Source organism: Notamacropus eugenii, chromosome 4 (assembly GCF_028372415.1).
Source record: "Notamacropus eugenii isolate mMacEug1 chromosome 4, mMacEug1.pri_v2, whole genome shotgun sequence".
Taxonomy (NCBI): Eukaryota; Metazoa; Chordata; class Mammalia; order Diprotodontia; family Macropodidae; genus Notamacropus; species Notamacropus eugenii.
Window position 1 is genome coordinate 286,449,268 of NC_092875.1, and position 72,089 is coordinate 286,521,356.

A 72,089-nucleotide genomic window follows, 5' to 3' on the forward strand; every position below is an offset into this window, starting at 1 on the left:
TTCCCCACCCCCACTCCTTTAATCTCTCTTTTGAACCACCCCAAGGGCTCAGTGACTCACAGACAAGGTAGGCAGCTAGGTGGACAGAGTACTGGGCCTGGAGCCAGGAAAACCTGAGTTCAGATCTGACTTCAGACATTTACTAGCTGTGTGACCTTTACTAGCTGTCATTTAACCCTTTGCCTCTGTTTCCTCATCTGTAAAGTGAGCTGGAGAAGGACATAGCAAACCACTCTACTATCTGTTGCTAAGAAAACCCCAAATGAGGTCAGGAAGAGTTGTTCAAGGCTGAAAAAACCAATTTAACAACAGCTATCCCAGGTCACACCTTTTTGATCCTAGGCTCCAAGGTACTCTCTTTGTGCTCTCAGATAACAGTCACTTAATTCCTCCTTCCCTTCCCAAGGAATTAATTGATAATTATAGTATTAGCTGATAGTAGCTTAAGATATAATCTTTCCCAGGCATAGACAAACACTTAGATGGATCTATGATTTTGATCGTGTAAAAAATCCACCCTCCACCAGATCAGATTCCAACTCAACCATACATCCAAGTCATGCAATTCTATCTGTGGTCTTCTATAAATCTTCCAGGAACAAAGCAATAAAAGTGAAATATTGGAGAAAGGAAGGATCACTAACTACCAGAGTCGAGGAAAGGGTTCTTCCTGCACTACCATCACCTTCTCCCAACTGGCTGTTCACTCAAATGCTGGGTTAGGGGACTATTTCCCAGGCAGTGTCCCCAAGGGGTCTCTGCTAATAATAGACTTAAGTAGACTATCCCACATTATAGTGGCTTGTGGGGAAAAGTGCCTTGGGAGGGTGATCTCTAAGCAACAGACACATACACACACACACACACACACACACACACACACACACACACACACACACACACATACTGTCTATAGGTTACTGGATTTGGGATCAGAAAGCCCTGAGTTGTAATCCTGGTGGCAAGTCACACAACTCTTTCAGTTTCCTCTTCTGTAAAATGGGGGTAATAATAGCACCAATTTCACAGGATTGTTGTGAGCATCCAATGAGATGACATTTGTGAAAGACTTTGCAAACCTTAAAGCAGTATACAAATGTTAGTTGTTGCTGTCATTATTTTAATCATGTTATCACAGATTCCCTAGTTCTGGTGTAAAGAGTATGTACAGGTAAAGTATGGATATGTAGTCAATAAATCAATCAGTCAAAAAGCATATTAAGCGCTTCCTGTATATGCTAGCACTGTGCTAAGTGCTGGGTTTAACTATGTAACAAGTTATCCTATAACTTCTTCCTAGAATGGATTGTCTTCATGTGGATGCCAAAAAAGCCCAGCTTGCTGAAAATGGAAGTGTTATAATGCACAGGCATGAAAAAATATTTTATAGAAATGATTCCTGTGTTTAACAGAGAAACTTTAACAGAAGTCGAGTTAACTTGAAAAATTATTGAATTTTCAGTCCTGCTAACAAAGGAATCTTCATGGTAAAACTGAAAACCTTTGCAAAATCTTAAGCTTGAGAAAATAAGGGACAATTGCTGGTACTGGACATTTAGGGTACCTATCTGGTGAAATTCCATAGCTAAGCATCCCTCACCTCCTACCCCACCCCCACACTCCTGCCACTCACATACAACAGGCGAGGTTATTTCACTTTATCCCTACTCACTTTATGAAAGTCTCACCAATTCACTGCGGCAGACATATAGTATACTAAAAATGTTCCATCTGAGCCTGGGAGGAGGCTGAAGCCTCCCCTGCTCAGGCAAATGTTTGCAGTAATAGAATTCATAAAAAGACAGATGGGAGTAGAAAATGTTGCAGTGAAGAATCTGGAATGAGATGAGATCACATCAGCCTGTCTTTTGTGGACCTGGACAATGATCACAGAGGCAGACTGGATGAGGGAAACCTCTTGACTGGAAGGCAGTTCAGAGCAGTCGCCAGATAAAGGACACGCTTCAGGGAGAGACGTCGGAAAGAAAATGCATCAGATTTACAGCTGCAGCGATGAAAATTTAGAAGTTTTCACCACTGTGATTTCATCCAAAGGTAAGTAAAAAAGCTAAACTCATCAAGACAGCCTAGTCCATTCTTGTCTTTATTTAAATACAATGGAAGGATGAGGAAAATAAAATGCTAGATTATGGCTTTATTCTCAGGTCAGTGATATCTGATGGTTGAGGTTTTTTTTCCCCCTGGAGGAAACATTTAGGTTACAGATTCCTTACTGAAGAAACAATTCATTAGAAAACCACTAAGGTTTTTCTTTCAGTCCCTGCAACCTCAAGGTATTCATTGTTTTAGGAAACAGAGATAAAGGTGAAATCCCCAGAACAGCCCTATTGAATCTTTTATTTTTCCCCTCAATGAGCTAAATGAAACAAGAAGCAGATCGTTCAGAAATACAATTTCCCAACAATATCCAGGGGAAACATAGGGGAAAATGCCCCAGTCTATGGGCTATATTTCAAAAGAAGAGGTCAAGTAATCTGCTGACCTGTGTACTGTTCATGCTGAGAGCCCCAGAGCTGCCAGGGAGGGAGGGAGGATAGGGCTAAATCAGGGGACTCTGCTTGTGGTCAATGTCTAGAGGAAGGGTTTGTGTGACTGCTCAGCTGACTCAGAGAAATCTTCTCATTACTGGACAGTTCCTTTAAGGAACAGTCTCCTTTTTTCTCCCTTCATCCTCTATTCTCCCCCTAACCCTGTCCGTATTGGAGTGCCAGCCAGTCACTCATGCGTAGCTCCGGGTTTCATTGTTAGTTTTAAGACACTGTGGCTTCAGTGAAGTGAGCTGTCTGTTTGCTGCTGTGACTTCCCATCCGGACAATTCTTTCTTCCTCTCTTGTAAACAGGTGACATTGCCACTGCATGTGAAGGGAAAGCCAGAGACTGAAAATGCAGCTAATGCCAGGGAATGTAACCTTATATAACAATTAAGTTTTAATGGCTTAAAACTGCACCAAGTCTTTTGGGACACCCTGTATATTGCTAAATCCAGGAAAAGGGAAAAACAGAGCTAGGATTTCATTCTCAGGAGGATGAGATCATTCAGGAGGATGGCTAGCCATGACATCCAGAGTCGATTACCATTTGCTTTTTCGACTTGAAGATTTGTTTTGCAATTCTTGAGTGAGATTGAATCCCACTTGAGTCAATTCTAGTCTCTTAGTCCAAAAAGATCCTTTTATATTTAAAGAAAATGAATATTTTTTAACTAAAAATGAGTGATCCTGATAGATATTACATATCATTCTCTATTTTCTTAAATATGTGACTAGATCAGGAGTTCTTAACCAATTTTTGAGTCAGGGACCACTTTGTCAATCTAGTGAAATCTATAGACCCCTTCTTAGAATCCTCCATGGAATTACAAAAGCAACCAATTATACTGAAATACAGTTGTCAAAACAGTTTTTAGTTCACCTTAGCCCAGGTTAAGAATCTTTACTGAATGTGATATAATGCAAAGAACTCCAGAGTTCATCTTGTTCAAACTGGTCCTGCTTCATGGTTCTGACATTTACTAGCTGTGAGACTGTCCCTTATTTTGTCTGAGTCCCAGTATAGTCATCTACAAGACTGTCATATGTGCAATAACCTACAGCCATACAGTGGAAAGAGCTCTGGGTCTGGGGGCAGAGCTTGTGGCTCCAAATTCCTTCTCAGCTGAAGTGACCTTGGGAGGGTCATAACCTTTCTGGGCCTTATTTTCATAAATGGGGGAGTCAAGACGATATGACCTCACATATATGATCCTAAAAACATGCTTCATAAGACTATGAAGTAAAGCACATATGGTGCTTTGACAGCCTTAACACAAAACACGCATGTGAGCCTCACTGGTTTCTGTAGAGAAAGTGCTTTGCAAATGGTGAACATTTATGTAAATGTCAGTCATTTTTATCCTGAGGCATTTCATTGCAGGGCAAGGACATTCTCTAGAAAAGAAAAATTGGACGCTTAAGTCCAACACCAAGTTGTATTTAAAATGGCCCTACGCACACTCTGATTTACTCTGTTAGCCCTACCTTATCTTGCCTTCATCTGAATTAAAGGTATCCTAAGTTTTCAGTAAGGGGCAGATTTTCTGTATTTTTCCTGCAGAAGGGGACTTATAACTGTAAATTTAATTACAAGTTTCTAGGAAGGAATTTCAGCTTAGTTTTCAGCAAAACAATTTTTGCCTCCTTGGTGAAGCCCCTTCTCAAGCATTCCATTTGAAACTGGCTTTGTAATCATTCAACAAGTATTTATCGTATTGTGGACCTACTATGTGCTTAGCATTGTGGAACATAAAGGTACATGAATAATTAATTGTCCCTGTCCTTAAGGAGTTAACTACCTAGCTGGACCAACACAACTAATAATACCTATAAAATATATGCTAAACAATAATAATAGCCTTTATGTCGTGCTTTAGGGGCAGGCAGGTGGCACAGTAGATAGAGCGCTAGGCCTGGAAACAGGAAAACTCATCTTCCTGAGTTCAAATATGAACTCACACACTTGCTAGCTGTGTGACCCTGGGCAAGTCACTTAACTCTGTTTGCTTCACTTTCCTCATCTGTAAATGAACTGGAGAAAAAAAATGGCAAATCACTCCAGTATCTTTGCCAAGAAAATGGCAAATGGGGTCATGAAGAGTCAGACCCAACTGAAAGGACTGAACACATGCAGTGTTTTCAGGTCTTTTAAGCATTTCACACATGTGATTTCATGTCATCCTTATAATAACCCTATAAAGTAGGTGCTATGATTATCCTCATTTTACAGATGAGGAAACTGAGGTCTAGAGAGGTTTTTGCCCCAAGATACAGAACCAACAAGTTTTTGAAGCAGGATTTGAACTTGAATCTTCCTGTTTCTGAATCCAGCATTCTATCCATTACATCAGCATCAAAAGTCAATAATTAAAGACTAGATTATGGGACAAACCTACACAGTAAGTTTCAGAGAAGAATGGGACTTGATGAAGGATAGAGAAGTTATAAATTACTTAACTTTTCATTTTCCTAGTCTGTAAAATGAAGCAGTTGGGCTTGTGTTCTGGGGAGTGTTGAGCTGCAGTTCTACTAGAAGAAGACCTCTAATGCCCCTTACAGCTCCAAATCTTTGATCCTATGACTCAAGGACATTTCATTCTAATCTAGGAGAAAAATATGAGAGAAGTCGTGGAAACAGGAGTGAGAATATCCTGTTTCAGAAACTACGAGGAGGCTAATCTGACCAGACTGAAGGACTGTTGTTTGTCCTTCATTCGTCCCATGACATCATGGGGTGATGTCTTGACTTGCAAGTGAATTGGAGTTAAGTGAGGCAGGGCTGTGCAAAGTCATCAGCCTCAGTCTCTCCTCCAGAGTCATCCAAGTCCAATGGCAAGACATAGGTCAGTACGATTGGCAATGGCCCAGTATGCAGTGGGAGACCTTGGCCTTTATTTTAAGCAAAGTCTTTCTCAAATCTCAGTTTGTCTCAGCCACCACCTATTCATTAAGAAAAGGCTAGGTAAGAATCGAAACAAAATTTGGCCTGGTTTGCTTTCATAAAGAATCAGTCTGGGAGGGGAAGACACACAGAGTCTGGCCAGAACAGAAACAATTGCCATTTACACTCACTTTGAGCGGTCAAAACCCAAACAATGATTTAGGGCTGGGGCCTATTATTGGCCAATCAGTGAAAGTCTGAGTAATTTGGGTTTAAAGGCATAGTCAAGTACTTCCATTTGAATCCCAATGGCCTTTATCAAAGCTGGAGGGAAGGAAGCCTATTTACCAACCCAGAAGAACAGAGATGGATTACACCCATTTGAGGGAAGAAATGCTACCCCTTCAGTCCACAGAGCAGGTCCCACAGCTGCCCTGTGTTAGGAATGGAGCTGAATATGTTGTTGGCTTTGCCAGTGGTAGCTGGAGGCTACATGATCCTGTTTGTCTGAAGAGTAAGACATTCCTCTTGCCTTGGGGTTACAGATGCTATGTGCCCTAGAGTCTGCTGAACTGTCTCCATTTTAAATGTTCTATTAAAAAAAAAACACAAATATTCTGTTCCATTATCCCATACCCCAGAAGTTCTAAAGTTTCAGTGAATAGTAGCTAATAGCTATTCTCAGCAATACAAAGATCCAAGACAATCCCAAAGGGCTCAGGATGAAAAATGCTCCCCGCCTCCCGAGAAAGAACTAACGTTGTCTGAATACAAACTGAAGCATACTATTTGTCACTTTCTTCTTTTCTTTCTTTCTTTTTTTATTGTTCGTCTTCTTGCACAAAATGACTAATATGGGAATATTTTACATGATTGCACAGGTATGACCGATATCAGACTGCTTATGGTCTTAGGGAGTGGGGAGAGGAGGAAGACAGGGATAGAATCTGTAACTCAAAACTTCAAAAAAAAATTGTTTTCACATGTAATTGGTTGAAAATAAAATAATATTTAAAGTAAAATAAATAGTAACTGAAGTAGTCATTTCAGCATAATTTTTTAAAAGTCACAAAAGGTGGAGGAACAGGCTGAAGAAACATATCAATTCCTCCACAAAAACATATTCATATCAGCCCTTATTATGCATGCCCACAGTAAAATGTAATAAAAAGAGTTTTAGATTTCAGTCTGAAGACCTGAGTTCAAATCTAGATTCTGTTCTGCCTGTATGACCTTGGGTAATTCACTTCAGAGCAGTATAAGGTCATAGATTTAGCACTAGAGGGGCCTTAGAGTATTGAATCCAACCCTCATTTTCCAGGTGACAGAACTAAGACTGGGAAAGCTAAGTGACTTTTCCAGGTTCATCCAGCTAGTTAAGTGACCAGGGGAGTATTTGAATTCAGGTTTTCCTAATTCTCACAGAGCAGTTAGGTGGCACGCTAGATACAATGACATGTCAGAAAGACTCATTTCCCTGAGTTCAAATCTGGCTTCAGACACTAATTGTGTGACCCTGGACAAGTCACTTCACCCTGTTTGCCTTAGTTTCCTCACCTGTAAAATGAGCTGGAGAAGGAAATGCTTTGCCAAGAAAACCCCAAATGGGGTCACAAAGTGTCAGACCTGACTGAAGTGACTGAGCAACAAGAAAATTTCCAAATTTCACTATGGTCCCTCTGAACCTCAGTTCTTTCCCTCCATTGTAAAGTGTAGATGAGGAAGGTTTGGGATTAGTTACTCTCTAAAGTCTCCTATGTAAATGGCACAGCTTTGTGACCCAGGCTGGATGGCACTAGAGGTGATGAGGGACCTCATTGTTTTCAGTTGTAAAGACGTGGAGCCCAACATGCTATGTGTGCACCTGTAGGAAAATCAGTTTTGGCAATTGGGCAAAGTTGACTATGCATCCTAATCTGGAGTTCAGAAAATAGAGTTACCATTCCTTTTGCAAACATTGAAACTGATTATCAGTTGGGTGATTAGGTCCAGCAATGAGCAGACCCAATTTTACCCTCTCCAGAAGCAGAACAAGGCAGTCATATTCAAAATGACACCTTTAAATTCTGACCTACCTATGGAGGCTCATTAGGGACCCAGAGGGCTCTGGTCTATAGCTCTGACATCCCCAGCAAGTCACTTTCTCCTCTTCTTCAAAAACCAATCTTAAACCCCTTCTTGTCTCCCAGAAAAGGTGGCTGGAAAAACCAATGTCATCTTGCTTTTAAGTGCTTTGAATTCCTACCTAGGTCAGGGCAGGTTAGTGTATACTATAGGTTCCCTGACAAGATCTTAAGGAGGGAAAACCTGTAGACTCATACTGAAAGAGAGAGAGAGAGAGAGAGAGAGAGAGAGAGAGAGAGAGAGAGAGAGAGAGAGAGAGAGAGAGAGAGAGAGAGAGAAAGAGAGAGAGAAAGAGAGAGAGAGAGAGAGAGAGAAAGAAAGAAAGAAAGAAAGAAAGAAAGAAAGAAAGAAAGAAAGAAAGAAAGAAAGAAAGAAAGAAAGAAAGAAAAAGAAAAAAAGGAAGCTGTGGTTCTGCCAAGAAACAAAAGTCAAAATGTTTATTTCCTGAGATGACACATGATCAGATTTATTTCAAGGCAAGCTGGACAACAACATTTGAAGTATTCCCTTAGGGACAAGCTTTCCAAAACTAAAAAATTAAAATTAAATAAAAAATTAATGGGGATAGGGCGGGAGATGGGTTGAATCTGAGCTTCCAAAGGAAAGTAGGGGGTTGTTATATCTCTTTCACCATTGTCCCTTCTCCCTGTTCCCTGCTTCTTCTGCTGAAGAAGAAAGAAGAGGCCCCTAGGTGGCTAAGTGGATAGAGTACTTGACTTGGAATCAGAAAGACCTGAGTTTCAATCCTCCCTCAGAAACTTACTAGCTGTGAAGTCACAACCTCTTGGAGTCTCAAGTTCCTCATCTATAAAATAGAGAGGAATATCACCCACCTCACCAGAGTTGTGAGGATAGAATGAGTTTACACAGGCAAAGTGATTTGTAAACCTTAAAGCACTATCCACGTGCTAACTATTATTAAGAGACACTGACACAGTTTGAGCAGATCCCGGTATCCTCAGTAGGCTAACATTGAGCGGAATGCTTAGTGTTGAAAAGATTTCTGGATCTGACTCAGATGAGCTAGATAAATATTCCATCTGCTATAGGTAGATTGGTTAAGTTGCTTAAACTCTCTGGGTTTCCTCATCTATCAAATGAGAGGCTTGGATAAGATGACCTAAGATTTCATCCAATTCTAAATGTAATGAAGGCCTTCATAAGGGAATCGCTAATTTATGAACCAACTCCCTCCCTCTACCCCAGACCATTTACTGAATGATAGGATATAAAGTATGTGTGTGTGTGTGTGTGTGTGTGTGTGTGTGTGTGTGTGTGTGTGTGTGTGTGTGTGTGTATAGCAAAGGCAGGAAAGTGTTAAGGGATATCTCACAGGAGGGTAATTTCATCAAGTGGGATAAGCAGAACTAAACTGATGAGGGTCCTATGACCAATACCCCCATTGCACCAATCTATCATCCTATGACCCCAATGTGAACACCTATGTTAGCTTTCCTAACATATTTGCTATTTTTGTCAAACTCCGCCTGGATGGTCTGGCAGGTACAAGAAAACCTAGATGTAGAAGCGGTACAGCTCTGTTCACCACAACTGAACATTTTGACAGAAATAGTTCAAGAGATTACCAGAATCAGAAAAACTGAATTTTCTCCTAAGACCACTTTAGTTGGTATTACTCCAAAGTGCCCAGGTCAAGACTGGTTGTGGTTGTTGTTGATTTTTGTCCTGTTGCAATTTCTTTCCATTTCCATCTTCCAACAACCAGTGCTGTACTCTGTCCTGGCCTAACTACACTGTGTTACTTACTCGTAACACCAATTGAATGCATTTTTGCCCACCAATACAGTTTGTTCTATAGTCATGGTCTACACCACTGATGCAGTTCAAGAGGGGTGCAGGGACCTCACAAGGACTGAAGTACAGGACATGGTTGCCTGGAATGAATTCATGGACTCAAGCAGTCTTCAAGTCAAGTTGGAAAAGGTTTATTGTTACGCTAATAAGGCCAGCAGAGCTCCTTAAGGAGCTTGCTACCTAACGAGAATTATACTAAAGCTTACATAGGAAAAATAATGGGTTATCTAGCAGATATGCTAATTAGGTGATAACTTACAACCTTGGTCACAGATGTCATTTACTAGTGGAAACCAGGGAAACAGGTTTCTCAGGAGTGTATTTTTGGTCTGTTATTTCTATAGCAAAATAGCTTTAAGAGTTGATGTGTATAGCTTGACCTCTGGATTGAATATGATAATTTTGGGTATCAATATGTGATAATTCTGTGGTTACAAGATAGTCCTGTTTTTGCAAGAGAATTTCTTCAGAGGTCAACTTGTTCTTTTGATGAGGAAAGATAATTTATTTTATTGGGGACAGCTCATGAGTTATTGCAAGGAAAGGCTGCTTGTCTTACTGGGCCCACTCAGGAGTTATTGCTAGGCATAGTCATAGGGCTAGAGAGAAAACTGTCAGGGATAGTGTTTTGCACCCAAGCATCCCAAAACCATTGTCAACAATGAATTGATATCACATTGCCTTTCCCTGACTTTACTTCCACAGATCTTTCTCCCTCTCCCCAATTCCAAATCCAGGAATTCAAAAGAAAGAGATTCCAAAGAAAAAGCTATTCAAGATGTTATAATCCTATGTTGTCTCTAATGAGTTCTCTTTAACTCACTTTTCAGTGTCCAGTCCAGCAAGAAGAAAAGTCAAAATCTCACAACATCTTTTGACCAAAAGCGTAAGAAAATTTCATCTTTTATTCTCTCGTACTTGATTTTCTCCATCTTAAAAAAAAGCGTATCTTGGGGATGAGACTGGGTTTTAATTTACTGAAGAGTTCTTGGTTGCACAGCAAAGGATCAGATTTTCCTGAAGTTTCCTGAGAAACTAAAGGTCACACTTTAAGAGAATTATATTCCTGGCATTCAGGAAGTCACAAGGGAAGTGATAAAAATCACTAATGCTGAGGGAAAAGGTTGAATTGTCTGAGGATTTACTGTCTGAGGAAATGTTACAGAAGACCTTTCCCTTTCATCAAAAAGTCTTCCATTACTCTGCATTTGAACTAGCCAAAGGTTGATTCATGACTGTGCAGAAAGAAAGTTGGGAATCAGGAATCACCCACATTATTAGGTTACCTTAAGCAAACTATTCCCTTCGCTATTTCTGGGTCTCTGTCTATAAAATTATGCCAATTTGCCTTACAAATACTAGAAGGATGATTGTGAATAGCTTTTAAAATGTAAAACACTGAAGAGACTAAGAGGGAATGACTAAAAAGTTATGATATTTTATGCATCAATATTAATTTAGTTAAATGTAAGTTGTTATAAAGCAAATTTAAGTGTATTGATATTTAGTATTAAGTTTATAATAAATCATTTTTTACAGAATGCAAAGTACTAAATCGTAACACCTTCTAAATAACTGAAAAAGGTTTTACCATGACTAAGATTTACAATTCCTCCTTTCTTAAAAAAATGCACAGTGTGTCCCAAAAGTCTTGGTGCATCTTTAATACCTTAAAACTGCACTAAGACTTTTGGGACAAATGTATAATTAAAACTCACTATTTCCTGTATATATTGTTTGTACATAGCTGTTTTCATGTTGTCTACCCTATAAGACCATGAGCTTTTTGAAAGCAAGAACTGTCTTGTGTCTTATTTTTAATCCCTAGGTTTTAGGGCAGTACCTGGCACATGGTAGGTACTTAATAAATGCTTATTTACTGACTATTGACAAAGAAAAGCATTTGTATTCTGATATCCAATTTTCCTTCAGTTTTCCCTTAGTCATGGACTTTTTGGCCTTTGTGGGTGGTATTCTCTATCTCAAACTTCCTCCCTGGCCTTCAGTTTCTTCACTTATGAGATGAGGGATATTAATACTTTGGATACTTATCCTACAGTGTCATTGAACAAAAAGTGCTTCATAATTAAAAGTTGTTATTATCAGAATTCTTAGAGATCACATAAATTAGAAGTCATTTCTATGTTTAGAAAATATGCTATTGGCCTTGTTCCAATACGAGGTCTTCTATAGTCCTTGAATTTTTGTATTGATCTCTGAATCAGGTAGTTGAAAAGAACCTAAGACATCACTGGCCCAGTGACATCCACTATTGTCGAGTACAAGGATCCCTTTTTAACACTAAAACATCTTTCAGCATCCTACATAATAGTAGCAATGGATATTATTCACATCCATTAATTAGGCACAAGCAACTCTTATTAAGTTAGAAATGCTGTCAAATTAAGTTAGTTGTATTTTATTCATCACAACTATATCTACATACATTTGAAAAATAAGAACACATGTGCAAGGCATATTACTTGCTCTGTCTACAGAATCAATGTTTATTTATTATATTTAGCTATTCCACGCCACCACACATTCTACTTCAATGACTCAGTATGACACGGAAGTGACCCTTGGTCCTTGAAGCTACACCAGTAAAGTACAAGCTCTGATAGGCCTTCCCATGTGGGAAAGATTTCAAGTATGGTAAACTACAGATTATGTCTAACTGACAAGAGCAAACCTAGCTAAATACAGAAAGTCTCATCGTCAATGAGCTAGTATGGTAACACAGAAAACAAATAGAAATACAACATGATTCTCATTTTGGGACCATTTGTGCAGTGACAATGACTGTGGTGGAAAAGAGGACAGAGGATATTAATAATCACATAAGTTGTAAAACACATGCAAATGCAAACTTAGCCACTGATGCCTTAAATGTAAGATCTTGCCCAGTGACTAAAGAGTGGACATAACAGTGGAGAAATTAAATCATACCAATCTTGACATCCTATAAATGAAACTAGCAGACAAAAGGAAATTGCATCTAAATGGAAGGATGATTTATTCTCCTTGGGGAGGCAAATAAAGGGGTTAGTAGATTTGTGTTTATTGTACATGAAAGGCAACAAGAAATGTCATACCATGGGATATTTGGTTGTCTAATATTTCAGTTTTTGAGAAAAAGATTTGTAAAAAGACTATCATGAAGATAACTGTAGCTCATGCTTCAATATATATCATGAAGGATGAAGAGATATACAAGTTTTAGAAACAGCCTGATAAGATCCTGAAAATTAGGTCAACAAATACTTAAATACTCAGGGACTTCAATGCAATAGCAAGGATAAGAGAAAATTATTTACAATACTTAGTTCAGAGCTAAAGATTTTGAGTTGAATAAGGTTTCTTGAGGACAAAGACTTTTTGCTTCTTATTTATATCTCAAGTTCTAATCCCACTGTCCAAAACAGAAAGCACTTAAAAAATGTTTATTAATTGATTGCTTTCATGAAAACATTCTTCAAAAAGAAATCTGGAAGTAGTTAGCACTGAACAAGATGCAAAAAAAAATGAAATTAATTGTATTCTAATGATGGGAAGTAACTCCTCACTGGTATTACTGAGCATAGTCAGATGAGCATTTTGTTAGATGAAAGATCAAATCTAATACCAAATTAAAATTAAGAATAAAAATGGAAAGAAAGGGTTTATGACTAAGACAACTCTAACCTAACAAGTTATTATTTTAACTGTTGATGATAGAAAATAGGAAATGAATAAAAGAGTAGGTGTCCACATTGATTATCACCATTTCCTAAGGAAATTTAACTCATATAAATCAATCACCAGAACAGGGAGACTAAAAGTCCCTAAAAACTATCTCACCCAGCAAAAACTTGATCTTCATTCCAGAAGGAAAGATGTGACAGCCAAGCACAACACTGGTTTAAAATACGACAATAAATTGTGATTAGGTAATGGAATTTCAGTTAGTATAAAAATGGAAGTAGTACAACTTCTAGATACATTAATGTAGGGACTATATTATTGCCTTTCTTTGTATCCCCAGTGCTTAGAATAGTGCCTGGCACATAGCAAGCATTTCATAAATGCTTCTTGACAGAATGAAAAGGGGATAGATAGGCTTTCCCAAATAATGTTCTGTAGCAAACCATACCTGAACTGGCTGAAAAGTGCAGAGCCAAAAAGATACAATTGTTTGTTGATTATACAAACACACATTCATTCATTCAGTAGAGCAAAATGATACCTTAAAGGCTCTTCTCTAAAAAGATGTCTCTTATGCATATATTAACATAATATGAGATTCCTTGAATGGTATAACAACAGAGACAAAATTGTCTTGTGACCTTAGGATTATTGATATCAAATGAGACATAAAACATGTAGGCTTGCCAAAGGCACTTGCCATGGTCATGGAGGGCATGCAGCACTGAATCCAAGTGGAAGAGAAATTCCCTATAATTGGTAAAGTTCTTCAGTTGTTCTTGTTTGAAGATGACATTAAGCTGATTGTTTCAAGTTCTAGAACATTTCAGAGCTTCCTAAATGAGATCCATGATCTAAACAAATGGTTGCAGAATGCCTTGGTGACATAAGTTGTATGGACCACCCATAGAACCCATGAGTATGCCTGTCTTGGTCAAGTACTATAAATAGACAGTGGACTGGGCTTGTAATTAAAAAGGATTATAGTTCATTAAATCACTTTGGGGAAATTATACAGTGCTTTTAATGACCTCAATCAATTCCCTGAGACAAAGACTCATCATTTTTAATGTCAATACTGTTCTCATGATCCAGTAAGATTGCAAAGCATGGGATAGCCTGGATGCCTTTAGAAATAAAGCCATGGTTCATTCAAAGGACATTGCAGAGGTACCTGTGAGAATATATATATATATACATATACATATATATGTGTATATATATATATACACACACATACACATATATATTATATATACACACATATATACGTACATGCATATGTGTATATATACATATATGTACATATACATACAGACATACAGATACACACATAGATTACCGAGGAATAATTGTACAGGAAAACCAGTGTAAATGATACCACCAGAGAAATTTATGACTGGAAAAAATATGGCTAGCCATACTTGATATTTCTGCAATGCCGAGATATAAAGGCCCTGCAATCATTGGGTGGACTCCCTGTGACTCTGTGGTAGATTTACAGGACACGGAATAGAATCACTTGGTACAAGAAAGTGTAGTTAGTCTATGGTCTGCACCATACAGGGAACTCCCCTTTCAGTGAAATCACCAGTCCATTGGTGGCATTTAAAAAGTTCAAAAGACGTAATTTCTGGGTAATTTTATTCATTATGGCTAATAATTTTATTAATTTGGAAGAAATATGTTCCTGAGGGTGTCTATCAATTCTGATTAGTTAACAAATAGTGAGAGGTGGACTTTACAAAGAGACACAAGCTCATTACAACGAGGGGCTGAGGGTGACATCATGTCACTCTTGGCCAGAGAGACTGTCCCTATACTCCACCCCAGCCTTGGGTAATCTAGACCAAAAAATCTATCCCTCACCTAAACCTGAGTTAGTTGGGTGGAATAGCAATACCCAGAATGAGGAAAGTGTTAATCCTGTCTAGCCCTGTCCTTGAGAGATTGGACAAGGAAATCGGACTGGGGAGAAAAATACTGGGGTGTCCCCAATTTTGATAATTGACTGTTAATATGAGAGAGAAAGAATCATTTCTCTCATATCCAACTATTCAGTCTCAAAGTGAAAAATAATTTAATGATACCTTGTGTGCATAAGAATTCACAGACATACCTATAATTCACTCTCCTGTCTTCAGGCAAGACCCTATTTAAACCATTTCAAACAGATGACACTCTAATTCTGTTTTAAAGATTCCCTGAGATATTCTAAAACTACTGTCACTAATCTTCCACCTTGACCAAACCTTCTTTGTTTTGATCTTAATTCACAAGAACCCCACATATTACACTCTGCATATCTTCTTTACTCATTTGATTTCCAAGTTGGCCTGTTGTTTGTTTACTGATTTTTGGACTGACAACCAAATGAAAACTGGGAAATCAAAGACCCCTCCCATAAAAATACAAGCTATCTAATTGCATTATACACTGGTGTTTGGGTATTTGTCAAAGTCTTTAGCTTCTATTTCCCATGTTCTGGAGGGAGACCACTTGTTAACTCAAGGAACATGCATATGAAAGAAGTGAGCCATTATCTGCCAGACTCCTTTTAGTTAGGGGTCCCTAGTCCCTTGCCTCCTCTTTACCCCTACTGCTAAGAGAGATCAGGGTGGCTGTTGTCAGGTTTGAAGCCTGAAGACCAGCAGCAGGAACAAACTGTACTGTTGAAACTAGAAAATAAACCAGTCTTTCAGTAGCAAAGAGCCACACAATCAAACCTTTCAGTGGGCCATTTCCTGGTGTGGGTTTAATGTACTCCACTGTGGGGGCCCCATGGAATAGCCCCAGTATATTGTATGGCTTTGACAACCAGAGCACCGTAGCTAGGTTAAGGTGTTTGGGTCAGGGGAGAAAAAGGAAAGAGAGCTAAGGATAAGGTGATGTGTTTTCCCTCCCTCCTTTCCCTGAAATACATACAGGAAACCTTTTTTCTTTCTAAATATCTGCCTTTGTTGGGTTTTTTTAGCATCACTAGATACTCAGGTTTAATTTCACAAGGAGGAAAAATGGCCGATAACCTGGAGAGTAACCAGGCTCAATCCCTGCCTGGCATGGCCAACCTCAAGCATGCCACTACATGGCTGCATACTTCACATTCATGAAAATAACCTAGTAAGAGAGCAACCAGTCTCTCCCTACTTGACCTAGTCCACTATAGCTGAAAAAAAAAATCTTTTCTTTTTTTCTGATGTTAAAGGATTAGATTTGGGTCCAGTATCACTTGAGGAATGCATCAAAAGGGACGCTGAGGAAGCCAAAGGACATTCTGAGTGTCTGTCAGCCCCAACTCCATTACTTTCCAAACATGGGCACAGCCTTCAAGCGACTTGATGACATACCATACAGATCCTAGGACTAGGGAGTCAGAAAAACTACTGTCTCAGACACTTACAGGCTGTGTGGCCTGAGGCAAGTCCCTTAAGGGTCTTCAGCCTCACTTTATTCGCCTGTAAAATGGGGATAATAAAATACTAGCCTCAACTTCACAGGGTTTTTGTGAGGATCAAATGAAATTGTATAGGTAAAGCACTTTGCAAACGTTAAAGTGCTATATAATTGTAAGTTGCATTATGCTAACTTCTCAACTCAAGCCCAGTGTTCTTTTCATTCCATGACCACAGTGGTCAAATTAAGTTAGCTCACAGTTCACCAAGAACATTACTAGATGTTTTTACATCATTATCTTATTTGAGTCTCAAAATAACCTGTGATTCAGATAGTGAAAGTTCTATGACAGATGAAATAAAATGAGGGTCTAAGGGGTTAAGCAACTTATCAAAGACCATACAGCTAGTAAGAAACAGGACTGTCTCATTTTTTCCATCTATGAAATGGGTATTTTCTCCCCTCCACCACCTCCTAGGAATGTTAGGAAAATAAATTTAGATTACCTTTTGAACTATTTTTGAGGGTAAAGTAGCACTCTAAGTAAAAATAATTGAGTTTCTTTCTCTTACTTACCTGTTTATAAGGGAGTACCTGCTCTTTTGGTACATGGTTAAGCTAAAGAAGTTAAGTGACTTCCTTGAAAATTTTGGCCTGAATGCCCAGCACATATTGTGTCTCTGTTTGCACCTTGGCTTTAAGACTGCCCTTAATATTGCCCTAATATACTGGACCAGACCTGGCAGAGCAAAGTTGTGTGACCGGAGGCAAGTCCCTTAAGCTTCACTAATGGCAAAGAGGAAGAGTAGAGAGCAAGGGGATCTGAGCTCGGAATGCTGTGTGCCGGACCACCCACTGCAGAGGCTTGCAGCCACAAAATGAGCAGTTTATCTCAGAGAGTGGATTAGTGGTGCCACTCAAGCTGGATTAAGGTCTGCCATTTCCCCGGTTCACTGCAGAATTCTATGAACATTGGACATTCTATTACATCCAGAAAAGAAGAACGACTTTCTTCTAATGCAAATAGTGAGATCCAAATGCTCTCAATGGCTGGAATTAAGTCAGAAACCTAAACCGGACCATGGCATGGTTCATTTCCCGACCCAGATAAACCAAACTGCTATAAATCAACTCCCTAAACAATGACATATTGATGGCAAAATTGACCAAAGAGATCGCAGAAATAACTTTTGTTCCCTTTTACTCTATGGGTGGCGCAAGAATCTGGATCTCAGAAGATTTGGAACTGCTCTCAGATGCATCAAACACAGACGAGATATGAAAAATAAAAAGTACCTGCTGGGTGACTGTCTCCTGGACAGGCTATAACCATAAACCATGCTCTGGCATGCTGAGGGTTGAACTAAGGCTCAGTTCCCTGCCATAAGACCAAGACTTTGTCTCACTCACTTCCATATAAGCAGATTCATGTTTGAATAATTCTCTAAAATAATTCATGGGAGTAAGGAAGGCAAATGTGACCACAAGGGAGACTTTGGAGCCTTCCTCCCTTTTTTTTTCTTATTTAAAAATTTTATTTTAAATTTATGAAATATAGCATTTTAATAACATAATCTAATAAAAAATGATTGCACATGAAACTGCAAGTCTATTATGTATAATTTGCTATCCCTTTTAAATATATAATAAAATTATCATGTAAATTTCTTTTTTTCTTTTTCTTCCCTCTCCCTGCCCTAGAGATGGCTACCATTAGACACACACATGCAAATATAGGTATATATAATATATATACATATATGTATGTATATAAAATCATTTTATACATACTTCTATTTATCATTTCTTTCTCTGGATGCAGATAGTGTCTTCCTTCATATGTCCTTTATAGTTAATTTGGACATTTATGATAGTCAAAATGACTTAGTAGAGCCTCCTTTCCATAGCTATAGAGTGAATAATTTCAATCTAGAACATGAAAAGGAGAAACAAATACTATAAATTTTATTCCCGAACGAATAAATGATTCATGATGGGGTGATGGTCCTACACTGCCTTGTTCCGATCAAGTTCCACCTAGAGCATGATGCTCCATTCTGGGCACCACATATTAGGAGGAATATTAGCTTTCTGGAACATACCTACTGGAAGAATCACAGAATTGGAGAGCTAAAAGGAACCTCAGTGACCCATACTTGCAAGAAAGTCCCACCATAAAATCCCCAACCTTTGCTTGAAGACCTCCAAGGAAGAGAGATGCATCACCTCTTGAGACAAACTATTCTGCTTCTGGACATCTCTAATTGTTAGTAAGATTTTCCTAAAAATCTAGCCTAAATTGGCCTCCCTGCAACTTCCAACCATTGTTCCTACTAGGTAATCCACATGGACAGAGTGCAAATATGCCATACTGGGTGGGAAGCTCTAACAGTGGCTCTGGAATTCTAGCAATAGATATATGCTTACAAGTACCAAACACTCCTTGAGAATCATTACCCATGACCAAGAAAGAATGATTATGACTTAAGAGACTCAGATCTTAATAAGACTAGCTTTAGGTTTTACTTGAAGGTAATTTGTCTTCCAGAAGACATAACTACTGAGGTAGATGCTTTGTCTCGCAGCTCAGAGGCCAACCACCATGGCCAATAGGGCTAAGATGAAGCTTTTGCTTTCCACTGGGAATGTATGCATTCTTGTCAGAGCTCAAATCATTTGTTATCATCACAAGGGCTAGTAAATAGCCATCATTTCTGTTCTGGCCAGAAACCCAGAGGGTCTTCCCCTCCCAGATTGACTCTTTTTTCTTTTTTGAGTAGGCCAACAGGCTATTCTCTGCTTCATTTCTTACCTAGCCTTAATCACTGAATGGGTATTGCCTCAGTCAAACTGAGATTTGTTCAAGATCTTCACTTAATAAGGCCAGGGTACCCCACGGCATCCTGAGCCATCTCCAGTCATCCTGATCTATATCTTGCTACTGGACCCAGATGGCTCTGGAGGAGAAAAGTGAGGGTGATGACTTTGCACAGCCCTCCCCCACCTAAATCCAATTCACTTGCATGTCATGGCATCACCCCTCTGATGTCATGGTCCTCTTTGAGAATGAAAGACAAATAACAACAACTTCAGACTCAGTGGGTCAAAGAGAACACATTTCCCCCTTTACAAGACAGCCCTTCAAATACGTGAACACAGATATCAGGTGCCCCGAGTCTCCTCTTTCACCAAGTTAAACATGCCCAGTTTCTTCAACTGATCTTCATGTCATGAACTTGTCAAGGCCCTTTGCCTTCCTCTGGACACTATCCTGCATTCTATCAATGCCCTGCTTAAAATGTAGCTCTCTAAACTATTACTAGAAGCTATAACCTTTGGGCTAAACTAGCTTTTCTGGCTCCTACATTACCCTGACAACTCCTATTAAGCTTGCAGTCCACTAAATCCTCAGATGTTTTTCAGGACAGCTTCTGTCCATTCATACCTCTGCTGTTATAATTGTGGAGTTGATATTCTTTAGTACCAAAGTGTAAGAATTTCCATTTATCCCTATTGAATTCCTTTGTATTAGATTCAGCCTAATACCCTAGACTTTCAAGAGCCTTTCGAATTCTGTCTCTGTCACCCACAATTAGCTATCCCTTCAGCTTTGTGCACATGTAAATTTGATGAACATACTCTTGGTGCTTTTATCTAAGCCATTAATAAAAAATATTAAATGGCACAGGACCAACCATGGCTCCTTGAGGTCGTCCACTCAAAACCTCCTGCCAAACAGACACTGAAGTTTTAATAACTACTCTTTGACTTCAGCCATTCAATCAGTTTGGAATTCACCTGATAGTGTTATCTGCCTAATCTCATTCTCTCCATCTTCTTTGCAAGAATAGTACAAGATATTTTATCAAAACTTTTGATAAAATCTCAGTAAACTATAACCATATCATTCACCTCATCTACTAGCTTAGTAATCCTCCCACAAAAATGCAATGAGGTTAGTCTGGCACGACCTGTTCTTAATAATTCCACGTAACCTCTTTGTAATCACGCAGGTTTCTTTTTCTAGTTGTACTCCAATCATCTCTTTAATGATCCTTTCAAGAATTTTCCCAGGAACTGAAATGAAGCTCACTGGCCTATACTTTTCAAACTTTTCTTTTCCCTCTTTTGAAAATCAGGATGACATTTGCCCTTCTCCAATTCTGTAGTGGCCCAATAGATAGAATGCTAGGTTTGGAATCAAGAAGTCTCATCTTCCTGAGTTCCAATCTGGCCTCAGACACTTTCTAGCTGAGCAAGTCACTTAACCCTGTTTGCCTCAGTGTCCTCACCTGTAAAATGAGCTGGAGAAGGAAATGGCCAACCACTTCATTATCTTTGCCAAGAAAACCCCATGATGGAACAACAAAAAATTCTGTGTTATCTCTCCTGTTTTTGAAGATCTTTCATATGCTGCTAGCAGTTATTTGGCAATCACATCTGCCAATCATATCAGGAATGGAAGATGCAGTTCATCTGGGCAGTGTGACTTGAATTCATTAAGGTGACCTAGATGTTCTCATTATCTCCTTACTTATCTTGAGTATCATTTCTCTGTTAATGATTTTTTTCATTTTTTCTCATGGTTTCTCCTATTCATTTTAATTCTTCTACGCAACATAGATTTCCAGAGTAAAGGTCTTTGTTCTTTATAGAAAAAAACAACAGAAACAAATTTTAAAAGCATTAAGGAGAACCTTTATGGACTCAGATTCATGCCATATGAAGATTATTCAAAGCATCTGGGGATATTTAAGGTAGAGAAGAGATTTCAGGAGGGATAGAGAGTTGCATTGAAATAGTTTAATATTTAAAAGGTTGCAGTGTGTAAGAAAGACTTCTTATCCTCAGAGTTCAAAACTAAGACCAATGGGTAGAATTTTCAGAAAGGCAGGTTTCAGAGTAATAAATGAAAAGAAATTGTCTAAGAGGGGAATAGAAAGGAGATAGCTCTCCGTCACTAGATATCCTCAGAAGATAGATGACCATTTGTCAGGGGTTTATTTAAAGATATCTGTATATAAGGGTTGGACTAGAACAAGGGTGGGGAACCTGCAGCCTAAAGGTCATATGTGTCTCTCTACGTTCTCAAGTTCAACCCTTTGACTGAGTCCAAACTTCACACTTGTGAAATTTGACTAGAAGGATAATTGAGGTTTCTTCCTACTCTGAGATCCTGTGAATATTTTTAGTTAACATTAAAGCAAAGGAAAGTTTTCCCCATTTTTTTTTTAAGTATTGAACTTTGGTATCACATCATACCTATCAGATTGGCTAACATGACAAAACAGGAAGTTGATAAATGCTGGAGAAGATGTGGGAGAGTTGGAATACTAATTCATTGTTGATGGAGCTGTGAGCTGATCCAGTCATTCTGGAGAGCAATGTGGAACTATGCCCAAAGGGCTACAAAAATGTGCATGCCCTGTGACCCAGTGATATTACTTCTAGGATTGTATCCAAAGAGATCATAAAGATGGGAAAGGGTCTTACATGTACAAAAATATTTATAGCAGCTCTCTTTGTGGTGGCCAAGAACTGGAAATTGAGGGGATGGGCAACAATTGGGGAATGGTTATACAAGTTGTGGTATATGAATGTAATAGAATACTATTGTGCTATAAGAAATGATGAACAGGAAGGCTTCAGAGAGGCCTGGAAAGACTTATATGATCTGAGGCTGAGTGAAAGGAGCAGAACCAGGAGAACTTTATACACAGTAACAGCCACAGTATGTGGGAAATTTCCTGGTAGACTTAGCCCTTCACAGCAATGCAAGGACCTAAAACATTCCCAATGGACTCGAGGCAAAATGCCATCCACATCCAGAGAAAGAACTATGAAAGTGGATCACAGAGAGAAGCAGAATATTTTCTCTTTTGTTATGTTTTGTTTTGGTTTGGTTTTTCTCATGGTTTCTCCTATTCATTTTAATTCTTCTATGCAACATAACTAATGTGAAAATGCGTTTAATAAGAATGTATGTGTAGAACCTATATAAGACTGCATGATGTCTCGGGAGGGAGGGGAGAGGGAGGGGAAGAAAATTTAAGATTTATAGAAGTGATTATAGAAAACTGAAAACAAATAAATTAATAGTAAAAAGATGATATACTCACCAAAAAATAAATAAAATATTGAACTTCTAGGCGTTTTTAAGTCACTTAACTTTAACCAGAGGAGGCAGGTAGGTGGCTCAGTATACAAAAAACTGGGCCTAGAATCAGGAACACCTGAGTTCAAATCTAGTCTCAGACACTTACTGACTGTGTGATCTTGGGCAAGTCATTTAACCTCTATTTGTCTTAATCCACTAGAGGATGAAATGGCAAACTGCTCCAGTATCTTGCCAAGAAAACTCCATGGCCATGGACAGTATGGTCCACAGAATCACAAAGAGTTGGATACAACTAAACAACAACGAAAGGTTTTAACCAGATTCAGGAAAAAGACAAATCTTCTTATTAATTAAAAACAAAAAACAAAAAAACTTTGGTCTTGGGGACAAAGACTTCCCTAGGGTGGTTGGAGGTTTGCAAAGAGATGACCATAACTCTTCAGAGTGAAAAGTATGAAGAAGTCAGTTCTTTCTCTCCCCTGTAGGTGGTAGCAGTGACTGATTATCACATCCATGGGCCTCTGGAGCTTCTGCCCCACAGGAATGATCGACTTCAAGTCCTTTGCAGAGAAGGAGAAGAAAGGAGGTTTGGCCGCCTCCAGAATGGGCAACAGGGACAACCCCTGGCCAAAAGCACAGCCAGACACGGTAAGTAAGCCTTGTTATCCTTCTGGGAATCTGTAACTGGGTGGAACTATCTTTATACTCCATGAGGTCTATCTAGGGGTTAAGTTCTGGGCATCTGCTCATCATATGTGGGGCAATGAGGACTGGGAGTCTGACCTAGATCATCCCAGTGATTCAAGTATTCGCACAGTGTACGGAAGTCCACTTCTCTGTCTGATTTTGAGCAGTAGAGGTATCTAATTTTCCAAGATCCTCAGTCTGACAAAAGATGCCAGCCTGGCCATATGTGGAGAAGGGAAAAGAGAGAAAGAGGATATGCTTGCATGAAGAAGATTTTCCAAGCCAACATATTCTTTCCTGTTTCCCTCCAAAGGATGACTCACCTAAAAATGAGTCCAAGTATTCAGTTTTCCCATCATGAAGAGGGTCCAGGTTGATCCAGATATAAATTAGATGGAGTTTTACAGGCACTCAGATTTGAGCATTCTTTTTTTGCTGAACTAAAGGAGAAGGCTCCTGAATTTTCCATTTTATCCAACATAAAAGAAAGAGGGTCTACTGTCCTTCATTTTTGGCTTCCTAAAAATGGCAACTGACTTCATTCAGTAACATTTCATCTGCCTGGCTGAGCCATCTGGCATGGAGGATAATGGAACAAGCACTAGGTTTACAGACAGAACCTAGATTTGAATCCTGCTATGTAACATTTTGTCTTTGGGCCTCAGTTTCCTAATCTGGAAGAAAAAGTATGAAGTAACCATTAGGGACCCTCTAAACCCTATGATACTGTGACCTTCTTTACCAAGATATTATGAGAATAAGCAGGATAATGTGAGACACACTAGGAATTTCATGCAAAAGGGATACCACACTCAACAAACCTTTACTAGGTCCCTACAATGGGCAAGGCACTGTCAGGTTCTGTGAATTAGTTGTTGTCAAGTCATTTTCCAGTCATATCTGACTCTTTGTGACGTCATTTGAGTCACAAAGATACTGGAGTGGTTTACCATTTCCTTCTCCAACCCATTCTCCAGATGAGGAAACCAAGTCAAACAGGGTTAAATGACTTGCCCAGGGTCATGCAGCTACTAGGTGTTTGAGGCCATATTGGAATGTAGGAAGATGAATCTTTCTTTCTTCAGGCCTGGCACTCAATCTACTTCACCACCTAGCTGCCCCAGGCTCTGAGAATATAAAGATTTTTAAAAAAAAGAAAGAAAAGCAGTCCTTACCTCAAGAGACTTAATAAGTACTCATCATTAAAAATTAACTATATTAAATCATTCAATTAAAATGCATTTCAAAATTCTATCCCCTCTCTGGTCTGATCTTTGTTTCAAGCTCAGCAAAAAAGAATCAGAAGATATCTAGAGCTATCACTACCACTCTGTTAAATCATCATTTTTCTCTTTTCTTTTACTGGTTCTACTACCATATTCCAAAAGGAAATAGTTAACAGAGGTAGTATTGAGAATTGGAAATCACACTGGCATATGCTAAAATATGGTTCTCAAATCTTTTGGTCTCAGAACCCTTCTACATTCTTGAAGATTATTCAGGACCCCTCACAAATTTTTTTATTTTTTATAATTTTATGTTATATTATATATATAATTATTATAGTATTATAATTCTATTATTATATAACATTATATTTTTATAATAATACTAAGACATTTTAATTTCTATTATGCTAAAAATTTATAATGTCTTAATATTATTATAAAAAATAGTTTTGACCTTATGGACCCCCTAAAAGGTCTCAATCCCTGGGCCACATTTTGAGAATCACTGTTCCAGGACGTAATCGTGCCTTGACATTACCAAAGTTCTTTTTATTAGATACATCTGTTTTTGAAAGATCATGGCTCCTTTTTTTTTTTTTTAACAGAATGCTCTTTAATCTTGAAAGGTTTGATAAGTCAGAAAGTAGGGGACATCTATAAGAGGAGGATTCCTCTAACATATATACAGAACTCTTCTATTGCTTCTCCAAAGGAATAACTGACACAAGAAAGGGTCCTTCTTATTCAAAGAAAGAATACACAGAGACCCTGTGATCACTGATCCATTGATCTCTTGGTAGTGAAGTGCCCTGTTGCCAGATATAATCAGGAATGAGCTGGATGATTACTTGTCAGGATGTTATTGACACTCTTCAGTCAGGTAATCAATTAGTCTACCCTTCTGGGGTAATTATGAGAAAAGCACTTTGCAAAACTTAAAAGTTCTAGGTAAAAATAAGTGGCTATTATTATAATTATCAGGTTTTGAGGTCCCTTTATTTCTCTTACACTATGATATTCTTCCAAGGTTAGTTAGTAAGACTGAACCCTCTGACAGAGTTAGGCAAATTCCACTTCTCCAAAGCAAATCAAAAAAAATCTCCACGTTGCTCTCGGTCTAAATTACAGGAGTATGAGGGTGATTCTTTATTTTTCCTTTTCCATTAAAAAGTGCTAAGAGAAAAGGTTGCCTGATATCCAAAAAACTTGCCTTTCTGGAGATCCTCACCCTCCCTTCTGATTTTAGCCCCTAGCATAAAGTCCTTAACTGTATTTTTGATTTAAAAAGTCTTTATACTTTACAAAGTCCTCAAGCTTCTTTACAGCCTATACTTGAGTATTGGTTATGAGAATCATACATAGAAATAGAGGGAGGCAAGATTCATGGTACCGATAAATGCTAATGCTATTTCTGTTCTGCTCTACAGTGGGAATTTCTGAACCCAAACCATTAATTTTGTATGGGAATCGAGCATATGGAAAATCTCTGGTAAGTAAAATAAATTAAACTACCTATGTCTGCTGTGCTACGTCTGTTCCCGTATGTGTCATCAATAGGGAAACTGAGTATCCTTTGTTTTAGACCTGATAATGATAGAAAGGCATCTCACTGTTGAAAACTTCTCTGCTTTCAAAGTCATGTTGGTCTTTACCTTACTATGTAGTCTCATTTGGCAAAGGAAAGTTTCATATCAGTAACAACTCTCCTTTAAGACAATTCAATTCTAATGCAATTGGCCTAATGCAGTAGGGAATGGTGCCAAGTCGGTCACGAATAGACACAGAGGACGTTTTTGTTCTCCCTTTTGTCATCAGCTCATACTGGAGTGGGAAGAGGGGCAGTCCTTCAGTTCACCAGATCAATCAATCTATCGACAAGCATCTGTCCAATGCCCACTATAAGTCATTCACTAAATCATTTTGAGAATAGCTGGTTAATTACCACTTACATTTGAAGGAGTGATAAAATGTTCATAAGAAAACAAAACACCACTCAGCCTAATCACTTAGGATAAGTATTCCTTTTTTAATTTTCTGCCAGGGACTCCCTTGGCATTTTAATAAATTCTACATCCCCTCTTTTATCTTTTAGACGTGAATATCTCTTATGCAGCCAGTCTGCCTTGGACTCTCCACTTGACTTTCAAAGCCCTCCATAACCTATCCCCCTTCTACCTTTCCAATCTTCTTACACCTTACTCAACAATATATGCTCTTTGATTCAGTGACACTGGCCTTCTGTGTGTTCCCTGAATAAGATACCCTATCTGGAGGCATCAGCCATTTTCTCTATCTCCTGTGCCTAGAACACTCTCCCTCCTCTGCTCTGACTACTGATTTCCCTGCCTTTCCCTTAAGTCCCAACTAAAATCCCACCTTCTAAAGGAAGCTTTTCCCAGCCTCTCTTAATGCCTTTTTCCTCTTTTAATTATTTCCTATTTATCCTGTATGTTGCTTTTTGGGATATATTTGTTTGCATTTTGTCTCCTATTAAGGTGTAAGTTCCCTGAGGGCAGGGACTAGTTTTTGCCTCTTTTGTATTTCTAGCACTTTGCCTAGTACCTGGAACTTAGCAAGAACTTAATAAATACCAATTGATTGATTGATTGCAGTCAAGCTTACAGGATAAGCTTTCCCACAGAAGTGGGAAAAGATCCTGAAAAACCACAACATAAGATACAAAGATTCTCAGAAATGTTCGAGCTAGAAATGAACACAGAGCTTATCTATCTAATTTACCCATTTGATAAATAAGGAAACTGAGGCCCAGAGAAAGGAACCAGTCATACCATGTATCATAGCAGATTCTCAGTGTAGGGGCAACCTTCCTCCTGCTTGAACTTTGTGCTCAGCTTCCCAATTCCTTCCCCACCCCACTCCACCTCTAAAAAGAAGGAAGAAAATGAAAGAGAGAGAGAAAGAGAAAGAAGGAAAAAAAAGAAAAGAAAGAACCAAGTCAATTCTCTAACCTATTATTTCATTTGATCCTTAACAACTGTCTTTCAGATAGGTTGCTTGAGTGTCATCACCTCAAGTGGACAAACGAAGGAACTATGTTAAAAAGAGATTGTATGACCTGCCCAAGTTAATATAGCATCTGAGCTGGACCTTGGGTCTCACTTTGAAAATCATGGGAAAGCAGAAAAGCAACCCCAATATCAGGGAGGCTTAAGGATGGTGGCACTCAGCCTCAGGCCTAGACGTGGTTGTCAGGAGGATGACAGCAGCAGCTGAGGCGTGATGGACTGGGGGTGGGATGGGGAGAGGGAGGGTGAGTCGTGTAGTAATAATGGCAATAGCTGCAAAGTGGAAGACAGAGAAGAGAAATCAAAGATGGCAGCCCCCAGAAAGGAAGAAGAGGGATGACTCCAGATCCTTTAGATACCTTCTATTATAGCTATATTTATATTATATTATATATTATATTGTTATATCATATTAATATTATATAATATCATATATTATAGATACCTTCTATTCCTGTAAACTGTCTGACCACCATGGAAGCCTGGCTGGAGCGCTAGGCCTAGAGTCAGGATAGACCTTAGTTCAAATCCAGCCTCGGATACTTCATTCATTCATTTATTTGTTCGTTCATTTATTTACTTTTAGTTTTCACCATTCACTTCCATAAGATTTTGAGTTCCACATTTTCTCTCCATCCCTCTGCTCCCCTACCCAAGACAGTGTGCCATCCAGCTTCCTACGCTTTCTAGCTCTGTGTCTTTGGGCAGGTGACAACCTCTCTTTGCCTCAGTTTTCTCAACTATAAAATGGGAATCATAATAGAATCTATCTACCTCCCAGGCTAGTTGTGAGAATCAAGTGAGCTAATATTTGTAAAGCACTAACCACAGTGCCTGGCACATAGTAAACGCTTTATAAATGCTTGTTGTTTTGGGTGGTGGTGGTGGAAAAAGCAATGGTTTTAGAATCAGAAGATCTGAATGTGAATTTCTTGCTCTGTGGCCCCAGGCATGTCAATTAATCTCCTTCTACCTTTCTTTTGTCATCTGTAAAATGGAGCTGGTGGCTAGGTTGGCACAGTAGATAGAGTGCTAGGACTAAAGTCAGGAGGACTCATCTTCCTGAGTTCAAATATGGCTTTAGACATTTACTAGCTGTGTGACCCTGAACAAGTCCCTTAATCCTGTTTGCCTCAGTTTCCTCATCTGTAAAATGAGCTGGAGAAGGAAATGACAAACCACTCCAGTATCTCTGCCAAAAAACCCCAAATTAGGTCACAGGGACAACGATAGCAGCAAAAATGGAGATAATAGTACTTGCACAGGGTTTTTGGAAGTAAGTGCTTTGCAAATCCTTAGATACATATAAATATGAGTTGCTATTGCTTCAAAAACTGGAATCAGAGAAGCTGTTACGCCAGTCCAGACAAGAGGTGGCAAAGACTTTGACCCAGTAATTGATGTGGGATGGTGATGAAGCTCTTTTCAAATGAAATATCAGTAGGACCTAATGATAAATTCAAATAATAGGGATGAAGGAGAAGGAAGAGTCGAAAATGACCTCAAGTGCCAAAACTCTTCTTTCATTTTATGCTAGCAATTTCACTGAATGATTACTTCTCCCTTTGCTGCTTTTCCTCTGCATTTTTTAAATTCAGTTTACAATATCTCTCTTTAAGTAAGTTCAACCAATGCCACTAGAAACACGGGTACTTAGCCATATTCTGACATTTTTCTTTCATCCTTCTCCATGGCACAGATATCCCAGACCTCACTATCAGTGCCCAGGATCACCGTGAAACAGACTCCTGCCAGTGAAGTAGCAGCAACAGAAGAAAGTGATCGTGCTCTCACAAAGGAGTAAGTTCTTCAAGTTTTTGAGACTTCAAGGCAAATGCCTGTCTGGAAGGAGGTGGAGCAGTAGCAGGTTGTCTAGGTCAGAGGTCATCCAGCAAAACCTTGCCCATCATAAATCACCTCCAAATGAGGGCAGTAAACTTCCACCCTCTAGAGATGCCTCATTAGTTCCTTCTCCAGGATTGATCTGAAGTACTTTTTGATGGAAATAACTCCATTAACTTGAGTGCTTATGTTAGAGTTTGGACTCTTTGGTGATGTGTGTATGTGTGTGTGTGTATGTATATATATATATGTATATTTGGTTTTATTTTTTTTTTTTAGCCAGCCAACAAGCAGGTATTAAGCATTTTCTAGGTTCCAGGCCCTGAACTAAGGGCTAGGGATACCAAAAAAAAAAAAAAAAAGAGGCAAATACAATATCTGCCTTCAAGGAACTCATATTCTAAAAGGGAGAGACAACATGCAAATGATGATGTAAAGAAATATAAGTTGTGTCTCTTTCAGAGCCCCAAATGAAAATATTGGTATCAAAATTACTTATGGATAAGTAATGGATAAGCCCAGGGTTCCTTGTAATGGGTAAAAAAAACAATCTGTAAATATTCATCCTTAAAATACAATTTTTTTTCCTTTGCCCTACCCTATTTCTAGGTTCTATAAAGGCACAGAATCAATTAAATGATCAGTAACCTAGAACAAAGGCAGAGGAGAACTCCTCCCTCCTTGTTCTTGCTCTTGGGTTTGTAATATTTGTTCTTCGCCACAACAATAGGTCCCTGCCCAAGCTCCACCTAATGGTGGTTGTCTGGACTCCCCTGGCTTAGAGTGATTATCAATCATAGTAACTTTTTCTCTTTCCCTTCCAGCTTCATTTAGTTATTTTTTTCTTTTCTCATTAAAGGGGCCATTCCCTGACTATTTCTTAAAGAGGCCAGTTCACTGAATGGGCATTACCTTCCTCTAAATGAGTACTTGAAAAGGCCAGCCTAAAAAGGCCAAGGTCTCCCATTGCATCCTGGGCCATCTCCAGTCATCCTGATGAATATCTGGTCGCTGGAACCAGATGGCTCAGGAGGAGAAAATGAGGCTGGTGACCTGCAGAGTCCTCCCTCCCTCAAATCAAAGTCAAGTGCAAGTCACGTCATCATTTCTCTGATGTCATAGTCTTTGAAAACTAAAAACAAACAGAGGTCCTCCCCAATGAAGTACCAATGAACTACAGTGATTCATCTTTCAGAGCTATGTAGAGAGGTAGATGTGATTCATCAAGCTGACTAGCATTTATTAAATAACTACTCTATGCCTAGCACTGTGCTAAATACAAATAAAGTCCCAAATAATCCTTGCTCTCCAGGAGCTTACAATCTAATGGGAGAGACAACACACAACTATATACAAATAAAATATAGACTGGATAAATTGGAGTTATTCAAAAGAGGGAAGGCATTAATATTAAGGGAGGCTGGGGAAGGCTTTTTGAGGATGAGATTTTTAGATGAGACTTGAAAGAAGCCAGGGAAGCCAAGAGGCAGTGATCAAGAAGAGCATTCCAGAGTTGAAAGATGAATGCCTTGTATGAGAAGCAGCAAGGAGACCAGTGTCTCCGAACCATAGAGTAGTAGAGGGGAATAAGATGTAAGAAGACTGGAAAAGGAATACAAGTCTAACAGTCAGACAGAAGAGTTTATTTTTTATCATATATTATATTATTATTATATGATGTATTTATAGGTAGCATAATTATATAATAGAATTACAAAATATAATCAATATATTATATATGAAAAATAAAAAGTGATAGGGAGACACTGAAGTGTATTCAGTGGGGGTGGGGGTAGGCTGGTCAGTCCTATACTTTAGGAAGATCTCTGTAATAGATGAGTGGTTCTTGTTGAGCTGTTTCTCAGTCATGTCACACTCTCTATGACTAGAGTTTTCTTGGCAGAGATAGTGGAGTGGTTTACCATTTCCTTCTCCAGCTCATTTTCAAGATGAGGAACTGTGGCAAACTGGGTTAAGTGACTTGCCCAGGGCCACACAGTTAGTAAGTATCTGAGGCTGGACTGGAATTTAGGTCTTCCTGACTCCAGGCCTGGACCTCTATCCACTGAGCTATCTAACTGCCCTAAATAAGTGGAGGATGGAACTAATTGGGAAAGAAACAAGTCAGGGAAAACAGCTAGAAAACTGAAGGCTGCCAGGTATAGGTTACCAGAGTGGATAAATTGTGTTCCCTGCCCATTTCATTATCTTACCAAGAGAATATGCTAAAGAAAAGTCTTTCAATCAAATCAAATTCATTTAGGTCAAGTTAAAACACTAGTATGTGCTCAGTAGTATTGTAATAGATATCTAGAGGGATAGAAAAGAAGTCCATATCACTTCCATTTATATATTCTACATTCCAGCCAAATTGCACAACCAGCTCTCACCTTTGTGCAACATTCCATTTCCACTGTGTGTGCATGCACTTGGACCATCTCTACTGCATTCCCTTCTTCCCTCCACTTCCCATAAGTCTCATCTTCCATCAAGACTCAACACCAGAACCACCTCCTTAATAAGTCCTCCCTTCACTCCAGTTGTTAGCATTTACTCCCTCTACAAATGAGCATATCTGTAATATATAATATAATGTACATATAGTATCTAGCAATATAGGTTAAACTTGGAAGGTAGGACTGATCCATTGTTAATTTTTCTATTCCCAGTGCCTAGTATAGAGTTCATTACATTATCAGGTAGTCACTGTCTGTCAAATTGAATTACATCTCTGAAAGAGGGCCTACCTGCAAGGAGTTTTCAATCTAATCAGAGAAACAAGGGAAACACAGTTACAACCATGAATCTAAGACAGATACAATTAAATGCCAAAATGACTGAGTCAGAAAATAAATGCTATATAAGAATTAAAAAAAAAACTGGTAAGAACAGTGTGAACCCAGACTACTTGGCCAACTAGAAGAATTTGTCAGAAAGACTTAAAAACAGACTTCAGACTTTAGCCAACACCTGAGGGTGAAGACAAAAGATTTACAGCAGCTGGATCCCTAGTCTTATGTTAAGACTTTCCCCAATATAAGGGACTAAGCTGCACATTACTTTGCACGCCAAGAGTCATAGCTGATTTCTACTGGGAGACAAGCAGACAAATGAAAATTACTGCATTAGAAAAAAGTCTAGATCCCTGGTTCTAATATACACACATTTCAATTTGTGCCATGACACCACACACTGAAAAGAAAAAAAAATTAGACCTTTCTTCTCCCCTATCCTCCCCAGACAACTTTTAAAAATCCCCACCTCTCAATCAGAGCAAGTATAGATAAGGAAGGAAAAGAATCCCTCTTCACTCCAAGCCTAGTCCAATGTGAGCAGAATAGAAGTAGGACTTGAGACCCTGAAGCACCTGACCTACCCCATTCAACAAGCATTTAGTAAACATCCAGTATTTGCTGGTAGGTGCAGAGATGGAATTCAGGCTTGGAGTCAGGAAGATTCATCTTCCTGACTTCACATCTAGCCTCCGATACTAGCTCTATAACCCTACTAGCCTCAGTTTCAACATCTTGTAAAATGAGCTAGAGAAGGTAATGGCAAACCACTCTAGTACCTCTGCCAAGAAAACACCAAATTGGGTCATGAAGAATAAGACATAACTGACCAACAAAACCATTTATAAGCCATTGTACTAGGCACTAGAGATCCTCAAGTACCCTCACAGTCTGCAGGGGGAATATGATGTCTACAAATAAACATGATACAAGATAGCACCTTATGAATACGGACTGTTTCATTCTTTGTATTTGTTTTTCCAAACAGTTCCTGGCACATAGTAGGCACTTAATAAATACTGGTTGATTGATTATTGATTGAAGGTAGAGTGTGACAGGGGCAAAGAAGAGTTCAAGGAAAAATTGACCCAGAAAGGTCATTATCATTAACTCAGGGCATCAAAGAAGGGTTTTGTTTTGGTTTTTTTTTTGAAGAAGATACCTAAATGAAGCCTGGAAGAAAGTGAGGATTTGAACACGTTGAGTAAGATGGGAATGCATTCAATCCATCAGGCCAAGAAGCATTTCTGCCAGGAGACCTGGACTGGCTAGACAGTCTGTGAAGCCCTTCCTAACTCTAAATCTATGATCTGAGAAGTTAACATTAAAGCCATCCATTTCCCCTGAGTTTTGGCGTCATTTAAAGTTGTCTTCATTTACATGGTTACAGTCATTGGGGGGGCCTGGGTTTGGTGGTGAAGGGACTCTCATAGATTTTACAAGTGCGGGCACAATATTTTTCTCTTTGATATTCCCATAGTACTCAAAAAACACATTTTGATTAAAAAAAATAAACACTTTTGTCAAGCACATTGGAGATACAAAGAAACACCAAAAAAAAAAAAAAAAAGCAATGGTCCCTGCCCAACATGAACTCACACTGAAATGGAAGAGATAAAAACACTGATTTTTTTAGTAGAACTGCATACATACTCTGATGCACCAGGGGTGGGGGGTGGGGGAAGGACAAGATGAATAATTTATTAATCCAGCTTAAAATAAAGGCTGAAAAGATGGTTTGGAGTCAGATTGTAGAGGGTTCTAAATGCCAGGCTAAGATTGACAATAGGAAGGACTGAAGGTTTTTGATATAGAAAAGAACCTGCTCCATGGGAATAATATAGCCACCTCCTTTCCTTCTGGCATCAGCCTGAGATGAGGACAGAGGCGGAAGAGTTTCTCCTCTTTCTTCCCAGGAAAGGGACATCCCAAATGCAAAAAGAAAGAGAGGCAATATCGCTGCAATGAGGCAGAGTAGAGATCATTTGTGGTTCTCTTCTCCACCCCTCTCTTTAGACCTAGAAGACTGGCCAGGAAGATGCCTGAAGAGGACCCAGCCTTTCCCCAGGGAGCAGAAGCCTCTGTACCGCTGACAGGCAGAACTAGCTGTGGCACCCCCAACATCCTCAGAAAAATGTGGATCAAGCACAAGAAGTCAGAATGTTTGGGAGCCACAAACTGCGCCTTTGAGGCCGACTGAAAGGTGACCTTTCCTCCCGGAGCTGCTGAGTTCTCCAAATTTCAGACTGATTTGGCAGTGGCAGTGGTTCTTTCCAGCTCCAAATACTAAGATCTTCTAATAACACAATAATACATGGGGTTGAGTCACACCCTCCTCTCCTAGTGGGTAATCTAGAACATACCATTATTCCTCCCTTTTCACAAATCTGCCTCCCTTGAGATGGAGAAAAAGTATTTTCCCCCAAAGACAAGATATAACCATCTCTTCTTAGAAGAGTCATAAGCCTGAAAGGGATCTTGAGTTGATGTGCATTCCATCCACCTGCTTTCCAGCACAATTTTATCCAATGCAAACTTCTCTTTCCTATTTTTAAAGACCTTCATAGGAGGTCTTCTCTTCTATGGTTTCTCATCTATACAATAAGGGGTTGGGTTAGATCAAGAGTTCTTAGCCTAGTGTCTTTGACCTTTTTAAAACACATACATATATTTTGATAACTATATTTCAATAGAATTGGTTTCCCTTATCCTTCTATATATTTTACTTTATGGGCAGCTAGGTGGCACAGTGGGTAGAATGCCAGCTGTGGGCAAGTCTCAAACATTAGTTTGCCTCAGTTTCCTTATCTGTAAAATGAGCTGGAGAAGGAAGTGGCAAACCACTTTAGTATCTTTGCCAAGAAAACCCCAGAGTCAGACAACTGAAAAACAACAACAAAACAATTAATTGTATTTAAAAACAATATTCTGAGGTGTTTCACCAGCTACCAAAGGGATCCTTGACACAAAATAAATAATGATAAAAATAGGTGAAGAACTCCAGGATTAAATGATTGAGCTCTAAGGTCCCTTCACATCTAAAACCTATAGAGTCTTCAGCTTGCCTCAGTAATCTGTTATGCTGCTCCTGACTCTGATGTCATTATAAGGAATGGATGTTGAGTCACCAGTGAGCACAATGGTCCTTTCTATGCCTCTTGCCACATTCGCTTGTTTATTCATTTCTTTTGAATGGGTATTTATATCTAGTATGATATAGCAGCAAATGATATTCCTTCATTAACTCCAAATCAGCTTCAGTCTGTCATCAAGATGTTTCCGTCAGGACTTTGATCACCATGGCATGTGAGAATTCTTAGTTCTTTTATGTGCAAGACGTTCTAGAGAAACTAAGAATTAAGTGCTGAAAAGCATCATAGTCTAGTGGGGGAAAATACCTTATATTTGCATTGTGCTTTTAACTTTTCAAACATTTTCATATACATTATTTCATTTCATTTCTTCCTCTCCTAATTCCTGTTAGGCAAGTAGACTAAGTCACCTTATCCCTGTTTTACAGATGGGAAAACGAAGGCACAGAGTTTATGTAAGTGACTTACTTGCCTATGATCAAACAGCAATTTAGTTGCCTAGTAGAACTCCAACCCAATCCCCAATATTCTTTCCATGACAATATGCTAAGGAATGAAGAATTTGTCTTTGCCCAAACTCTATAACCTAATTGTATATATACCCTTGGTCCTCTCGTTAACTGTGTGTGCGTGTGTGCCTCTTTTCCCCTCCTGAAAAATGGGGGAAATAAAGCCTGCTCTCTCAGTATTTCAGAGTTAGCTTCAAGAATAAATGAGATCATTTTTGCAAACACTTAAAACTTCTTCAGCTTAAGTTATTAAATCATGATTTCCCTGTTGCAAACAAGTAAGAACTTGGGAGGAAGATAAGGTGAGTAAGGACCCAATCAAAGATTTCTTGTTAAAGCAACTAAAACTGATATGCCTATAATGATCACTCTTAAGCTGAAGTCCCTGAATTTGTTTTCCTTTTTTAATATTTGATAACTATCTTTCAATATCACTAGTTCCTTCATAATCCTATGTATTTTATGATATGTATTTAAAACACTACTGAGGAATTCATAAGCTTCACCAGACTGTCAAAGGAGTCCATGACACAGAAAAGCTTAAGAACACCAGCTCTAAACTGTCTTCCCCAAATTTTTAGAAGAATGCCCAACTATTTTTCTCTTAGACCCCAGTCCCTCCTCTTTCTCCTTTGGGGCAATACCCCTTAGTTTACACTGATATGACTAGGTGAGAATCTACTTAACTATAGATGAATGTAATTAAAAATATAAGACCCCATTCCCAGAAGCCAGGAAGAGTTGTTTAAACCATGCACCACCACCACAAATCCTGAAATATTTTTTTAAAATGCTTTCTGACATGTGTTTGTTTAAAACATGCCTACATATGTATTTACATGCACATATATTTCTTCAGTCTTTAAAACTAATCTTTTACCAAAGACAACAAATCACTTGAATGAACCTCTGCAGGAGAAAACTAGCTTTTTATATTTGGTAAAATAGATAATCAATAACTCATTAGAAGCTCTTTCTTTGGCAGTGAAAATTAAAAGTATGATCTTTAAAAAAAAAGCATTCTGCTTTAAACTTAAGATGACCTCTGCTTTTCTTTTCATCCTCTTTTTGATCAGATTTAGAGTATGACTATTCCTATTTTCTTTCTTTTACACAACTTTCTCTTCCTGCCACTGCTTTGGTTGACACCTGAAGTCTCAAAGTCTTGTTTGGGCCATTAGTCAGAATGTGTCTCACTGTATAAAACAGACCAATAGTTTTGATCACTTCCACATCACAAAATACCAAGTTTTTAAAAATTCAAAACAAAACCTAGTCTAATGTCCTTAAAGCATGGCTACCAAGGGGGAAAAAGAAAACAACCTGGGTAGTTTATTCTGATAAGATAGATATTAGTATCTAGGCCCTCCCTGTCATATGAAATCCTTCTGAGATAACAGACTTATAGCTGGAAGGACCTTTGGAGAATCATGCTGTAGTCACATAGGAAACAGCATGGCCTAGTTAGCCCTGCACCCCAAGAACACTGCTCAATCAGTGTGACTCAACCTTCCTACATCCTTCACCTGTTTAACAGGGCCACCAATTCTGACCTACCTCTCAGAAAATTTTTGTACTAATGAACGAATTAAACACTGTAAAATTTGATGTTGAGGGAATTAGAGATGTAAACCTGGGAGGACATTAAATTATTTCCAGAAAATGTTCCCTACTTTTTCCTTTAGCAGCTGCTCTGAGGGCCGTTTTCACAACTGAATGGGAAAGAAAGGGACAACCCCTTTAAATATGGTCCAATGAAAAGAGCACTGAACTTGAAGTCAGAGCACCTGAGGTTGAATCCCAGTCCAACCTCCTAAGTTACCTGTGTGACCATGAAAAAGTCACCTAACATCTGTGGACCTCAGTTTCCTCATCTATAAAATGGGAGGGGAGTGTTGAACCAAATGCCCTCTAAGGTCACTTCCAACTCTATATCTATAAACTTTTGAAAGAATCAGTCTCACAGGAGTTGGAAAAAAGCCTGTCCACATGAGGTAAATGATTATCTATGTGTAATTAGATTTTCCTTTTCTCCTTAGCAATCTTACAGACATCATCATTTTCTTTTTTTCTCAATATCTATTAAGTATCCTCAGGTTCATGAACTGACACTTTGTGCTTTGCACTAGAAAGTACAGAACGCAAAAAGGTCTGGGTGCCTGGGATACAAAGACAAAAACAGAACAATCCTTACCCTCAGAGGAGCTTACATTCTACTGATATCCATGTCCTGGTTACAACATGGGACTTGGTTCATTTCTTAAGGCCCACACTACTATAAGGAAATAGCTAATACATAGCTGTTCCCAGTCTTTGTTCCTGAATTCCCAGATGAATCACAAATTTAAGAGCAGAGTGACCCAACCCATCTCATCAAGGCATGAGGTGTATACATCTGTGTCTTATGGTCTAACCCACCAAATTCAAATTGTTGATAACCTACCCATATATCCCAAATATAATTCTTAGGCTTGGGCCTTAAGTGCTGTGGGTACTAAATAATGGCACATTTAAACTATCTAGGATTTGGGTGCTCCAAAGCTGGAATGAGACCAATCTACCAATCTACCCATCTACCCAACCTACCCATCTACCCAACCTACCAATCAACAGTTTGAGCTGTTATCTATTTTTGTTTTAATTTATTTAATTTATAACAAATTTCAGTACCTGTACATGGGAATTATGCAGAATGTAACTTATTTAATATTTATTTATACAATGCCAACAGAGTGCTGTGCTCATGTGGGGCATATTTTGCCTCATTCATTCAAATAAAAGTAGTAGGTATGATTTGTGTGTGACCTCAGTAAAAGCAATAAGAAATGCAGGGGAGTGTGTGATTCTTTTTGGATGAATAACAAATATCTTTTCGATCATCCCATAGAAGGAAAACAAGTGTGAACCTGGTGCTGCCACCGTACCTTCCCCTAAGTTAGAATGATTCAAAGGATTCAAAACATTCTTTCCATTGTCTGGTTTTAATATTACCAAAAATGCCCAGGAAGAGCTTCAGCCCTGGCATAACACAACAGCCTTTCTCTTTTTTTCAGATTTGTGCTACATCTCTAAACCCCTCAGTGAGTAGGAAACGTCTCAGAACACATTGACTATTCAACTGCCTGATTATGTACGTCTCTGTAACTGGGGATGAGTGATGCCAGCTCTGATTTCCATTTCACACTCAGTCCCATCTGAAACTTCCTGTGTGAATAATGCCCCAGCCACTTGCTGAAGACAAGGCCAGCTTCCAGGTTGGTTGGTCTGGGTGGTGTCTCCATTCAGAATGACCGAAGCTGGTGTTTTCTCATGCCAGAGGAATCAGAATTTCCAGTACTTGTAGGGAAAGAAAATAGCCTCTGTTAGGACCAAGTCCAATAAAATACTTCAGTTCTTACATGAGGGCTCTTTGAAGCAAATTTTCATTTCTTTCCCAGCCCACAAATCCCCTGTAGAATTTGCAGATGGGCAGGGGGTAGAAAAAGCTGTTTCAGATGAAAAGACAAGTTTAGAATAAATAATGTGACAAGATGCCTATGTTTTCAACTTCGGGGCATGGGGGGAGAGAGAGGAAAGAATGAACACAGACAAGAACTATGGCTTCTCCTAAGAACTACATGTTTACTATTCAACTTGAATATGGAACTCAGATAAATTCAATCTAAAATTATAAGAATTTCAACGCAGGAGCTTTGTAGTGAATTCATCACTACTTTACAAACAGAGTGAAGGAAAGAACTCATTCTGAGGACCAGTCATTAGACCAGAGAATCTCTCTCTCTCTCTCTCTCTCTCTCTCTCTCTCTCTCTCTCTCTCTCTCTCTCTCTCACTTCAGACTTGGAACAAGTTCATATTCATTCATTCATTCTATAAACATAATGTCATAGGATAATAGATTCGATCTGGAAAAGATCTTTTGCTCTTTTTGAGGTCGAGTTCAAATTCCCTAATTTTACAGATGAGAAAACTGAGATCCAGGGAGGCTAACTGACTTCCCAAGGTAACACAGGGAATAAGTGGCAAAGCTGGGATTCCTATTCAGGTCCTCCATTTCCACATCCAGTGCTTTTCATTAAGCACCTATTACGTAGAAGGTATTGGGTCAAGTACTGGAAATACAAAGAGGAAAAATGGTCCTTAGGGACCAAGGTCAAAAGTAGGCAATCTAAGAAAAATAAATAGGCTGTTGCCCAAAGATGAAGAAAGCTGACCTACACTATGTTGTGGCCATAGCTTTTAATGATGAACCAGGGGCTCAGCAAACATATCAAATTACACAATGAGGAAGAATCTCATTTAGTCCAAGGATTGTTAAAGGCAACTCTTCCCCAGGTGAGTGACCCTCCATTTTCCCAGTGGAGTTGCCAGGCTATGCTACTCAACATCCCCATCTCCCACAGGAAGGAGAACCTCTCACTGGGTGCTGCTTTGGAAAGGGGATTAAGAAAAGGATGAACAGGAGCACCAGTAGCCAAAGCTGCCTCCAATAGAGAAGGAGATTCATAATTACTGTCACCTTTGCTCACACTCCAAGCTGTGTGACTCAGTGCCTCCATATGCCGTTGGCTCTACATGTCCTGGGAGACTCCCTGCTTCTCCTTCCCTCCCTTTCTTCTTCCTCTACAGCTCTGCTCCCCTTCCTTTCTTCTGGGCAGGGTGTGTGATAGGCAAAGGAAAGACAGAACTCTCACTCATTTTCTAACACACTCAGAGTGTTTTGGAAAAATTTTGAGTAGAAAGAGATTATTTTCAGATTGAGTGATGAGAAAAAGTTTCACGAGGGGGTGGCACCTCAGCTAAGCCTTGAAGGGAGAGAAAAATCCTGAAAGAAAGAGATGAGACAAAAGTCTCATCTGGGCATCGCAGAGTCTGGCAGAAATTTAGTTGGGAAGCCAGGCTAGGGAGGCAGAGACCTCAAGATGCCCTGAAGCCAACATATGTAGACTGCTGATTCTAAGCATCCTATGTGATGTGAATCCCCAGGCCAGACCCACCCTGGGCAAGTGTAGTAGAGCCAGTACAATTATTAGGGGAGCTTCCCATCAAGAATAGGACTGGTAATCTGGGACCAAGTAAAGTATGCATCCTCCCCCTACAGGGCTGATATAGGGAGGCTTTCTCCTCACAGAGATCTTTGACCAGTCCCAACCCACTTACCATCAGAAAAAAATGACCCCTCCCAACATGAACACTCTAGAGTAGAGGCTAAGTGGCCCCTTGCTAGTTTGGGCTTTCATGAGAATGAAGTATATTATAGGCATGAAGAGGGAGGTGGGGGAGTGCCAATGCAAATGCACAGAAGAGGGAGGTAGAATGTCAAGTCTGGGGGTGACCATATTAAAAAAAAAGCAAGTGTATTCGAGGGCTTTTTTAGGAGAAAAGTATCACATGTCGCCCACAGAGACATCACAATAAAATGCTATGATAATCTTGAATATACATGGAGTCTCTAGGATATATGGGAAGCCAGCTTTTTGCTTAACATTACAAGAGCATTTGGACTTCAAGTCAAAAGAATCCAAAACTATGGGATCCTCTGCCACTAATGAGTCGTGCAAGCTTGGGCAAACCACCTCACCTCTCTGGGCCTCAGTGAGAGGATTGGTTTAGAAGATGTGGAAGGTCCTTTCTAGTTTAGCAACCTGTGATTTTCACTCCAATTTGTTGGAAGTCAGTTCATTAGTCAGGTAAGCTTAAGTCAAGCTTTAGGTAAAATTTGACTTCATCTTTTCTCCAAATGTCTAAATGGCTTCTGTGATGGGTGCCATCTTTCCCTGGAGCTCATCACCAGATAACAGAAGTCAGATTCTCTGACTCTGCAGAAAGCTTATGCTTTCTTTAGAGCCAAGTACTAATATTCTATTTCCCTATTGAGAATTAAGCAGCTCTCACTAGTGTTGCCTTGTTGTTATCCTGCCCCCAACTATTTGTGATTTCCCCTTTAAAGTGGATGTGTATATATACCTGAGTGTGTGTGTATATATATGTGTGTGTATATGCGTGTGCATGTATATATATACATATATGTATGTGTGTATATATATATATATATATACACACATACATATAGAGAGAGAGAGAAAGAGAGAGAGGGAGAGATTTCCCCTGGAAATGTTTCTGCCTTTTATTTGTATCTCTAGCACTTTAAGCACCCTATTTGGCATGTAGTAGGCATCAAATATATGCTTGTTGTTCTGTTAACTGTCTCATTTTATCTGGGCTAGTTTACCTGATACACTAAGCTATAATAATTATTAAATAGGTCCCAATAGGTCTGATCCATACCCCTTGAAAGCTAATATTTCATTTTTAACATGGTCCTTAGGATGTCTTAACCCAAAGAAGCTACTCTACTAGTGGGAATTTCTGGAATGTGTCAGACTAATGGAAAAGATATTTTTTGGGCAGAGGAGATTTCTGATCCCTTCTAACCACATCATATAAGGGAGAAAACTATGCCACCTATATAGTATCAAACCTACTCAAAACAGAGAAGACAGGAGACTCAAGTCAATTTAATTAAATTAAACAAATGTTTATTAGGTACCTGCAATGAGAAAGGTACTTTACTAGAGGAGTACAGACTAAGAAATAAGCAGCCTCTGCCTTCAAGGAGTTTATTCTACTGAAACCTTTCAGCATATACAAGAATAAGTAAACACTGGATAATTTAATGAGGGAGAGAGAGAATTAAAAGCAAAGAGAGTCAGGAGAATTTAAAAGAGGAAGTAACACCCAGCTGAGCCTTGAAGGGAAACCAAGTATTTTCATAGTGCCTACATGTCTCTCCCAACAGACCATAAGCTCCTTGAAGGCAGGGATTCTTTCATTTTTGCACTTTAAAAAATGTTCTGTTGATTGATTGAGGAGGGAATAAATTCCAGACTTGGGGGAGCAGCTCCCATGTGTGAGATACTGAGATAGATGGAATGCTTGGATTCCCAGAACAGCTACTAGGTCATATTGACTGGACCTGAGTCTATGAGAAAAGAAATGAAAAAAAGACTACAAAAATCCTAGTCCTAATTCCAGAACCCCTACAGGAAGCCTACCCATGCAGGTGATTTAGAGTAACCATAGAGTTTAAAAGAAACCCTCCTTCTGAGTAAGGGTCTTGGGAGAGGAAAAACCTAGGAAAGGATGAAGGCAGGAAAAGGAGGATGGGCTGGAGATGGGCAGTGGCTGAAAATAGTTCCCCTGGTTTGGGGGAGAAGGTGATAAGAGGAAAAGGAGAGAAGAGAGAGAGGGAAGAAAGAATCCGGAGCCAGGAGCTACTCAGGTTTGTTTCCAACACTCCTGACTAACTTCCCCGCCCTCAGTGAGAATGTAGAACCCCAGTCCAAGAGAAGTTACAGATTCGCTTGGCCAGACTCCCTGAGTGCTGCCTTCCTGCCCCAGGCCAGCCCAGGAAGTGAGTGGCAGGGAGGCGGCCCCTCCCTTCCATGGAGTGGGGAATTCAAAAGTCGCTAACCTCTCCTGGATCCCGCCTGCTCTGGGTCAGTTGCTGTGGTTGGCTGCCAGCCGGGCAGCTCCCTACCAGCAGAATTAGCTGTCAGATAAAACCTCCTGAGCTTGCTGGCATGCAGGACCCCGCTGGCCTCACACAACCCCAGGCTGCACGCTTTTTCTTGGCCTCCTTGGTCCATTTCTTCCCAGAGATCCAGGCCCTCAATGCTCAGCCATGTGACAGGCAGAGGAGGGCAACTCAAGCCCCCAGTGGCATTTCCCTTCTGCCCCTCCTCCCCTCAGCCCCAGCCGCCCTCCTGCCTGAAGGCTGTGAGAGGGAAGGGAACAGAACCCTTGTCACGCCAGCTTCGGCCTCTCCCTCTTCCCTGGACTCCCCAATCAGTGGATCAACAGGCATTTATTAAACACTTACCATGTGCCAGGCAGGGGATGCGGAGAATGGGGAAACACACGCCTTCCTGATTAAACCAGGCAGGGAGCAGGGAGGGAGAAAAGCTGTGAAGGCAAACAAGCTCACCACAGAGTGGAAGCGCTCCTGAATGAAGCCCATCGTGGAGAAAACTTACCTTTCGGAGTGGAACGAAGCAGACATGTGACATTTCACAAACCCTCCTGTAGAGCAGCCTTGCCTGTCAGGCAGGCCAAGGAAAGCAAGGTGATAACTCAGGGAACACTGACCTCACCACAAGGGCAGCTGGCCTGGAAACACACGCATAGCCCTCCCCACCCCCAGATAGCTGGGGATATGGATGTCACCTTCTAAAACCTCAGGGAAATGGAGTTGGCTGGGGGCAAAAAGCAGGTTGCAGAGCAGCCCAGAAAGCTGGGGACTCAAGCAGGGGAAGGAGGAGGCCAACCCTGCCACCACTCAGGTCACTCTTCTGTATTTACAAATCATTATAAAACATTCCTTCCCCAAGGAAGCCTTTTCAGCCCCCAGGGTCCTGTCCCACAAGTCACTGCAAGAAGAAAATCAAACCGATCCAAAACAGAAGTCATTCATCTTCCCGAATCTAGGAGGCTCAGGCCAGCCCCTTGCCTTCAGTGTCTGCTGGGCTGCAGCTGGGAAACTCAGTTATTGTTTATGCTTCCAGAATGGATCTCCTTTCATTCTCCCCATCTGTTTTTTCTTTCTTTCTTTCTTCCTTCATCCTTCCTCTTTCTCTCTTTCCTTCTTTTTTCTTTTCATCCTTCCTTTCTTTCCTACTCTCCCTCTCCCTCTCCCTCCCTCCTTCCCTCCCTCCCTCCCTCCCTCTCTCTCTCTCTCTCTCTCTCTCTCTCTCTCTCTCTCTCTCTCTCTCTCTCTCTCTCTCTCTCTCTCTCTCCTTCCTAAGAATAAATGAAAAGGGAAGGGAAAGTGAAAGAGACATAAGTATGGTAGGACACAGAGAGGGGAGATACACTTCCTAAATATTTATCCTGTTTCCAAAAAGCCCGACAAAGGGAGAAGTAGGAAGACGAGAGTAGCAAGGTAGAGAGAGAGTCATAGACAGTGCCCAGGCTCTGGCGAACCTTTTAATTTGCACTATCTGGAAATTAACCTCCTTGGGTTCATATCCCACCCTGAGCTGTATTTGTAATAGATGTTTCCTCTCCCCAGGATTCCAGTATTCTTGCCTATTTTCTATTTTCTTCTCTCCCTACTTCCTTTTTTTGAGATCTAGTGAAGAAGGGATCCAGGATAAAGTATCATTCAGATACCTCTAAGCAAAAATTTTAGAAAAGTTCTTATTTGGGGCCAAATTAAACAGAGCTACAGAAGAGGATTTCTCTCTCTCTTTCTCCTTCTCCTTCTCCTTCTCCTCTCCTCCCCTCTCCTCCCTTCTCCTCTCCCTTCTCCCTTCTCCCCTCCCCTCCTCTCATCTCTTCTCCCCTCCTCTCCTCTCCTCTTCTCTGCTCTCCTCTCCTCCCTTCTCCTCCCCTTTCCTCTCCTCTCCTCTCCTCCTCTTTCCTCCCTTCTCCCCTCCCCTCCTCTCCTCTCTTCTCCCCTCCTCTCCCCTCCTCTCCTCCCCTTTCCTCTTCTCTCCTCTCTTCTCCTCTCTCCTCCCTTCTCTCCCCTCCCCTCTTCCCTTCTCCCCTTCTCTCTCCTCTCCTCTCCTCTCTTCTCCTCTCCTCCCCTCTTCTCTCTTCTCCTCTCTTCTCTCTTTTTCTCTTCTCTTCTCTCTTGTCTCTTTCTCTCTCTCCTCCCTCTGATCCCAATCCTGCAATGCCAGGATGGTTTGGTCATTATTTGTTCTTTACAGAAGATGTTAAAATACATAACATGTGTGGAATGTGGCTTGGTTTGGAGCACCAGGGCAGGGTAGTTGGTTTCCAGACAGTGAATTGGCCATCACATCACAAGAAAGTATCTTGTGGCAATGAGGACAAAGCTAAATCATCTATTTCTTTTAGAAGTCTGTAGCTTTGGATGCTTCCTTTAGAAAAGGATTTGGGAGGCTCTGGATGCTTTATTCTTGGGCTGATTTTTAATTCTCTGGTCACCGTGCAGAATGGGTAAAAAGCTTTTTTTCCTCCCTTTTCCAAAATCTTCTTTTCCAGGATAGTTTTCCATTCCAGTGACCAACACGAATTCATCTTTCTTTTTCTTACCTATCTTGCAAAGGGTTTTGCAAACTCCCTTAGCTCTCCTGGCCAGGTGGATGGCTATCTTTCTCTGAGAAAACTGGAGCTTGGACTGTCATACTGAGGAATTAAGGGCAAGGTAGAGGTTAAAGCTGATCCCAGGCCCTTTTACTCCTAGGTAAGTTTTAAGGTATCACCTGCAAGTAATTAGAATCCTTCATAAACCTCGTCATTGTCAGATCTTTTGATGCCCGGGGGTAAGTCCAGGAACAGTCAGGAACAATTGTAGATCAGTGCCCTGTTCTCCCTTTATACAGACTTGTATAACAGAGCCATTTTGGAGCCTGAATATGAGAGAGCTATGATAAATTCTACATCTATTTCCAAACTTAGAAATCCCTGCAGCACTAGGCTTAAGGAACCAAAGCATAAAATGGATCCGACTTCATCAGGACATATATTCTCTTTCAACAGCACATGTAACAGTCCATTGATGCCTGACTAATCTGTGCAACTGTCGATAACAACAGTAACAGCAACATTTATGTAACAGTAGCATGCTATGTACTTTACAATTATTATTTTATTTTCTCCTCGCAACAACCCTACAAGGCAGATGCTATTACTATGCTCTTCAGGAAACTGAGACAAACAGGTCTCCATAAGTTCACTATGGTGGATTTACTCACAACATATTGGGGGCCTTTTTCAATTTCTCCTAACATTTTGGTTACCTCTTCAGAGGAAGATATTGAGGTAAAGAAACCCCCTTCTACCCCAAAGAGTAACTTCAAATGGTCACCTGCCCAAAAAGAATTCATAGAAGATCTTTAAAAAGACTTGAAAAATCAAATGACAGAGATGGAGGAAAAACTAAAAAAAAAAAAAAAAAGAATAAAACAAGAAGATTATGAAGGGAATGTCAACCAATTAGAAAAAGAGATCCAGAATCTTAAGGAAGAAAATGACACCTTGAAAATTAGAATTGGGCAAGGCACAGTCAATAAAATTATAAGAGATCAAGAAATAATTAAACAAAATACAAATAATGAAAAAATAGAAGAGAAAGTAAAACATCTTTTAAGAAAAGCAACAGATCTGAAGAATAAATCAAGGAGAAAAAGCACAAAAATAATAGGACTAACTGAAAATTATGATCAAAAAAAAAGAATCTGAAGCATTAGAACAAGGGGGGAAATAGCAATAGAAAAAAATCCATCAAGCACCACTTAAAAGAGATCCTATGAGGAAAACTCACAGGAATATTATAGTCAAATTCTGAAACCCCCAGCTCAAGGATAAAATATTAAAAGCAACAAGAACAAAACAATTTAAATATGATGGTGCCACAATTAGAATCACACAAGACCTAGTAGTGGAGACATTAAAGGACTGCAGGTCTTGGAATAATATATATTGAAGAGCAAAAGAACTAGAGTTCCAACCAAGAATATCATACCCAGCAAAGTTAAACATAATCCTAAATGGAAAAAAAATGAACATTTGATCAACTGTCAGACTTTCAAGACTTTGTTTAAAAAAAAAAACTGAACTTCGTTGAAGATTTGACACACAAGAGCCAAGAGAAACATAAAGTACATACTAAAGACTGATTACAAGGGATTCAATAAGGACATAACTTTTACTTTTTATATATGTAAAATGCAAAACATATGTCTAAGATTCTTATTAATAATTGGGTACCTCATAAGAAAGATTGGGGTAAACTTGACTATGATGTGAATTTTTAAAGTACAACTATTTAGAAATGGCTAAAAAGAGTAATTATTTTATACAAATGAGGTTCAAGAGGAAGAATCCAGATAGGGGAATTAGATGGGGCAGGAGTTCTGGTAACCTGCTTTCATCAGGAATGGGTTTAAGAGGAAAAAACACATATGTGTTTAGAAGAGTATTAAAGTCTTCTAAATTCAGAAGAAATAAAATGATAAGGGGATAAAGAAGGGGAAGAGGACAAAGGAAGCATCTTTAGAGGGGAGGGTGAGGGAATAGGTAAAAGACGGGTATAGAACAGTAATTAGATCAATGGGAATGGAAGGATAATGGAGGGATCTCAAGAGGGGAGGGTGAAGAAATAGATTATAAGTGGTTATAGAAGGGTGTATAGATTTATGGGAATGCAAAGATAGGGGAGCGATCCTTGGAGGGGACAGGCAAGTAATAGGAGGGCAAGGTAGCTGGTAGAAGTAAAGTACAGGAGACAGGAGGGATAGGAAACAAGACATGCACAGACATAACAAAGAACAGGAGTAGAATTTGTTTGTGAAAGCATAGGGGTGTGTGTGTGTGTGTGTGTGTGTGTGTGTGCGCGCGCGCACGTGAATATCTATAGCTATAGAGAAATATATCTACACTTAATTGTAGCCTTGGAGGAGAAGGAGGGAAAAAAAGACCAAAGTATAAAAGTGTACAGCAGAGAACAAAAGAAAACTTACAAGGAAGCAAAGAAAAGATGGACAGCTCTCAGTACAACATGTAGTATTTGTCATATAAGCTTTCTTGAAATGAAAATTTATTGTTACATATTTCGAATCCTCTCTTATGTTCTGCTATGCACAAGACACGCTCCCCCACCTCACTTTCTTACTTTGTATTTAAGTAATAATATTTAAGTTTATTATATGCTTATGACATTTTTTTTTCTTTTTTTTCTATTCTGTGTTTGTGTTCTGGTGTTTGAGTCTAAAATAAAATTAAAAAAAAAAAACCCACACGTTTTGGTTACCAGTGGAGTATATGACAAAATACCCTGATTATCTTACTTCTATCACCATATGATCAGCTCATCTTTTTTGCTCACAAATTTCTTCATGACATCCTTTATTCTGGTTCCTCATGCTTCTTCATCTGTCATATGTGGCAGACTATTCACACATATCATGTGTCTCTCCAGTCAGTCAGTAAATATTTATTGTGTCTACTATTTGCCAGGCGTTGTGCTAAGAATAGGGATACAAAGAAAGTTCCCTGCTCTCGTGAAACTTACGGTGTAATGAAGGAGACAGTGTAGAAGCAATTATGTACAAACAAGATATATGCAGAGGATGGACAGAGGATAAATACATACATAGGATAAATTGAAGATGATCGGTAGAGGGAAGGCACTAGCATTAAGAGGCATCAGGAAAGGTTTGGTGTTTTTTTTTTTTAATAGAAAATACCATATTAGCTGAGATTTGAAGGGAGACAGGAAAACCAGAAGGTGGAGATGAAGAGCAAGTTTACTTCGGGCATAGGGAACAGCTAGTGAACGCCCGGAGTCTGGAGATGGCGTGTCTTGTGCAAGGAACAGCAATGGGTCCAACATCACTGAATCACAGAGTGGGGAGAGGGAGCTTAGAGGAAAAAAAAAAGATATAAGAAGACTGTAAAGGGAAGAGGGGACCAGGATATAAATGACGTTGAATGTGTAACAGAGGGTTTTCTCTTTGGTCCTGGAAGAAATAGATAGCCATTAGAATGCCCTCTGATAATTCATTTTCATTTCTTTGAAGACTGAAGTGTTGTTCCATGAGTGACAACCATATAACAATACTGGTAAAGTATTAGTATTAAAAAGAGGAGCCTTTATTTGGGGGATGCAAGGTGGCAAAGATCTAGCTCTCACTGCAGAAAAATGTGTAGCATCTGACTGGATTCAGATCAGTTAGAAAAGATTTCAAAGAAAGACTTCTAAATAGAGTGACTTGGTGGGGAGGAGTGCCCAGGAAGAAACAAGCTGTTTAGGAGATTTCAGTGAGTGGGAGATCACTGAAGAAGTCAGGAGTTTCTTTTTGTGGTGGCAAAGAATTTGAAATTGAGGAAATTGGGGAATGGCTGAACAAGTTGTGGTATAAGAAAGTAATAGAATACTATAACTCCTTAAGAAATGATAAACAGGCAGACTTCAGAAAAACCTGGAAAGACTTGCATAAACTGATGCTGAGTGAACTGAACAGAACCAGGAGAACATTGTATACAGCAACAGCAACATTGTGCAATGACCAATCTTGGTAGACTTAGCTCCTCAGCAATGCAATGATCTACGTCAATTCCAAAAGACTTCTGATGGAAAAGTCTATCCACATTCGGAGAAACTTGAGTCAGGGAAACCTGTTTGGAAGCCATTGCGGCAGTATAGGTGAGAGGTGATAAGAATATGAACCAAGTTGGCCACGTAAAGGAGAAAAGTAAACAAATCAGAGAAATGTTGAGGACACAGAAGACAACAACTAATTGTCTATGGTGAATGAATCACAGAAGTCCAGAGGGAATCGAAGCATTCAGAAAAGAAGGTGTTCAATAATGTCAAAACTGCAGAGAGGTACAGGAGGATGAAGACTGAGAAAAGGTAATTGTATTTAGCAATTAAAAGCTCACTGCTCATCATTTGGAAGATTTCAGGAAAATGATGGTAGCTAGCTTGGAAGAGACTGAGAAATGAATGGGTATTGAAAAAAAGTGGAGACAGTTGATAGAGGACTTCCTAGAAGCTTAGCTATACACATACTTTTAGATGTATGTATGTGTATCTGTGTGTATGTATATGTATACACACTCATACACACACACACACATACACATATAGATAGATAGATATAGATAACAAGAAAGGATTCAGCAGGGGTGGGAAACCTGATGCCTCAAGGCCACATGTGGCCTTCTAGGTCCTCAAGTGCAGCCCTTTGACTAAATCCAAACTTCACTGAACAAATCCCCTCAATAAAAAGATTTGTTCAGTAAAACTTAGACTCAGTCAAAAGGTTGCACCCAAGGACCTAGAAGGCCACATGTGGCCTTGAGGCATCAGGTTCCCCATCCCTGAAAGTGATAGCCTAGAGGAATGGCAAGGTCAAGTAGAGTTTTTTAAGTATGAAAGGTGGAAGAACCAACAAAAGGAAATTCTATTCTTGATCTGATTTTCACTCATAGAGAGGAAGTGGTTGCTGGCAAGGCAATGTTAGGAATCTTAGTGAAAAATGCTTCCTCCCTCCTAGAGACTGCAGTTAAGAAAGAAAGAAAATCTGGGCACATATCTAATATGGACAAATTTCTAAGAGTTTAGATAAAAGATTAGTAGCATCCCAAATCCTATCATGATTCAGGGATGGCCAGCCCTGGAGGGAAGGGAAAGGTTTAAGAAAGGAATTCTGATGAGACTAAGGGAACCAGTTCCAATGAGGAGAAAAAATGGGATTTTTCTAAAAAGATTAAAGTGAATTCCTCAAGTACACACCAGCCCATTTAGATTTTTAAAAAGAAATATATAGAAGATGACAGCAAGGCCAGATAACAGAACATGACTAGGTATGATCAGGATTTGGAAAAACACTAAAACTCAGAATGAAGGGTTTGGGGGTTATTGTTGTTATTGTTTATACTAATACTTAGAGAAAGGGGTCAATCAAAAAAAGGGATAGGAACCTTTTTTGTTTGAGAGGATGGAATAATGATGACAAAAACCAACAAAAGAGGGAAGACAGAGTTGGTCAATTCTTGTTTTGTTTGTTTTCGCTGAAAAGGAGAATGACTTTTACACTGGAAATGACTAGACTGACTTGAACCATTGTGCTCAGTTCTCAGAGCCAAGTTTAAGCAGGATATTGATAAGCTACAGAATGTCCAGAAGTGGGCATCCAGGCTGGGGATCCTGAATCCATGTCATCTGAGGATCACTGGAAGGAAATGGGCTTGTTTTAGCAGACAAAGAGAAGACTAATTGAGGCCATGATAACTATCTTCATGTATTTGAAAAACTATCATTTGGAGGAAGGACTGAACTTGTTCTGTCTGGTCTGGTCTGGTTCTTGTCCTTTGTTCTTGAAGAGGACCAAAATGACATCACCATGATAAAGTGAAATTTCAGTGTGTCTGACTGTGGCTGATCAAACCAATATGAGCTTGGAATGCTCTACCACAGGTTGGACACAGACAGCCCATGTGAATATTTGGGGTGGATACCCTAAATTTGTGCATCCTACATTTACTTTTTGCTGTCTCAATTCTGCTTTGCTCATAGAGCACAGCACCCTTTCAGATGTGAGCACACCATGCTGAGTCGTCCCATGCCAGTGTCTCCCATGTTGCACAGTCAAATCCAAAGTTCTTGAGGGAGACCTTGAGTGTCCTTGTATTTCTTCTTCTGACTACCATGTGATCACCTGCCCCATGTGAGTTCTCCATAAAATAATTTTGACAAGCATACATTTTGCATTCATCCAGTCCATTAGAGTTGCCCTCTCTGAAGCATAGTTTGAATGTTTGGCAGTTCAGCTCAAGCAAGGACTTCAGTGTCTGGTACCTTATCCTGCCAGGTGATCCTCAGAATCTTCCTAAAACAGTTCAAATGGAAGCGATTCAGTTTTCTGGCATGGAGCTGGTAGACTGTCCATGTCTGTTTGGTACCAGAGGGCAGAATTGACAGTATTAACTGGAAGGTGCAAAGAGGTCAATTTAAGCTGACATTTTGTAATGTTAATGGGATTTAAGATCTTCCCCACCCATTAATCAATCTCATGTGGAGTCCATTAAGGAAAGATTGCTTAGGGGAGGATTCTTTGTAGGAAAGTTTTCACACCTATTGCTAATTTCTAATTAGCCATTGAGTCACTAGAGTTGTGATGCCTTCTGCCTCTGAGAAGTGTATATATACTCTGAGTTGGCATTTTGCTTTGGGGGCTCACTTATGAGAAGGATCTTGTGATTCCCTGGTGGAGATTGAGTAGCTATATGTTCAGACACCACCACCACCACCACCACCCACTATTCAGATGTAAAGGTTCTCTCCATCCAGGGAATGGCTTGGTTCAGACAGTGGAGCCCTGTCCATCTTTATTTGTCTACTTATATTTTCTCTGTATTTTCTCTGAAGTTCAGGGTGCTGACTTTTCCCCTGAACTAGTGAATGTAATTTTAAAAGACTTTGATCCCTTAAAAGTTGCTTTCCTTTAAGAAAAGCAGATTGGAAGGAAGACTCACTTTCCTGAATTTAAATCCAGTCTCAGACACTTACTATAGTGTGACTTTGGGCAAGCCACTTATCCCTGTTTGCCTCAGTTTCTTTTTCTGTAAAAATAAGCTGCAGAAGAAAATGGCAAACCACTCCAGTATCTTTGCTAAGAAAACCCCTCCAAGAAGGAGATCGTGAAAAATTGAACATGACTGAAAAACACAAAATCTGATAAAATGTCAGAAACAGAATTCAAGTATTAATTTCCCTCCAATAAGCCCTCATGACTAGCAGTATCAAAGGCCTTGGTCAGATCTACAAATGTTGTATACCTCTCTTCTAATCCTGGCATTTCTCCTGGAGTTGAAAGGCAGCAAACACCATATCAACTGTTGCTCAGCCCTTTCTGAAGCCACACTGGCCTTCAGGTATATGACCATCTTCCAGGTTAAGGATCAGACTATTAAGGAGGACTCTAGCAAGAAATTTTCCAGCAGTGACTAAGAGAGAGACACACACCCCTGTGATTATCACAGGACAATCTATTTCCTTTACCTTTATAGAGATGGACAATGGAGGCATTCTTTTTTTTTATTTTCAGTGTTCTACAATCACTACCATATAACTTGGATTTTTTTCCCCTCCCTCCTCCTTCTTCCCCCCTCTCTCCCCAAGACAGCATACAATTTTATATAAGTTCTACCCATATATTCCTATTAAGTACATTTTCACCACAGTCATATTACATAGAAGAATTAAAATTAATGGGAGCAATCATAAAACAAACCAAAGCATAATACAAAAGAAAATGATCTGCTATATTCTGTGATTGAATTCCATAGTTCTTTCTCTGGTTGTGGAAGGCATTTTACTTTAAGAGACCACTGGGAATTTTTTAAGTCCTTGCATTGCAAGGAAGTTCCAAGTCTACCAGAAAAAATCCTCGCACACTGTGGTCATTGCTGTGTACAAAGTTCTCCTGATTCTACTCCTTTCGTTCAGCATCAGATCATATAAGTCCTTCCAGGCCTCTCTGAAGTCTTCCTGTTCATCATTTCTTATAGCACAATAGTATTCCATTACATTCATATACCATAGTTTATTCAGCCATTCCCCAATTGATGGGCATCCCCTTGATTTCCAGTTTTTGGCCACCACAAAGAGTGCTGCTATAAATATTTTTGTACATGTGGGACCTTTTCCCATTTTTATGATCTCTTGGGGATGCAGTCCTAGAAGCGGTATTGCTGGGTCAAAGGGTATGCACATTTTTGTAGTCCTTTGGGCACAGTTCCAAATTGCTCTCCAGAATGGTTGGATTAGTTCACAGCTCCACCAACAATGAATTAGTGTTCCAGCTCTCCCACATCTTCTCCAACATTTATTGTCTTCCAATTTTGTCATATTAGCCAATCTGATAGGTGTGATGAGGTATCTCAGAGTTTTGATTTGCGTCTCTCTAATCAATAGTCATTTAGAGTATTTTTCATTTGACTATAGATTCTTTAATTTCTTCCTCTGAAAACTGCCTGTTCATATCCTTTGACCATTTATCAATTGAGAAATGCCTTGTATTCTTGTACAATTGACTCAGTTCTCTATACATTTTAGAAATGAGGCCTTTATCATAGACACTAGTTGCAAAAATTCTTTCCCAGTTTTCTGCTTCCCTCCTAATTTTTGTTGCATTGGGTTTGGCTGTGCAAAAACTTTTCAGTTTAATGTAATCAAAATTATCCATTTTGTACTTCATAATCCTTTCTAGCTCTTGTTTAGTCAAAAATTCTTCCCTTCTCCATCAATCTGATAAATACATTATTCCTTGCTCCCCTAATTTGTTTATAGTATCAATCTTTATACCTAGATCAAATGTATCCATTTGGACTTTATTCTTGTGTACAGTGTCAGGCATTGGTCTATGCCTAGTTTTCACCACACTGTTATCCAGTTTTCCCAGAAATTTTTATCGAACAGTGAGTCCTTATTTCAGATGCTGGGATCCTTGGGTTTATCAAACAGTAGATTGCTACATTCAATGACTACTGTGTCTTAAGTACCTAGCCTATTCCACTGGTCTATCCTGTTTCTTAGCCAGTAAATCCAGGGACTATATGAATACAATTACAAGATACTTTTCACACAGATAGAGTCAAGTCTGGGTGGGTGAAAAAACATCAGTTGCTCATGGGTAGGCCAAGCCAATATAATAAAAGTGACAATTCTACCTAAATTAATTTACTTATTTAGTGCCATACCAATCAAACTATCAGATAATTATTTTCTAGAGCTGGAAAAAATAATATCAAAATTCATCTGGAAAAATAAAAAGTCCAGAATATCAAGGGAACTAATGAAAAGAAATGCTAGGGAAGGTGGCCTAGCTCTACCAGATTTCAAATTGTATTATAAAGCAGCAATTATCAATGGAGGCATTCTTGAACTCCTGGGGGATAACTTTCTCTTGCCATATAACCTGGAAAATTTCAGTTAGCTTTTATATGAGCAATGGACCCCCTACTTTATAAATATCAGCTGGAATAGAATTGGCTCCAGGTACTTTGCCACATGTAAAGAGCCTAATGGCATTCAAAACCTCTTCTTCAGTTGGAGGTTTGGCTAGGAAGGGATTGACTCCAACCTGAGGTAAATGGTCAGTTGCCTCAGTATTGATTGATGATGATCTATTGAGAACACTACAGAAGTGTTCAACCCATCTCTCTAGGATCATGTCCTTATCACTAATTAATGTGACTCTGTCAGCACTCAGTTGTTGTGATACACCATAGGTTTTTGGTCCATGAAAAACCTTCAAGGAATCATAAAAATACTTTGGATTGTTACTATCAGCATAAGACTGAATTTTATCTGCTTTCTTATTGAGCCAGGAACCTTGTATCTCTCTAAGCTTTGCTTATACTTTGCTTTTGATGGAATTAAATGCTGTCTTCTTAAAGATGGATGAATTATCTTGCTGCTAAATCGTGTGGAGTTCTCATTTTCCATTTAGTAGCTTCTGAATTTCCCCATAATTTTCATCAAACCAATCTTGTTATTTGTGAGTGCTCTGACCCAGATGAGCAAATGCAGTACTGTACACCAAATCTCTGAAAGTTGTCCACTACTTTTCTGCTCCACTGTTGCCAACTCTGTGTTGGCTCAACTTTCCCCCCAAGTTAACAGCAAGTGTTCATGCTCAGAGAAAAGCTTTAATTTGTTGACATTATTCTTCTGGTAGTCATTTTTGCCTTGGGCAGCACTTTTGATGAATGAGAATAGTTAGCTTGGAAAGGATAAGTCTATGATCATTTCAACACTGCACCACAGGTTGCCTTCATTACCCTCACATCTCGTTTGTCTCTTCTCCTTACAATTACACTTTATTACATACTTTGCTGCGAGGGTGCATCCATGAAGTTTTGTTGCATTTAGGTAAATGGAAGACAGCGTTGGGCTGCCCATGTTGTTCAAAAGCAAAACATATTGCTTGCCCAAAAGACTGCTTTATGGAGAACTCACACAGGGCAAGCAATCACATGGTGGTCAGAAGTGGTACAAGGACATTTTCAAGGTCTCTCTCAAGAACTTGGGCCTTGATTGTGTTACATGGGATTCACTGACAGAGGCATGAAGTGCCCACATCAGAGAAGGTGCTGTGCTCTATGAGTAAAGCAGAAATTGAAACAGCTCAAAGAAAATACAGGATGTGCAAATTTGGAGTAACCACCCCAAATGTTCACAAGGACTATTTGTGCTCGATCTGTGGAAGAGTATTCAGAGCGCATATTGTTCTAATCAGCCACAGTTCCACATATTGAAATTTGACTTTATGATGGTGATGTCATTTTGGTCCTCTTTGAGAACAAAGGGCAACAACCAACAAGTAATTTCCCTCCATGCTAAAGATCTTATCTATTGTCTTTTATTGGGGTGTGGGGGACAGGACTGCCAGGACTTCCTTTCTTCTGGGTTAAGTTGTAGGTAATTTTTTTTGTTTGGTTATTTGCTCTTTGATTATGGAAGAAACAAATATCCTGGAAAAACCTGCCAACAAAAGGACCAGGTGTGCATCTGCCTCAAGTTCAATCCATGACAGGAAAAACCAAATGATGTAATTCACATACTTGGTGCTTATCCCTCATTTTCCCACAACAAATACTAGCAGCAGAGTTCAGAGATTTATTCTAGGGCCATGGAGACTTTTAGCTTAGCTCCGTGGTGGGGACCTTAGAAATCCTCTAATCTGATCTCATTTTATAGATGAAGAAACTGAGGGCAAGAGAAGTAAAGATATTATTGCCAAAAGTCAGGAGATGGCAAAGGAACATCTTGTGAAGTGTCAACAAAATGTGCAACCAAAGTGTTTAGTAAAAGAAAAAAAAATCGAAGTCAAGATTTTAGATCCTTTTTTAGCACCAGTATTAATAGATGAGAAAGTCTGTTGTTATTTAAATGTTTTTAAAAGGCAAAGAGGGGAGAACAAAGAACTTCTATGATAAATGGAATAAAAAACTTCGATTAATTTTAAAGTTAACAAAATTTTCATATTGAGTAGTTATACTTTCTTTTTTACTTAACAAAACGCAAGAAAATTTTAAGTTTTTCTGAGACAAAGGTATTCTTAAAATATGAATTGCCTCAAATCCCCTATATGCACCCTCTCTTCCACCATACACCAAAGATGTAGTAGTACACTGGGTTGATCTGGTGTTCCCTGGGAATTTTGATAATATTCATCTTAGGTACATAGCACTTTTCATGGTGTAAGAGATAGTGCCCTAGACTGTAAGTAATAAGACCAAAGATCTAATCCTGGTGCTTATAGTTACAAGCTATGTAATCTTAGGTAAATCACTTAACCTCCCTAAGTCTTATTTTTCTCATGTGTAAAATGATAGGGGCAGCTAGGTGGCACAGTGAGCACTGGTCTTGGAATCATGATGACTCATCTTTCTGAGTTCAGATCTGACCTCAGACGCTTACTGGCTGTGTGACCTTGGGCAAGTCACTTAACTCTGTTTGCCTTAGTTTTCTCATCTGTAAAATGAACTGGAGAAGGAAATGGCAAACCACTCCAGTATCTTCGCCAAGAAAACCCCAAATGAGGTCAGAAGAATTAAATAGGACTGAAAAATGACTGAACAACAACAGTGTTTATTTTACCTACCTCACAGGGTTGGGCTGAGGAAAGCACTTTGTAAACCATAAAATCATCAGATAAAGATAGGCTATTTTATTGTAACTACTGGCCATTAGGACTAGTGGTATCCTTGCACCATGCATTTCCTAGATAAGGAAAGATTTTCTGAGCTAAGTAAATGTTAGGTCCTATTTAAACAGAAATCTAAGGGGGATGGGGGGAGTTTTCCATAAACTTTTCCCAATCAATTATAGTTGTACTCCAATGGGTCTGTGATCTCATCCTTGTGGATATTTCCTCCAATGAAGTGGATAACAATCTGCCCATACCAGCCAAACTCATATGACTCTTATCTACGTCTTCTCATAAATCCACGACAGGGATGACTTGGCAACATGGGGACCTTCTCCTTATTAAACTAACTTTTGCACGATCACTAGTGAAGCAATGCTTCAAATCAACTACTTACTAGAAAAGTCTCCCTGTGAAAATAAGTTCTAGAATAACTTTTACTTGGAGTACTTGCTTAGAAACTATTTTCTGTAGTTATTGATCTATTAAATTGCATGGTTTAGTGAAGCAAATTTCTTTATCTCTATCAAATCTCCAAATGATAATTAGCCTTTTACTAAGCTTTCAAAAGAAGAAACTTCTTCAAATTGTACCATGAGAGACTTCATAGTATTATGAAATTTAGGTCAGAATCACAGTTCCAGAAGACTCTTGATGAAACATACTATCCGCTTTCTTATAGTAAGGTTCTGGAGTCATGATGTAGATTGAGACATACTTTTTGGATGTGGCCAATTTGGGAATCCATTTTGCTTGACTATACATATTTGTGATAGGTGATTTTTTTTTCTTACTTCTTCAATGGAGAAGAGAGGGAGAGAGAATGCAGGTCTAAAACTAAAATAAAATTTTAATATAATTCTTTTAAAAGATACAGGTTAGACATAAGAAAGAACTTGATGATAATAGATTGTCTAATTAATGTTGCATAATTAATCAACAAATATTTATTAACCATCTGTAATGTTCCAGCCCGTGCTCAGCACCAAGACCACAATGACAAAATGGAAAACAATCCTGTTCTCAAGGAGCTTATGTTCTATTGGGGTGAAACACTTACATATGTACACGATAAGTATGTCCAAAGTAATTACAAGGTGATGAGGAAAGCCATAAGACCTCTGAAGTTCTCTAAATAAAATTTTTTGATTTCAGATCAAAATAATGAAAATTTAATCCTACAGAATTTATTCTATATGGCCACTAAAAATGTCTTCAAGTTCTATGATAGATATTATAATCATTGTTCAGGCATCAACACATTCGATGACAGAACTAGTCAATAGAAGAATGAACAGAGAGGATAGTTTTCCATTAAAAAAATAAACAAACAAAAATTTGGAGAATAATGTGAAAACAAAGAAAAAAGGATATGAAGTTGTTAAGTGCGATCCCAATAAACTCCAGGAAGGAATGCCTACGCTGTTCAGGAATAAGTTGGTACCCAAACAAGAGTTAGTATTAGAGAGAAGGAAAGAATGAAATTGGTGCTTGATCCAACTGTGCTCAGTAGAGGTGAAATATGAAAAGGCTGATCAGCAATTTTGCAAAAACTATTTCAAGTCTGAATGAGATTTGAATATTAGCTGTTGTAACACCAATGCAATACCCACAGTAGCTGCTGTGGATAGGCATACATATTTCCAGGGTAAATTTGCAAAATATCAATTTTCTTCCTCAAAGACAAAACCAAAATATTTATCCAGATACTAGAAAGCCCAATCCATCATAGTAACAAAGAAATCTATACAAATTATCAATACAGGGAGCAAGGCCATCCCCAAGCCTTCCCTCTGTCAGGTCTCCCCACAAACAAACTCCTTGAGGCAAAATCACTCCCTCTCTCACTCACACTAGCTGCTGCGCCCTACTCTGCCTGCTTTCTCTCTCTCTCTCTCTTTCTCTCTCTCTCTCTCTCTCTCTCTCTCTCTCTCTCTCTCTCTCTCTCTCTCTGTCTCAGTTCCACCTCACTCTCTCTGCTTCACCTGTTCAGTAAGCTTCTCCCACCATGACCTTTGTGTGACTCAAGCTATGGGCTAGGTCAAAACTTAAAGCAGATCACATGGGCCTATTAAGGGGTAGGAAAGATCTTCAAATTCCCTTATCATTACAACCACTCGATAGACTGTGTCAGTAGAAATAAGTTAATAAATGTTGTTCAAATTGTTCTGTGTTGTGTGCTATGCTTCTCTTGTGCTTGTTTTTCCTTTTTCTGTATGGAAATAAAGAATCATCCCAGACCTGATTCTTGTTTGTATATTGGAAGCCTTTTTTTTTTAAATTCACCCCTTTTTTGGGAAAACCCCAAATTAGAGCCAAAAGTAGAGTTATCTTTGGAGTAGGAAGGGCCAATTAATGTGAGAAATGGGGAGGCTATGTCCCTAATAAGAATCTGGTGCAAAACTTCATGATTGGCTACAGAGCAGGAAGGTATGGGAGGCCTAAGACCCTGTGAGTCCCAGCAGCAGTTGCCACTAACATCTATGCTACATTTATGTAGTATCTAAATCTGCCTGTGATTTCCACCATTACTCCTAGTTTGGCCCATAGGCCAAACAGAATAAGCTTAATTTCTTTTCCTCTCCGTTTTGTTGGAAGTATTGTTACTATCATTGTCATTGTTGAGTTGTTTCAGTCATGTCTGACTCTTTGTGACCCCCATTTGGGGTTTTCTTCGCAAAAATACTGGAGTGGGTTGCTGTTTCCTTCTCTAGCTCATTTTATACTCCATAGTCCTTCTTATATTTGAAGACAGTGATCATGATCCCCAAAGTTTCTTCTTCTCCAGGCTAAACATATCTCCATCAGTAGTGATCTCAAGATCCTTCACCATCCTAGTAGCTTTTCTCTAGATATGCTCCAGCTTATCAACATGCATCCTAAAATGTGATATTCACAATTGAATACTGTAGTTCAGATGTAGTCTAATATAATACAGAAGAACCTTCCTCTTTCTGGACAATCTCTCTCCTCTCTCTCTTTCTCAATTTTATTTTATTTTCCAGCTCCAAATTCTCTCCCTCTCCCCACTCATTGAAAAAACAAGAAAAAGAACACTTGTTATAAACAAGTACAGTCAAGCAAAATAAATTCCTACATTGGCCATGTCCAAAAATAATATGTACTAATCTGCACTCTGAGTCAATCGCCTCTCTCTTAGGAGGTGGGTAGCATGTTTCATTATGAGTCCTCTGGTGTTATTATTGGTCCTTGTGTCAATGAGAGTTCCTAAGTATTTCAAAATTGTTTATCTTTACAATATCATTATTATGGTATAAATTGTTTTCCTGGTTTTGCTTACTTTACTTTGCATCAGTTCATACAAATCTTCTCTGATTTCTCTGAAATCATCTTCTTCATTTTTTACAGCACAAAGGTATTCCATCTCATTCATGTACCATAACTTATTCAGGAATTCTTCGATTGATGGGCACTCCCTCAGTTTCTAATTCTTTGCCACCAATGAAAAGAGCTGCTATAAATATTTTTGTACATATGGGTCCTTTTCCTCTTTCTTTGTTCTCTTTGAGGTACAGATACAGAATGCCATTAATGGCATTGCTAAGTTAAAAGGTATGCACAGTTTATTAGGTTTGGAGGCAGTTCCAGAACGGTCAGACCAGTTCACAACTCCACCAACAATAATTACAATAATCATTAATGTACCTGTTTAGCTCCTCTACCATTTGTCATTTTCCTTTTTGGGGGACAACTTTGTAATGAATATAAAGTAGTACCTCAGGATTGTTTTGATTTGTATTTCTTTCATTGTTAATCATTTAGAACATTTGATATGGCTAATGATAGGTTGGATTTCTTCCTCTGAAAACTGTCTTCACGTATCTCTTGAGCATTCATCAATTTGGAAATGGCTCCTACTCTTACAAATTTGAATCTACTTCCTATATCTTAGAAAAGAGGTTTTTATCAGAGAAATTTGCTGCAAAGATTCTTCCCCAAATTTTTTGCTTCTCTTCAACACCTCTCCTAACATAGTCTAAGGCTAACCATATCACAATGTTGACATAGTAAGCTTCAATCTACCAAATCTCCAGGTGTTTTTCAAAAGAACTATTGCCCAACCTTGCCTCTTCTCAACTGATACTGGTGTACCTGATATTTAAAATTTTAGTGTAAGACTTCTTATTTATCCCTATTAGGTTTCATCCTATTAGATTTAGCTAACACCATCATCCAAACTCTTAGCTACCTTATCAGAAACCCTCCCTTCCCTCTTTTTTGTTCTTACTTAGCCCTTTATAGGAGTGGGGAAACTGTATCCTCAAGGTCACATGTGGCTGACCCTCTAGGTCCTCAAGTATGGCCCTTTGACTGAATCTAAACTTTCTTGAGGCCATATGTGGCCATATGAGGCTGCAGGTTCTTCACCTCTGCCTTAGTACATTGTGATGCAGGAAAGGTACCATCCTTTATCATCTGAGTGACTATTCGCCCATCACTTCCTCCACTGCTGAACACAGAACATTGTTGCAAGTTCCAGAACCTCATACTCTTTTTCCAGGATTATCTTCACTTGTAAATATCTAAGAGGAGATCTAAATACAAGTCAGAGCTTATTTCCAATTACAGATAAGAAGGAAGCATCCAAAATAGACAAAGTCTTGAGGCTTGGAATAGAATGTTGTACAGTGAATTAGCACTTCCCTTCAGCCCTACCCCCAAGCCAGATTGACTGTAATGCCCTCTTGTAATGCCCTAAACCCTCAATGACCCAAGAACAAAAATACGCACATTCTAAGGGGGAAGGTTGAGATGGTACTGCTGCAAATTCAGATTGGTAACTGGAAAGATTGAAGAGATTTACAAAGTCCAATCTGCAGTAGTGGAAAATGGTTCACAATGGTTGGCAGTGTGTCAGTCTGGTGTGTCCATGAGAGTGACAAAGAGAAACAAGGGAGGATTCAAGCTACAGAAACCAATAGGGCCTTCTTTCTTTTCTTTTTCCTTTTGCAATTGTGTGGCTTTATTTTGCATTTTGTTAAAGCATGAATTTATTTTTTCTTGTTTTCTGTCATCTTGTTCATTTGCCTTTAAAATATTTTAAAATAAACTTAATCATTATAAACTTAACAACGATCATCAAACACAAATATCCAAATATACCGAAAATAGAATTTTAAACAGTTTGTACCCAAAAGTATAATCTTTAATTATTTGGTTTTCTGTAAAAATTTAAAAACCTATTAACTTTAACAAGGTTGTAATAAAACTATCCTCTTTATTTCCATCTTCCTTTCTGAACTTCCTTTCCTCCCCCTTCTAGCTTGTTTTCCAGATTGTGTTGTTGTTTTTACTATTATTATTTACATGGATGTAGTTCTTGGAAAAAAATTACTAAAATACCTTATATATATATATCATCATTGGTTTCCTTTCTTCCAGAAAAAGCAATATAACATAGGAGAAAGAGCTCCGATTTAGGAACTTGGGTTTCAGGTATGCCAATTTCTAGTCACATGATTTTGATTTGAGCCTCAGTATCCTCATCTGTAAAGTAGGATGCTTGCACTACCTAACACACACAGAGAGGATATGAGAAAAATATGGTATAAATCTAGAGTATTACATGAACAGAACATGAGAGGAGATAGAAAATGTAGAACAAATAGCTGGTAAGGAAACAAAATGGTAAATATTTACCATCTCTAGGAACCTGAATCTTTCAGAGATCCTAGTAGCCAAATCAGCCAGAGGCAAAATTGTAAAGCAGATGAAGTTTGTCTTCAGTATTATAGCTCTTTGCATTTCTGTACCTTAAGTGAATTAACAGTAAGATTTTTTTAAAAATATACAATGTTTTTATTTTTTAAAACCTTAGCCAGAATTAAAATAAAAGATTGCATCAATTTGTTTTTTCTTTTTTATTGTTAATTAAATCATCAACAAACAAACATTTCAAAGTATTAACAAGAAAGAGTATTGTTTAAGGAATTAGGAAGAATGTCTTAAAGTTAATAAGGTAGTAACAAAATTTTCCTGTTTTTTCAATCTTCCAAATTTCTTCTTTTTTCGGTGTATTTTTCAACATTTTATTGATACTCTTTCTTGCCATGAGAACAGAGATGCAAAAACAGAAGTTACTCAGTACAGTGACTCTGACAATAAACATCATACAAGTCTTGGGAAAGAGAGGTGGATGCTTGCTAAATTTTCTTTCACCCCTCTAATGGAGGAGATCTAGTGCAGAGTCCAACTTACAGATCAAAAATTTATTTATTGTTTTGTTGAGCATCTAGACTTTTAAAAGCAATATAGATAATGTTAAAACAAATGCAAATCAAACTTTAAAATGTGTCATATATACTTTTTTAGAGAGCTGATTGTTAACATTTACTAGCATACCTCTGCATACCATCTTCAGGAGACAACATGATGCAAATTTGTATATAGTGGTAAACACAAGAGAAAAGACAAATGGGTTGCTAAAGCAAAAAGATGAAATATATTGGTACCAATCAAATGAGGCTAAAAATTATCTACTGCCAATTCAGGAATGGATTGCATGGAGGAACAACACCTAAAATGCAGAGAGTAGCTATCATAGCATCTAGTTCACCTTAAGGATTCTACTGCTAGTTAAAATAATTGTTATGAATTTTAAAAAAGCTATAAAGGCATCATTGTGATTAATCCACCACCAATGATTTTGTCACTATACTATAAGTATAATTTTAAAAATAAATAAATATACTTCTCTAGTATCCCTTGATCTATTCTCAGTTTCAGCATGTATGCTTAGAGTAATAACTATTTAAGTCGTAGTTCAAGACCCTATCTGATTTATTATTTCATTAGTAGACCACACTACAGTTGAATAAACTTTATTAAAAGCATTTAATTAAGACATGAAATATCATAAATAATAAATAAAATAATAAAGTAATAAATGTAATTTCTGGCACCCAAGAGGAATTATAATCATCTTTAAGTTCTTCTGATTCCTGCATATAGCAGAAGGACATAGTCACATTAGAACTCATAGTACCAATAGTAAACACTTACTACTGTTTACCTCTTGAAGTGTGTCTTTCAGGACTCTCCCAGGGTAGACTGGAAAATGACTGAAATCTCTTCTTCCTTCTAGAGTGTAAACTCCTTGAGGAAAAGGATAGTTTTAAAAAATTACTTCCCTAGTGTTTAGAATAATGTCTGATGCATAATAGGTACTTAATAAATGTTTGTTGAATAAATGGATTGTGTTCCAGATGTGACCTTGGAGTCCTGAAATTAGTAATATGATTCTATGTTATTTTCCTTCGGTTGTTTCTTGCTGTTTTCTGAGGTGATACAACTCTTTATTTACCACTATGTTCCACCTTAAGATTTTACAAATGAGTTTATGTTCTAACCCAGTGTTGCCCTTTGTTGCCATTATCACTCCACTTGATAAGGAAATCAAATTTTTGCTGATTGAGATAGTTTCTGGGCTTTTTGACTTGCTTGTTGTGATGGTTAATTTATATCAGTTGAACTTCCTTAGGAAATAGTGATGGTCTGTGACCATGTTTGTTCCTATATCCAATTTTCTATATCTATCATTTGCTTAAATGAATCAAATAAGAGCTGTTTTGATTACATATCTTCTCAGTCTCATTCTTTCATCTAATTTGATACTGATTTTTATCTTTGCTCTAGTTGGTTAATCTTGAGCACAAAACAACAATTCAGTCACTTCTGATTCAGTCATTTCTGTCTATGAAAATATAAGATTTATTTTGTGGTTTTCAGCACTTGCCACATCTAGCACCTTCCAAATTTTTCTTGAAGAAAGGATTTATGATGAATTGATGTAAAGCTTCTCTGAAGTCTATTTGTCTTTGGCCTCTTTTATTTCTCAATCCTGAGCCATATTTTCCAAGACAATTTTCTTAAAATAACATTTTATTTTTTCCACAATTACTTGTAAAAAACAACTTTAAACATTCATTTTTTTTAAGTTTTGAGTTCCAAATTCTAACCTCCCGTCCTCCCTTCCTCCTCTCCCCCCTCCCTTGGGATGGTAAGCAATCTGATGTAGACTATACATGTGTAATCACATAAAACATCTCCATATTAGTAATTTTGTGAAAGAAAGAAAGAGAGAAAGGAAGGAAGGAAGGAAGGAAGGAAGGAAGGAAGGAAGGAAGGAAGGAAGGAAGGAAGGAAGGAAGGAAGGAAGAAAGGAAGGAAGAGTATGCCATTAGTCTTGTTTCTGGAGGTGGATGACATGTTCCATCATGAGTGAGACAATTTTTTGCAAGATACCCATGCAGTTGAATTGAAATAATATTTTTTTTGTCTTTTATAAAAAATAAACTGTATTAATATATCTTCTTTTTATATCACCCACATTTTCTGCTGTATCCTTCTCTTACCCCTTCCCAAAGGGGAAAATAAAAAACTTTAAAAGATAAAGAGAAAAGTCAACAAAGCTAGCTAGCATATCAAAATAATGTGACAATTTATGCAGTGTTCCCCGCCCATGTTCCCCTACCTCTGCAAAGAGGTAGTAGGGAAGTGCTTTCTCATATCTCTTCTTTAGAGCCAAGCTTGATCATTATAATTATGGAGCACTCCATTTCAGAAGTTTTGCTGTTTTTGTTTTTTCCATTTACATTGTTTTAGTCATCGTGTACTTTTCACAAAGTATTAAAGTATATGTTGATTTGATTTGGAGGATTTTAGTGAGTTCCTTATAGAAATTTTATAAATTGCAACTATCTTCTCTGTGCTCCTTTTTCATAAGTTTATCCTGAGTACTGAAAAACAAGAAAACAGGAAATCCATGAAATGTAATTTCTAGTTGGTTTTGAGTGCTTGATAGAAATCAACTCCACCAAATTCTTTACTTATCTCTTTAAGGGAAGCTTAGGAACCATCTTACCATTTAGCTGCAACTTCCTTTTCTTTTCTGGTTTCCTTTATTTTTTTAAAAAAATATTTATTTATTTTTAGTTTTCAACATTCACTTTTTTAAGATTTTGAGTTCTAAATTTTTCCCCCTTCCTCTCCTTACCCCTCCCCAAGAGGACATGCAATCTGATATGAGCTATACATATACAATCATATTAAACATATTCCACATTCGTCAAGTTGTGAAAGATGAATCACAACAAAAGGGAAAAATCAGGAGAATGAAGAAAAGAGAGAGAAAATAGTATGCTTCTATTTGCATTCAGACTCCCTACTTCTTTCTCTGGGTGTGAATAGCATTTTCCATCATGAGTCTTTTAGAATTGTCTTAGATCATGGCATTGCTGAGAAGAGCTAAGTCTATCAAAGTTGATCATCCTACAATTTTGCATTACTATGTACAATGTTCTCCTGGTTCTGTTCACTTCACTCAGTATCAGTTCATGTAAGTCTTTCCAGGTATTTCTGAAGTCCACCTGTTCTTCATTTTTTATGGAACAATAGTATTCCATTACATTCATATGGCACAACTTGTTCAGCCACTCCCCAATTGATGGCCATCCCCCCAGTTTCCAATTCTTTGCCACCACAAAAAGAACTGCCATAAATATTTTTGTCCATGTCCATTACTAGGCCTATGTGACCTGCGTAAGTCACATGGAAGCCTGAGTCACATGAGTCTAAGTCACATGGAGCAGAAAGGGGTGGAGCAAGAAGGGTGGAGTAGAACTGAGAGAAAGTGAGGCAGAGCAGGCAGAGTTGGGAAAGAGAGAGGAAGCAAGCAACTAGCTATGAGTGAAAGAGAAAGTGATTTTGCTTAAGGGAGTTGTTTTGTGGGAAAGTCTGATAGTGTGTATAGACTTCTGGATTACTATGATGGATTACTTTGTTACTATGATGGATTTGGCTTTTTGGTGTTTGAATAAATGTCTTGGTTCTGTCTTCAATGAAGAGAGTCTGTTACATATTGTGATTCAAACCTGGAAATACTGTGGCATATTCATAGGTGCCACTGTGGGTATCACCTTGGCGATATAGGGTCCTTTACCCTTTTTTGTGATCTGTTTGGAACATAGACCTAGTAGTGCTATTGCTGGATCACAGGGTATGCACAGCTTTATAGCCCTTTGGGCATAGTTCCAAATTGGTTGGGTCAGCTCACAACTCCACCAACAATGCCTTAGTATTCCAATTTTCCTACAAGTTCTCCACCATTTATCATTTTCCTGTTTTGTCATGTTAGCCAGTTTGATAGGTGTGATGTGGTATGTCAGAAGTGTTTTAATTTGCATTTCTCTAATCAAGTGATCTAGAGCATTTTTCCATCTAACTATAGATAGCTTTAATTTCTTCATCTGCAAACTGCCTGTTCATATCCTTCAACTTGGTTTCCTTTAAAACAAATCTGTCAATATTTACGCAATTCTGTTTCTCTAGTAGTAAGTTGAAACTGATCATTGGACAATGGTGTCTCATTCAGAGTATCAACATTTTAAGTTAATGTGTATAGATGGTCTAAAAATTGTGGCTCTTAATATCCTCAGCTTCTTTTTCCACCACTTTGCCACTATCACTGCAGAATCAGATGGAGGTCTCATAGAACTGAGAGTTATTTTGTATTTTCCATTGTTTCACTGGTTGCCTTAGCCAAGGGATTCATCACCTAATGGCTAGACTAATGAAAACAAGCTTCCCCTCATTTAACATCCATCCCAAAATGTTTACATTCAAAAGATTGTTGTTGTCAGAGTAGTAATCTTCAAAATCTTTTCAGAATACCTCCTTTGGAATTGCCTTCAGAGACTGCAGTGTTTTATTTTTAATATTCTCAATAGTAGCAAATCTTCTTCCTCTGGATGTTCCTGTAATATTTAAAAGGACAGTATTAAGATCTATAAAGAACACAAAGAATTAGGGAAAGATGTATATGAATCCTGCACTAGCAAGAGATGTTATGCTCAGATAGCACTGGATTTGTAGTTGGAGATTTTTAAAATCTAAACCTCCACTAACCTGCACCTCTTACCTCTCAGAAAATGCCAAAATCACTTAGTTTTTCTGAACTCCAGTTTCCTCATCTTAAAATGAAGGAACTGAATTAGATGAATTCTAGTTCTAAATTAATTATTCTATTACATGATGCAGAGCAAAGGAAGTAGAATCAGAACATAGACAAAGTCTAAAATTAAATAAAATAATAACAAAATCTGATAAATACAGAGATGGAAATGAGATCATAAAGGAGCACAAAGCAAATGAGATATTATTTTCTTCAAGTTAATATGTGTATAAATTTTCATTTTTAGTAAGTTAAAGTACAGAGTTTGTGGTTCTATATACAGTTTTATTTCTTATTTTCTTTATTTAATTTTTGTTTTAGTTGATATGGTACCAATTGTAAGCACTCCTTTAGAAACAGGAGACCCAAGTGGGCACCATTGGTAATAAATTTGAATTTGGATTTCTGAGCTTGTGCTTCTGGAGGAATTCTGGAAGACAAGTCAGAAACTAGAATAAGCAGTCTTTCTTGCTTTTAACCACCATGTAGGTTTTAACGCAGGTAGGGTCAAGCTAAGCACCCAACTCAAGTGTCAGCTTTTCTGTTCCTTCCTTCAAGACCCAATGAGCAGATAATGGGAATTAGATACTGAGGAACAAAACCTGTTCTTTCCCCTCTTGACTAAGAACTGAGGAGTGTACATTGATGAGATTGTAGTACAGCTGGAAAGAGCTAGGCATTTCTTCCTTCTTCCTTGCCCCTCCCCCTCCACTCCCACATGTTAAAAAGGAACTGGTTCAAAATTCACATTTTCATTAAGTTGGACAATTTTGCCTCCTTTTGGGAGAGGGCTTAGTTTAGAGAGAGAAGTTGACCTGGATCATAGATCAATTCACTGTCTGCTTACTAAACAGTCTCCCCCATTCTTCACTCTGCTTTCATTGCCATTATTTTACTCTTCTAGATAAAAGAAAACATGGTGTCTGCTAATCCTTAGGTAAAGTGTGTTGCCTATGTAAGATGTATATTTCTACATGGAACATCTAAATATATAGGCAGGTGGCTCAAGGATGAATATCTCTTGAATTTTGACAACTCTATCTAAGGGGGAATGTGATTCTTGTCTTGAGATCAGAATAAGGAACCATAAGGCTAGTATTCTGTTCTCCTCTGAAAGAAAGGGATATCAAACTAGAGTTACATCTATTTTGGACAATATTTTTAGGCTTAATCTGCTTTCCTGGTCACTATCTCTTAAAGGAAGAGGGCATTCCAAACTTATATCCCTTCCACTTTGGCCCCTTCACACTAGTTGTGCTAGTTACACAAAAGACCATTACAAGCAGTGAATAGTGTGTAACCCCATTTATTGAAGCAGGTAGCAAACAGAAATCAAAGATGTTTTACAGAATAGAATATTAGAAAATATAGAAAAAAGAAGCAGTTCTTTAGATTAGAGAAAGATAATCTCTTTTTCAACGAAGAGCAAGATCTTGGTATTACCCAAAGGGAAATTTCCATGAAGTCTCTAGAGAGGTAAGGTAGAAATCAAGAATATGCTAAGGGGCTGTCTTCCCCTACATGTCTGCTGGAGAGTCTTTCCCTTTCTCCTCGCTGGAGTTGGTCCTGAAGGGAGTCTGGAATCACATATGTCTCTCTTGAAGAAGGAATAAAGAATGTCTCTACTTTTCAAAGTTCTCACTCCAACTCTGCTCCTTACGTAGTAATGGTATGGAATCATCATTTATGCCAGCAATTAAGATAGTCTCATACAAAATGCTCCAGGCTTAGCTGGAAACTTAGATTGCATGTTTACATGCTGACATAAGTAGAGATGTGGGGAAAGGTTTGAAAGTCTTCAGATATGTTGATGTATGAGGAAGGAGGAGGAGCAAACAGTGACTCCATTCAGAATTCACAAAGATAATGGAAGCACATTGAAATGATACATCTAAGCAACTGTGTGATTCCATAAACAAGAGAGTCCATAAGCACAGAGAGATCAGTAATATAAACATATATATCCCTAGACCTAGTAAAAATAATCCCTTGAGGCAAAAGTGAGCCAAACCTAGGAAAGTGTGACTGTGTTACCCATGGGAGTCACCTCTAAATCCTACAGGTAGGAGAAATCCTCATTTAGGAGTTACTTATTACGCATATCTTTTGTATGATAATTCCATCTATTCTTTGTATTAAGAATGTTCATAAGAGGAATTATTTAAGAAAAAAAGAAACAAAAACATTAGGAGCCAACTCTAGTGAAGAAAACAGAAGGATGAATTGAATAGTATCCAAACCCACAGCCTTATTAGTGTGGTTGAGTCAGGAGGCAGTAAAGCAGATTAGGTCTGTGACTCCATCAGTACATCAGCACACTGAAGAAGGAATCTGAGCCATCACCAAAGAAGGCAGAAGCTTTGAGAAAGCTGGCTGCATCAGAAACACAGTCACTTCACTCATTTTGTATCTTGCCAACTGACTTGGCACTGAATTTCCCTACTTAAAATGCTGTTCCTGAACCCAGCTTTCTACTTGCCCTTGCCCTTTGGTTCTCCAGAGAAATCCAGGTTACTAATTCAGCCTAGATTTTGATTTATATTTAGTTATAACTTGATTCAAACCCCAACCCCCTTTCCTCAGATCATTCTTACTCTCTCTCTACCCCCAAACCCTGGTGATTACCCAATATGATCCCTGGCTAATAGCCCCACTGTGCAGGGATATGACGATATTATCTGACTTCTCTATACATACTGCCTTCAGACAGCAACGACAGAACCACAGCCTAGGCTGCAAGCACTCTAATAAGAGGTCACAGAGGCCTCAAAGCTATGGTAACAATTGGACCAGACAGAAGTGAGGAAATTGAGGAAATAGATTTATAGGTGGGCATGTTTGTTGCTCTGTAGAATGAAAACTGTTAGTGGATGGAGAACAGACCCTGAAGTCAGGAGGAACTGAGTTCAGATCAGGCCTTAGACACTGGCTATGTGACCCTGAGCAAGTCACTTAAGCCAGATTGCCTCTGAAAAAGAAAAAGAAAACTTGGACAACAGTTGGAGTCATCTCACCTGGCATCACACAAGCCCCTTAGACTTCACTAAGTGGGCAGAGGACTTTTCAGGGCTTCAGAAAGCTAGGATGATTAGCCTGAATTCACACAGGTTGTGTTGTTGGCAACATTTTCATTTTCAAAAAGGATCAAGGACATCATGATGTTGGGGTAAAATAGTGGATGA

General features: G+C 38.7%; 1 protein-coding gene across 2 annotated transcripts; it reads left to right on the forward strand.

The window, feature by feature from the left end:
• The first annotated feature begins 1,718 nt into the window (after positions 1–1,718).
• VXN (vexin) lies at positions 1,719–39,103 on the forward strand. Of its 2 annotated transcripts, XM_072604724.1 has the most exons (7): positions 1,719–2,055; positions 10,203–10,258; positions 23,053–23,215; positions 25,911–25,972; positions 29,209–29,309; positions 34,160–34,346; positions 38,798–39,103. In XM_072604724.1, the coding sequence occupies exons 1-6, from the start codon at positions 1,989–1,991 to the stop codon at positions 34,341–34,343; spliced, it is 633 nt and encodes a 210-aa protein (XP_072460825.1). In that variant the 5' UTR covers positions 1,719–1,988; the 3' UTR covers positions 34,344–34,346; positions 38,798–39,103. The 2 variants fall into 2 exon arrangements, with proteins under 2 accessions (XP_072460825.1, XP_072460823.1); XM_072604722.1 differs by lacking the exon at positions 38,798–39,103 and having other exon boundaries at positions 1,909–2,055; positions 34,160–34,745.
• Positions 39,104–72,089: the final 32,986 nt, after the last annotated feature.

Coding starts and splice junctions, on each gene's coding strand:
- VXN (XM_072604724.1), top strand. CDS start 1,989: ATGCATCAGATTTACAGCTGCAGCGATGAAAATTTAGAAGTTTTCACC. Junction 2,056..10,202: donor CACTGTGATTTCATCCAAAG/GTAAGTAAAAAA, acceptor CTCACTTTTCAG/TGTCCAGTCCAGCAAGAAGA. Junction 25,973..29,208: donor GAGCATATGGAAAATCTCTG/GTAAGTAAAATA, acceptor TCCATGGCACAG/ATATCCCAGACCTCACTATC.